The sequence below is a fragment of the Liolophura sinensis genome, chromosome 6, assembly GCF_032854445.1.
Source record: "Liolophura sinensis isolate JHLJ2023 chromosome 6, CUHK_Ljap_v2, whole genome shotgun sequence".
Classification (NCBI taxonomy): domain Eukaryota; kingdom Metazoa; phylum Mollusca; class Polyplacophora; order Chitonida; family Chitonidae; genus Liolophura; species Liolophura sinensis.
Genome location: NC_088300.1, coordinates 58433477 through 58505565, shown reverse-complemented (window position 1 = coordinate 58505565; position 72089 = coordinate 58433477). Strand labels below are relative to the sequence as shown.

The window sequence follows — 72089 nt, the reverse complement described above, 5'->3', positions numbered from 1 at the left end:
CCTGGGGTCATTTTGTAAAACCGGCCCCAATAGGGTGGAGCGCACGCTTCGGGAGCGGTAGATCCAGGGTCATTCGAGTCACACCTAAGACCTTAAAAGAGGAAAGAGGAAAAAAAGGACAGTGCAACGACTGGTTGACCCGTATCAGTATAACGGCACGGGTGGGGTGGTTTACTTGCTTTCGGTAAGTCGTCTCAGTGAAGCAGCACTAGGTAGAAGAGCGGTGGAAATCCGTCCTGCAACAAAGAGGCACATTACATGCACTCTCAGGATTCCTTCGTCGTCATATGACTGAAAAATTGTTTAGTACGACGTTAAACCCCAAGCACTCACTCATTTTGTAAAAGAGATACGATCACTACCTGTTTTGATGATGTCACACCCGGCCAGTTAAAATGGCAATCCATCAGTTTTTATGCGTATACTTTATACCGCAAGTCTGCAATTTTTTTTTGTGGAATTACTTTTTGGTCCACTTCACCAATTTGTTCACTTATAGCCGAAATTCCCTCAGTTTCAATCGATTTAAAATCGCTATGCAAATCAACCATCCATTAGTTTTAAGAGTCTTATTTGCTAAACCCCGATGGTAACAAACATTTTGAGGTATTTTTTTTTTGTTTTTATTTACTATCGTATTTTTCTCGTTCTAGCCATTTATCATATGGTCCCTTTTTATACCTTTGTTCAGCTCCGATGGAAAAAAAAATAGCGACCGATGGATTGAAACTTGCACACATTAATGAAATTAATATTGGGGTACAGCTTGGGGTTTGGCTCTGTAAATGCTGTATAAATTGTACTGGTAATAGTAATAATAAATATGAAAGAAATCAGAAAACACGCGACAAAATAGAAAAAAGCAGATACTGCCATGGATTTGAACCCGAGACTTCAAGGTGTAACGTACAATATTAGTCCAGTACCGAGACCAGCATATAGATATTACGATTTTTCGAACAGTTTTGAAAACGTTTGCTACCAATTCCATGGAAACTACACATCACAACGAAAAAAATAATTGCTGATTCACAGTCATGACGTCCAAAATATACTAGAAAACTACAAATTTAGGATAAGGCCATGGAAAAAACAGCTGCACTATATTGGTATAAGTGGATACATTTGTCTTGGAGAAATATCTTTTAAAGAGTTTTCATTAAAATCCAATATGGCCGTCCAGACATGTGGCCGAATCTGCCTAAAAGTTACGGCACAGCTTTAAGTCCTATTCAAAAACTATTTAAGTTTCACGCCTTTCTGACTGACAGTTTTTGATGAAAACGTGAAACAGTTTTGTCGAGGAATAAGAATAATCTTAACAATTTAATGAAGGCTACAAGCCCGAAACTTGAATCACCTTCAGTGAAGCGGTATGGCAAACCTATTGCGAATTTTGTGACTTTTCTGCTGATTTGCAATGATGTCTACATGTTCTAGTATTGAAATTTGTCATTAAGAACAGAGAGTTAAAAGTACAGTATATACAATGAACAAACGCAGGCACTGAAACAAAATAGATAAATAGTGTAAACGTTTTCTCCGCGGTATAAACTTTTTCTCAGCGGTGGAAAGGTTTTTACCGCGTTGGAAAGTTTTCTGCGCGGTGTAAATCTTTTCTACCTTGTGTAAGCGTTTTTTCCGCGGTGTATTTGTATTCCCCGCGATGTATTTGTATTCCCCGCGGTGTAAATCTTTTCTCCGCGGCGTAAACATACTTTGCTTTGTAAACGTTTTCCTTTTTCTCCGTTTTCGAAGATTATAGTATAATTTATCAATTTTGTGATAATTTGTTTTTACACATATTTTTTTAGGAAATTAGTTTTTACTCTAGACAATCCTTTGATTCATTCTATAATGCAGTAGAAAATGTTAAAAAGATTCGAATGGCACTAACTGGCAACCGTATCACGCAACATTTTGTAAAATGTAAAATTTAAGAAGAAAACTTAAGTATCAAACAAATACCTTTGAAGAGAGTATGCATTTCCTCGCAGGTGCATGCCATAAAAAATTCTAATACGTACCTCAAGTTAATAAATTATAAATAAAGTCAGCGCGAAACTCCGCTGTGGGCGACTTCATTTTGCCCAAGAACTAGTCCTGAAGTCTTCTGTGTTAGGAGGAGAATTGCCGTCGGAAACCGCCGAAGTGCAGTTCGTACATTTCCGGTAGAACTCTTCTTCCCAAAAGGTAACGAACAGTACAGTTCGCTTTCCGCTTGACCATCGGGAAACCGGAATGTTGGACATAGGTTCCGAATTTACACGAACAAGCCGGCAGTTTTAACGACTCTCATTAGCTGAGAGGCAACACACCCCCAGCATAAATTACAGGGTGTTAAAGATTGAGGACACGAAGGACTCAGCGATTTACGCCAGTTTTGCCGTTTTCAGGCTTTACGTGTATGGCGAGGAAAAATGTCAAAATTATGCGGCAGGCACCACCAGACAGAAAAAAATGTGCTCTTTTCAGCCTATAGTGTCATTTTTTAAAGTTTTCTTCTCCTTTAAGTGTGAGATCTGTACAATATCCAATTTGGCACTTTTGTCACTAAACGCACATTTGCTGTGTTCGACGTTTCTGTCTATGCCGCCTAACTGCTTGTCTTATAAGCTATATAGATGCACATGCACATGTACATGTCTAAGGTTCGTGTATACGTACCGTGTCGGTCAACTACATACTCATGATGTTTGACTGATTTATTTATTTCATTGTTGCTTTATACCATTCTTTAGTTTTTCACGAAGGCCTATGCGATGGTGCTCATTCTTGGATAGAGGACACTGTAATGCTTAACGTAAATCACCAACTTAGGCAACTTACTGACTAACCCAATCCCACATGTGGTCTATAAAGAATGTTATACTGTCGTCGACCGCTTGTTCTCTCCAAGGGCCCATAAGCAAAGACAGCAGGTGAATGTACAAATTCACCCTATGGTGTTTGAACGTTGGCATCCATGATGTTTGTGTTTGAAAGTTTAACGTCCTTTACGGTTCCTATATGTCGTCGTTTTATTTAAAGTATATAGCATACTTCATCACTGGAACATCTTGAAAAAACCGCCAGCAACCTATACCCCAAAGCCACAATGAAGACCAGTTACTGTGGATATATCAAGGACATGTCAGCCTCAGACTCATTTGGCGTGACATGACTCGATCAAAACCTAACCAGTTAGAACATTAGTACATGCCTGCGTCCGATTCGGACGCTCTGACCACCGTGGGCCACCGAATGCAATGTGCGTCACATCCATAATCAAGAATTAGACTGTACGTTTCCATTTCCACAAGGAGAGACACAGACAGGGAAACTGACGGCCCAAAGACACTTTACCACAGATTTAATGGCCCAGATTTGTAGCAACACAAAACAACAGATGAAATGTAATATATTGAAAACAACAACAAAATGTTTAGGCCGTCCATGTTCAAAGTAAAGAAATATACAGCAGCCCATATAGCCATCACATGCACCCAACTCGGGTTGGGGTAAAAAAAATCGACATTTCAGTTTGATGATCAGACGGGTGAGTAAGGAAAAAATTCAGTTTGATAAGGTCCCCTCATCAGTACCTTGAGTGGTCATCCCTTGCTTCAATGCATGCAAAAATTCTTCGACGCATAAAGTGAGATTACGTGGGATACGATGGCATTCTTCGTCAAGCGCCTGTGTCAGTTCTTGCCGGTTAGCTGGAAGTTGTGCTCGTTGTCTTACGCGGCGACCCTGGGCGTCCCAGAGGTGCTCTTTGGGAGGCATGCCTGGGGAATGTGCAGGCCATGGTAAGAAGTTGACGTCGTTGGCGTCAAGGAAGTTCTGCACGACTCAAGCTGTATGAACTTGGCGTTGTCATGCTGGTAAGGGCCACCACGTGGATACTGGCGAAGGAAGGGCCGAACAATCGGACGTAAACTGTAATCCACGTAACGCCGACCTGTTAAGTTCCCATCGATGATGACCAGTGGGGTCCATTCCTGTCCACAAATCCTTCCCCATACCGTCACTCTCTCACCACTATACGGTAAAACCTCCTGAACACAAGCTAAAGCCATTCTTCGACGATATACATCACCTCTGAACAGATAGAAGCGGCTTTCATCTGTGAAGACGATCCATTCCCTATCACGTCGCAGCCAACGTCGTACAATATGGACACACCTCAACTTCTGACGACAATGTTGGACCGCCAATAACAGCCCTCTGAATGGTCGATAAGCCCGGATTCCGTGATCCCGGATTCTCCTTGACACTGTCTGCGGACTGAGCCGATGACCTAACGCATTCAGCGATGTTCACGTCACAGTCCGGAAGCGATTTCGCAGATGCAAGGCACGAAAGTACCGGCCTTCCCTGGGCGTGGTTATACAAGGTCTGCCTGTTTTTGGCCTAAGGTCCGTCCTGCCTGCCTGTATCGCTGCATCAGATTTATAACGGTCACACGAGAACAGTCAAAAGTTCTTGCAATACCAGCATGAGTGGCTCTCACAGCCACCATACCCAAGGCGCTCTCGCGTTGTTCTGGAGTCAGTCGTGGCATCACTATGGTGTTTTGTAAACACTATGCAAGTCTGACATACTGGCTTTAACGTTTTATACATATTTGACCCTTGTGGTTTAAGAGCTCTTCTCTTTCTGTTTCAACGGATTGGATTAGCTTACATGTGGCTTTCCCCATATGGAAATATGCTTGAACTCTGATTCTAACTGGGTCAAGTAGACCAAATTCGCTGAAAAGGTTTGCTAAATTTCAATATATGAGTGATAAAGTTTCTTTTGGCCGTCCGTTTATATATACGATCTCTGTACCACTAGGCCCATCCCCAGTTCTGCAAAGAAAGCTGACATTTTAAATCATACACAGCATAACAAATTAAATATACACAAACACAGAATGGTCTACTTTTAAGATCAATTTAGTCACACGTACAAAATTAACAACATGTGCCCAAAGGGAACGGGTTAGGATTAAATAGCGAAACACGGAATGCCACCAAATGGCAAACGCTTGAAGTAGAAGAACTATATATACAAAATAAATAAGTGCACTGCACCAGGCGCTTTCCCGTAATATGTATGGCACAGTACGTCTAATGAGTCCAAAAACCAATCCGTCCAGCAGTAGAATAAGATCAGCTAATGAAACGCTGAAGAGGATCATGTATGTGATTGACGTTCTCATTGCTTTCTGTCTAAGGATGGACTCCATTAAAGCCTGGTTAAACACAACTCCAGAAAGCTGTACAACCATGATGATTATACCGGGTACTAAGCTGTCCAATCCGGTATTGAAAGTTTTGGTACAGTTCAAAAGGGAAACGCTGCTGAAATTTGTGAAAGATCCAAGTATTCCATCGCACGCAATGAAATTTTCTGCCATTTTTGACGATGTGTCTTCATTGTTCGTCGGCCAAGAAGATTAAATGAACTGAACATACAGAGATTTTACACACAGAATGCTCGTCCCCGTTCCACAGGTGAGGAATGTTCTGTGTGTTCAAATGTTCTGTGTGTTCAAATGTTCTGTCTGTTCAAATGTAAATGTGTTCAAGTGTAATCACTTATAATGCCCTGGATAGATGTTGTTCGTGAAGAGACACTTATTGGTTCTTACGTTGTGTTCTCTCTGGACTAACTATCTCTATCCAGTATTATCAGGTGATGATGTTTTCAGCAGACACTTCTAATTAGTAGTTTGCTAATCCTGTATCACGATGCCAGTGTACCATATGTCTGCACCAACCTCGCCAACTTACACGCTAAACCACTGTACAGTTTTCGTCTTGAGTACACTATGAACATTTACGGCTTCATAGCACTGCATTTCTAAAGGAAATCAGATTTTTCCTTTCCTTGAAATTTGTCCAGGCTGTATGAAAGCCTCGCTTTCCCCATAATATCAGTTCAGCCAGCAATAATAGTTCATGTATGTGTACATATTTGTCTCGTACATTTAATAAACATCACTTACCTATAAACATTGTTCTGTCTTGACTCCTCTCGCCTCAATATCCGTTATCACTCTCTAGAAACATTTTAACTGTGCGAATATTTCTAACGGCCCTATAAAACACACGCGAGTTAAGCCGCAGGGGGTGAATATGGCAAATGACCACGAAAGAAATGTGTTTGTTTCTTTGCTTGGACTTTAACGTAGCAGGCCCAACGAAATGCCGTCGTATTCACGGTGTTCCCGCACTGGAACGTCGTGCTGAAGAGCCAGTCATGACGCCCCTTCCACACATTATTTTGACTTCGGGTCGATTGTATGTAATATTTTTGTAGCCAGTCGCCTATATTCACCTGTCTGTAAAATCAGTCAAACTCGCTAGCAAAATTGTCAGTGACACGAAGCAACACAACCTGTACACATCGATATGTTGTAAGTTCATATTCTTGCACAGAAAATGAAATTAGAACAGCTTTTCTTAATTCATAATGTTATACTGCATAAGCGCGGTTTCGAAAGGTGACGTCATATTTATTCAAAACTGCGCGTAGTTCAATATGTATCGACGAAGGGCGAGATTTATTTATTTATTTGATTGGTGTTTTACGCCGTACTCAAGAATATTTCACTTATACGACGGCGGCCAGCATTATGGTGGGAGGAATCCGGGTAGAGCACTTACGGGTCATGTTGGTGAGGAAGTCAGCATGAGCTGGACTTGAACTCACAGAGACCGCATTGTTGAGAGGCCCCTGGGTCATTACGCTACGCTTGCGTGCTAACCAACTGAACGACGGAGGCCACACGAAGGGCAAAACGAGTTATCTAAACTTCTATCGACCTTAATCTAAAGCCTATTTCTGACACTGACATTTTTTATATTACTCGCTCGTCTTAGGATAACATAATCCTCATAAATGAATTCTATTTTATCTCTTGAATTATATGATCTCACGGCAGCATGATTTTACAGTTGGATGTCAGGAAATTATGTTGTTAAAAACAGTGCATTCTATTCCCTGAGAAAGGGGTGTAGACTGTGTTAGTTCGTGGAGTTTAACCGCATATTGGTGGAGCTTTTGTGATACAAATTACTCTCTACGTCAGTTGTCCAGCATGTCATTTGTTTTTAACACGCCACCCGGTGTAATGAGTTCTTGCTGTCGAAACCAGGTTTGTGGAGCTTAACTTTATGAATTAGAAAAAGCATACTAACCGCATTTTCCTGGCGATAACAGACGTATAACATATCAATGTTTGGAGCTTCTGGTGTTACGTATCACTAACGAAAGGCAATTTTGGTAGCTAGTATGACTGATTTTACTGACTGTTGACAGCTGAAAATAGCGGACTGGATAAAATAAATAGGAAATGGCACTTGGTCTATTTCTCTAATGCTGAAAACTAAGCCAGGTAGTATCATTATCGATATTACCGATGTCGTGACGCTGCCCAACAACCGCGCAAATGTCGATCACCGCTTAGTGTCACCAACATCTCACATAGGCTGTCAGAGCGGGACATTCCAATTGAAGTTCGACCACCGGTTATAAGTTTCAAAGCAATAATTCCCCAAATGTTCGTCAAACACACTGCCTGTTGTTTACAAAGTTATTTTTCACTAAAGAACTATCCACAGTATTGAGTGTATTAACGAACACTCTTTTTAGTCAGTCCACGATGCCGTGGCCTCAACCTGACAGTCAGATTATCTCTTCGAAGCCTGTCACCGAAGATGTGATCAAATACTGATAGTCCCAGTGTCGCATTCTGGCCACAAATATATATTATAACATATCAATGCTATTTCAGATTTACGAAAATCTTGCTTTGTTCTTGTCACCTCATTTTGATTTCTTGATGCTCCTTGTAAACAATTTTTTGTTCACAGCAATGTGTTTTCGCCAATGCCATTTGTACCAAGAATCCAGACCAATTTCCCATCTGCAAATCTGCTTTGTACCACTCATCAAAATCAAAAGTTTCAAATGATTTATTGCCGTTGCCATTATTTCAAATACTTTTACTAGATTAACTTTATCTCCTTGGCAAATGAAGCCGAGGAATTCGTGGATGGAAATAAGCCGCGAGTACATGTACATGTATATCTGTAAAACGTTTCAGAAAACAAGTCAGCAGATTTTAGCCATGGCTCTATGTACAGAAGTAAAGGGTTTAGTAACTTGTCACCCAAACTCTTAGTTGTCAGTGTTTCCTAGTTTATCTCGTATGTCTGTAAATTTGTATATCAATGTTTATGGCATTCTAGTGACAAAGCCCTATCGGCATTTCGACCAGTCTGCTATAATAGGATCACTGTCGTGATATTGAAAGCCATGAAAAGAATTTTTTTTTAAAACAAATAATGTCATTTTAACTAAAATACAGTTTGCTTGGGCCATGAATAAGGCATGTACATATCTCGCCTTGTAGTATTTGTTAGATCCTGTGTGTTATATAACGATTTCAATCAATGTCACAAGTTATTACAGCAAAAAAACTTGTGTCAAGGGTATTCCATCAAACGTCTTCACTGCAAGATTCTCCGGTTTTACAATGACTACAATTGTAAGGTAAGTAAACATGGACAGAGTGTCTAGAATCTCGGACAATTTGCTTCAGGGGCGGTATATTCATCGTGTTGAAACAGGTCACGAACAGTTGCAAAGAAAGCCCAACAGAGATACATATCTTATTATCGACAGCTTATATACTTGAGCGGTAGACGATTTCAGTACGGAACGTTCGACATTCTTTGCCTCTTTCAAGACATCACTTCTCCTCTTTACATGATTTCGTCCTAATTTCGTACTTTATATACTTTGCTAGTTCTTTGCATGGTTGTTTGTGTTACACGTCGTTTGGGGTATAAACCTTGCGATTATTGGCCTGGAACGTTGATTGACCGCTGATACACGAATGTCTGTTTCGAGGCATAAATGCTATACGAAAACTTAGAAAAAACACGTTTCATCTTCTTTGATTTGTTACATCTCAAACCACACAGAATGTTCATAAAGTGCCATTACGAATAAGTAGAGTATTACCGGTATCAAGTAAAATCATGTGGAAACACAAAACAATACCGCATTTATTGACATAACAAAAGATTACAAAAATTATTTTACCTTTGAGAAGAAAAAGTCGAGCGCTGGATTGAAGGCGCTATTTAAATAGATCATTCATTGACGCAATCAGGACCAGATTAAATGGCACGCCAAACCTGAGATCACCATAAACATGATCGAGATGTTAATTTTGTGGTTAGATTTGATCAAATGATCGAAGCTATTAAAGAAATGCCACTGATTTGTGTCAGATATGTTTTAAGCCAGAGTTAGTGTCAAAATAATACGATAGGATTAAAGTATTACTTAACGGTAACTTGAGCCGCTAGCGCGAGTTTGACCTTTCCATCAGATTACTCTTTCGGCATCTAGTTCTCCAGTTTACCTATGTAAGAGTGTATCACCAGTTTATGCCTCCGTGTACAAATATCCTCTCATATATTTGTTTCTGCTTATACAGCCAAATGTCTTCTCCAGTAAAGCCTCTTCATAATATGTAATATATAAGCTCGCACACGATGAATTGATCATTAAAGGTATCTCTAGTGAGTCACTGACCTTATCTGAAATATAGTCACGAAGATAGACCAAGTATTCTGCTCATAGAAGGCATGTGAGTTCACTCGGGAACAGTGGGCTCTGAATCAGAAAATCTCTTTGGCTGCGTTAACGTCTCTTGGGATGTTAAAGTTTATGGCTATGGTAACCCTCCAGGCAGCGTTAACGTCTCTGATTGTAATGATATCTTTGGTCTTTGGCAGCGCTAACGTATTTGACAGTAGTAACGTCTATATCAGTACAAATGTTAACGTTTATAGCTGTGGTGACGATGTAGGCAAAACTGACATCTCTGGCTGTGGTAACGCCTGTGTTAATGCGAACGTGTCAGGGAATACAGAGATTATCAGTACACTGTGCTGATCTGCATCGTCGTATCTCTCGAGTAAATGACAAGTGGGCGGTGGTTCTGTAAGACGAATCGGAAGCTCGAAACCACGTGATCTCATAAGTAACAACCGGCGTGGGTGAAGAAAACGGTTTTCCCAACGTTATTGCATAGGAAAATGCCTATTTTTGAATCGCTGCCAGCGATCTTGTATTCGTTGGACGTGTAAGTTTCAGCTTTCCAGATAGTCTAAGTATTTCTGCAGAGCTTTCGTGACGTTATTTTGTACAACTAGGCCATCCAGGGCTAATGGATGACATTGTGTTTGAAATTTTTCCAAAAACCCCCATCGTTCTGCCATGGAGAAGTAGTAGATGGGACACATGATCTCAATTCTTTGGATGTACTGGGTTGGTTGGACAGGGCTACGCTCGAGGTGGAAGGCTACGTGCGATTGGTACATTTGAAATTATATGGCTCATTTTTGTCCTGCATAGCCTAATTGTTTATGCCTGCAACATTTTTGTGACCAGTGAGTAGCTATACCAGCATGAAGGAGTACAGTTGTACGAGCAGTAGGCTATAGTTCGTTAAACGGCAAGGTAAGGCAGATTTTTTTTGCCTTAGTCTTCACTATGGATTCAGAGTTATGGATTTTCTCATTGGCTGACATTTATACCACACACTTTTGGAAACTTTTCTCCTGTAGTTGATGCAGAGGTAAAATGGCGATAACACTTTATGTGCAGATGGTTTGAACGGTAAGTCTTGCCTGAAAGGACAGTTGTATTGTGCCACGGAATGGAATTAAATCACGAGGCTGACGTCACAACAAGACGACACAAATAATTATTATGAACAGTTTGCCGTTTATAATGGTATGCAAACAGAGTAGAGAATGAAACTTTTTCCCGCGGTTTTAAGGACAGTAAATCGCATGTTCATGTAAGTTGGTCAGCACTGCATGGAATTTACCGTTTAGAAAGACGGAGATTAAGATTAAATATGGAAAGACAGAGGAGGTTACAAGATGGAATATACTGGAGGCCGCTGAACAAAGAACCTCGGCACTTAACACCAGATCTTATTAAATTGAGAGAACCCGATGAGTTCTTTTGTCGTTTATATCAGGCCCACCAAAAGTACACACAAATCGGCCAGAGACAGGCTAAAGAGTAGGATGTATGTGGGCGATGTCCTCAGTGCGTGTTGTCGAAGTACGGATGTCATCAGAGACATATTGCAAAACACACCGCTGGCGATAATAGTCACAAGTGCAGATGTGAAATTGGGCACGTCATCATTAACTGATGTATTACTTACAGGATTTGAACTGTTTTCTTGAGCACAAGTTTCATTTGAAAACCCGTCAATGAAGTTCATGGTAAATCAGCCGCTGTTATAAAAGCTTCTCGCTCTTTCGATAATAGCCAGGCAAGGGATATCGTTCAGACCTATACTTAGATGTTTCTCTATTAACAAAATTATTACATAGATGGAAAACTAGTTCAGGTGAGTAACATCTTTTGAAGAGTTATCCAAAAGCTCTTAGACGTATTGGTCAGACTTGTGACTTTTTCATTTAGCTGTTAATTGTTGTCTATGATAACGTCTCTGGCGGCAGTGCCTCTATGGCTGCTGTAACATCTTATACACAGCCCTAACATCCCTCATTGCGATAGAGTCTGTGGCATCACCAATGTCTCTGATTGTGGTAAAATCTCTGGCTTTATAACCTCTCTGATTATGGCAAAGCCTGACAGCGCCAATGTCTCGGGTTGTGGTACAATCTCCGGTTATGTCAACGTACCAGCTTTTGGTAAAGTCTCAGGTAACGTTTCTGATTATATGGCAAAGCTTGGCAGCACCAATGCCTCGTGCTATGGTATAATCTCTGGCTGTGGTAAGGACCTTGGTTGTGGTAAAGTCTCAGGCTAAGCTTTTGATTGTGTGGTAAAGTCTGGCAGAGCCAATGTCTCGTATGGTGGTACAATCTCTGATTGTGGTAGGGTTCCTTACTGTGGTAAAGTCTCAGGGAACGTCTCTCATTGCAGTAACGTATCGGTGCTATAAGTTTCTGGCTATTGTAACATCACTGTCTGAGGCATATGGATCTACTAACGCCTCATAGTGAGCTCGGTCCAGATGTTAAAAAGTGTATTAGCAGTTGAGCCAGGTATTAACTTTAGTCTGGATTAAAGTGCAATTAGTTTTGTATTAGGCCAAGACTGATGTTAAAATTTAAGCCTGGCTTAACTTTTAATACACTTTTGAACAACAGGCCCCTGACGCCTAACGCTGTGGAATGTCCTGACTGAACTCTTGCCTATGTTACAATGCATGTGTAAACGAGTTCGCTGTATCTTCAGGAATGTAACCAGTGTTTTTCTGTTCGTCTCTTCTTGTTATTTTGTCTTGTGATATGCTATCAGAGTACACCCGGCTAATAAACAACCAACAGCACTTAGGATGTGTGTCATATCGGTCGAATAGTTTAACATAAATAAACTGGTTTTCACCAAGCTTTGACCAGGCACCAAATTCTCTGAGCACTGTGTGGTGAATACAAACAGTGACTCTAGGATTGTGATCACTATGTGGCGAATACAAACAGTGACTCTAGGACTGTGATCACTGTGTGGCGAATACAAACAGTGACTCTAGGATTGCGAGCACTGTGTGGCGAATACAAACAGTGACTCTAGGATTGTGAGCCCTGTGAGGCGAATACAAACAGTGACTCTGTGATTGTGATCACTGTGTGGCGAATACAAACAGTGACTCTAGGATTGTGAGCATTGTGTGGCGAATACAAACAGTGACTCTAGGATTGTGAGCATTGTGTGGCGAATACAAACAGTGATTCTAGGGCTGTGATCACTGTGTGGCGAATACAAACAGTGACTCTAGGATTGTGAGCACTGTGTGGCGAATACAAACAGTGATTCTAGGGCTGTGATCACTGTGTGGCGAATACAAACAGTGACTCTGTGATTGTGATCACTGTATGGCGAATACAAACAGTGACTCTAGGATTGTGAGCAGTGTGTGGCGAATACAAACAGAAACGATGAGGATTGTGATGTGAACTATCTGCAGAGTTAATGGGTTATACATCCAAATTTCAAACTCTTCCACCATTAATAATTACCTGTGCATTTAATGGTTGTTGCTTTAGCCATGTATAGCTCACAAAGTTTTCCTTCATTTCCTTCAGTTCTAACATGTGCTATTAATCATTTCGATACCCGAACCAGTAACCTATTGAGGTGGTTCGGAGATGATTTCACAAGGTCCGCGTTTGTGTTTGTCAGAAAATTCCGCGAGAAAACATTACAAACCCTACAGGCATAAAGTTTCTGTACGAGCCTACAATATTTACGTGCATTATAGGAATAACGGTTGTTTACTTCATTTTTGTCGACATGCGAATAAGCCAGGCCTTCATGTACCTAATGTTTGTTGTAAAGTGATGAGTGGAGGAGGTGAATAACGATTGTGAGAAGCGATGTACAGGCACGGAGTGAATGTCATTAATTACGTAAAACATTTTGACCCTCGTGCACAAATGTTTGTCTATAATATGGGGTATAACGGATAAATGGTGTAAGTATCGCAGCCTATACTCGACTTCATCAATTCTGCTGAGCACTCTGTCAACACCCCCCCTCCCCCCACTTTCAAAATACCGTAAAGGTTTATAGTTGAACACTAAATAACTGCACTTTGTACTTACTAAACTCATGACCGGTCTAAATGTATAGGCATCCTTGTCAATGTAAATTGAGAATAAGTGATGGATTTCAGTAGTTAAACACTGAGAATTGCCGTATAAGCCAAAATCGGGAGACCTGAGTTCAAACCCGGGTCGGGTCATACAAAATAAAACTGTTACTTGTTGCTGCCTAGCTTGGAGCTCAGCATTAAGAGGCCAGATAAAGGAAGCAGGACTGGTTGGTCCGTTGTCAGTATACTCATTCCGCTTAAGCCATGGCGCTAGGGGGCGTGTAAATTGCTACTATTTATGCCTTTACATGACTGAGTAAAGTGATTGTGTGGTAAAGTCTGGCAGATGTGACATCTGAGTATTTGACAAATGCACACAAACCTGATGAGTATTTTGAACTAACAGAGGACATGTGCATTCCTGTAAATAGAAGTGTTAAACACCAAGCAAAATACGTAGACCGATAAGAACTCAGGTTCAAAGTAAACAAGTCTAGGTACAAGATAGCAAATGTGTATCCAAATCAGAAATGACAACACGCAACGGTCGTCAAGTCAAAGTGATAATGCGTTACAGAGATACATGAACTGATGTTATTGATGTATTAATAAATACTGATGTATTGTAATTTCATAAATGTTGATGTTTATCAAATCAGATTGAGATTGATTATAACTGTGTACATGTATATGTGCTTTATTATGTTTTAGTTTAGCTATTGAATTGATTATACAACTGGATGGGAGAAAACAGAATTGTGATCGATCATGTATTGTATCAACCGAAATGTTTTATTTGATTTTATTGTCTTGAAGGTAATTGAATTGAAGTTTTAAGTTGGATGTTTCGGATGTATATTGAAAGTTCTTATTAAGTGAACATGCATCATGATTTCTTATACACTAAGTATTGTGCTGCTTTTATAACATTAACCCTTTAAATGTAATTGGTTAAAGTTGATTGACAGTAATATGTTAAATACAGCATTCTTATTTCGGATGTTTTTATAAAAAGGGGGATGTGATGTACGTCATAGATTGTCGTCATAGCTAGTCACGTGATACACTACGCACGTAGTATGTAATAAATGCTGAGCGCGTGTGCACTCCAGCTTCGCCTACCTCGTGGTCCGATGTTAGTACATGACAACTATAAATCTGTTCAAGAACTGAGCTGCATGGTATTATGTTCTGTGCAGCCTGTTGAACACAAAGGTGTGTACAAAATATAAGTTAAGCAAAAGAAATGCAAGACCAACACCAGATGGTTGAGTTCTAAAAATGTAATACTTGAAAAGAGCGGTCACAACAGAGCTAAATAGTAATTGAATCGACAGCTACAATAAAAAACAATCTTACCACAAAGAACTTCCCTGTTCCTAGTTCATAACTACATGAGTAGTTCGACGGTGAATTAAGTGTAAATTTTCCGCTGATTCGGAAGTCTTGGAAGTGATCATTGGAAATGCCCATTCAATGTCATTACCCACATTCAGTTTTGATGCTGGATATCGGCAAGGTACGTATTGCAGTGTGTTACAATTCTCTGACATTTAGTGCGAGGTGCTTTAAGTAGGCAAGACGATTACCGTAGAGATAACAATGGACACCTCTGACACACTCCTCGCGATCGGTTTGAACGACATTAGACTACTATATAATATACATTCAGTCGCAGTTGACACAGAAATACAATTCAAGCAATATACATGTGAATTCTTATTTGCTATACATGAATACGTGTATTTTTTGTATAAATGTTAACAGTAGTCACATTGTAACGTGTGCGTTATGCATAAACTTTAACAGTAGTCACGATATAACGTGTACGTCATGTATAAACTTTAATAGTACTCACATTGTAAAGTGTACGTTATGCCTTAAAGTTAAAAATAGTCACATTGTAACGTGTACATTATGTATAAACCTTACCAGTAGTCACATTGTAACATGTATGTTATGTAATAACATCAGTCACATTGTAACGTGTACGTTATGTTTAACAGTGATCACATTGTAACGTGTACGTTATGTATAAACGCTAACAGTAGTCACATTATAACGTGTACATCATGTATACACTTTAACAATACTCACATTGTAACGTGAACGTTATTTAATAACATCAGTCACATTGTAACGTGTACGTTATGTATAAACTTTAACAGTAGTCACATTGTAACGTGTACGTTATGTTTAACAGTAATCACATTGTAATGTGTATGTTATGTATAAACGGTAACAGTAGTCACATTGTAACGTGTACATCATGTATACACTTTAACAATACTCACATTGTAACGTGTACGTTATGTATAAACGTTGTTATACATGAATACGTGTATTTTTTGTATAAACGCTAACAATAGTCACATTATAACATGTACATTATGTATTAACGTTAACAATAGTCACATTGTAACGTGTACTTTATGTATAAACGCTAACAGTAGTCACATTATAACGTGTACGTTATGTATAAACGCTAATAGTAGTCACATTATAACATGTACGTTATGTGTTAACATTAACAACAGTTAAATTTTAGTCTTTAGCTACCGTCTTTTTCCCTGGTAAGCACATAAGACTTTAATTTATGATAACGCAGAAGATAGTTCGTAACTACATTCTCCTTCACGCCTACAAGAGAGACTCTGTTACAGAGTTACATGTACACAAACAAGTTTACATAAGGGTATTTCTGACCACATTGTGTACAATAATATTCTATATCTACCATTTTAAATTATTTACAGAAGAAACACTTTTTCTTTGGCCTGGAAAAGGTTATAGGATTAGTCGACCAGAAAAACAGAATAAGTCGACCAGAATAAGTGTACCTCAACAGGACTTCAGTTAAAGATACTACAATAAGAAGAGACCAAAGAAGAGTGTAACAGCACTTTTCATGGTCTGTGTGAAAGTAACAATTATCGAGTGCGATAGCCAAATGTTCACATTAAAAGTACTAAAGTGCAGTATCCTATAGAACATCACGTGCAAGAAAAACATGATCTTTCTTTTGCCCAGGAGAAGAAAAAGTATAAGGCTGGGTTGATCGCACTGTTGACATAAATCAAACCTTCCATGACTGGCCACACCAATGTGTACACTATGGCAGGGAGTTTTAACCCTGGAAAGTAAATCACTAGATTCATCCCTACTAGAGGAAACCACGCCATTCCAAATATGAGAACTGTGGCTGCGACACCTCTGTTGGACACGTGACGAGATCTGGTATGTTTCCCATTTTGTATCATATCGACATTGTGACGTAGTTTGATCATCTTGGCTATATGGAACCCTGCCATCAGCCCACATGACCCAGAGACAGGCTACAGAGACGGATGTAGGTAAGCGACGTCCTCGGTGCCTATTTCCGAAGTATGGATGTCTTCAGAGCTATGTTGCAAAACACATCACTGACTATAACAGTCAAAAATGTAGGTGTGAAAATTGGCATGCCATACTTACAATATTTGAATTATTTTCTTTGGTATTAGTTTCATTTGAAAATGGGTCAAGGAAATTCATGGTAAACCAACTGCTTTTAAAGTTTCTTGCTTTTTCGATAACCATCAGACAACGGCTATGATTGAGATCGGTTGAAGTTTCTCCATTAATAGAATTCTGTCACGCAAAACTCGAGTATAGGTGTTTCTAGAACTGTTGCCTGTTATTGACCCACGTCTTCACCTATTCATGTGGCAATTAATTGCAATCTCTCTCTTCGAATGACGCAAATTTTGGTCGCATCTGTCAGCGGTGAACTTGAAAACAGGATCACTGCCAATGCACTCATATAGTAATAACACGTGTCACTGGAGCTACATCGCAGCAAATATCGCAATATAACAAATCCATATAGGCCTACAAGACAAGTTTACAACCATTTGGCATCGTATTTTAACCAAATTAACATACACTCCGTGTCCATTTGCCATCCATTTTGCCATCGATAATCATCAGCGCGCCTGTAAAAAAACCTTTCTAACTTCGTTTCAAATAACACTATACACGTGACCAAATATGTATGGGCCTATGGCGGTAATTCAGTAATGGTTGGCAAACCATCACTAACGCCACGATGAGGTCAAGTTATCTACATTTAAATGTGTACATTGTCACAGCCGTACAGACTAATGCGATGTTCTGTCAACATCTAACTATTAGCGATGGTTCATTTCTGTTGATTTGAATGACTTTGTCATCAGCTATGTCAGCGTCTGTACAGGTTTACCAGTTTTGTAGTGGACATAACACTCGTGTAACAAGAGATCAAGGGGGCATTAAAATCAAATCCATTTATACAGTACATGTATATATCAAGAATATCTAGTTACCATGACAACTGCGAAAATTGACGAATGTGAGTCGCTACAAACTGTCATCTGTGTATGTGTCCACTAAAACTTAAAACTGTTGGGGTTAGAGCCGAAAGACAAAATCATGTTCTATAATAACATAAGAACTAAGTGGAGTGTAACAGCGCTTTTTATGGTCTGTGTGTAAGAAACAGTTATCGAGAGCTACACTAATTGTTCACATTAAAAGCACCAAATTCAGTATATTATATAATGTCACGTGCAAGAAAAACATGATCTTTCTTTTGCCCAGGAGAAGAAAAAGTATAAGACTGGGTTGATCGCACTGTTGACAAATACCAAACATTCCATAACTGGCCACACCAATGTGTACACTATGGCGGGGAGTTTTAACCCTGAAAGGTAAATCACAAGATACAATCCAACTAGAGGAAACCACGCCATTCCAAATGTGAGAACTATGGCTGCCACAGCTCTGTTGGACACCTGACGAGATCTGGTATGTTTCCCATTTTGTATCATATCGGCATTGTGACGTAGTTTGATCGTCTTGGCTATATGGAACCCTGCCATCAGCCCACATGACCCAGCAGAACCGAAGATTAAGGTGGGCAAAAATGTCAAAGCGGATTTCGGGTTGATACAGCATCTGGTAACTGTCTGATTGTCCGATGTGGCGAAGGTATTAAACCCCGTCAAGAAAATAATGGATGAGGATGAAGTGAGGCACACTATCCATATGGCTATGCAAACACAAACGCTACTTTTCTGGGTAATATGGGTTCTTGCCCAAAATGGACGGGTCAAAATTAAATACCGAAATACGGAAAAGGTAACAAGGTGAGATACACTCGATGCTGACGTGCAGTAAACGAAAAAGTACATCATTCGACACCAAACCTGACTGAGTACGTCGAGATGGAATAGCTCCTTGCTTAAGTATGACGCAGCCATAATAAGCAGGCACAGGTCCGCAAGCGAGAGGCTAAACAGTAGGATATAAGTCGGGGACGTCCTTAGTGAGTGTTGTCGAAGAACGAATGTCATCAAAGCTAAATTGCAGAGCATACCAAAGATAACAATGGCCAGAAAGACAAACCAGAGGACAGCAGTGCCATTCTGAAGAAACGGCAAATCATACACAACAGCTGAAGTGTTATCTTGAATTTCTGTTTCATTTGGAAATTGATGGAAGAAACCCATGATGTGGATGATGCTGGAAATATGGTTCTTGGTTAATCGTTTCCACCACAAACTGTCAGTAATGTCTCTGGTTCCAAACTCATGATAACATCCTTGAGTTCATGTAATAAACGCAGTATATAGGTCATGAAATCCTTTCAACATCAACAGCTCTACATCGAAATGCATGTGTCATGCAGCCGTGACATTCACCTACGCCAAAGGGTTCATTTCATTTTGACGTGTTGAAGGTGTTTTCATATTCCATGGGCTACCAATATATCTTTAGCAAACGTTGAAAACAGATTTCAAGAGTCCAGTGACTATCACAACTGTGCCGTCAACCCAATTTAATCGATTCCGTTGGGAACTTTTGAATCTTTAGAACTTTTGTTAGCACGGTTGTTGTTATTCCCATAATGTTTCCTGCTGGTATTCAGGAGCTGGTCAGTTGTTGCAGCTTTACATTGTTTCCTTGCTCAAGTCACTCAATCATACATCGCCACTAAATCACATTTGTAAGCGGTTGTCGTCCAGTCATCTTTAATGAAACAAACGCAACGAACGATAAGCCCCACTTATTCACAGCAATAAATTCTTGAAGTATATCCTCAACATATTCAGCTTCAAAATTCAAATAAATGACACTGTCGTATTCGTAGCTGACCTTCACGTGTTATAGGGCAACCAGTATCTCCCATGTCTACATTTACAGCGCGGTGTCCTAGCGATTCGGAAAAGCTTTTAATGCGGCCGCTATTTATACCAGTATCTGGGCACGTTGAAATAAATTTTACAAATCAGTGATCGTTCGGGCAGCAACCGATTAATCACAACATATGATTATCTGTCTACATCCAACCGCTGTACCACTAACGTCGTGGACACAGTAAATGTTACTGCTCGGTGCCATCGATGGGGTGACATAAAATGAAACGAAAGTTTTTTTTTTTATTAGCGCAGCATTCTCCACACACACTCAACTGATGTCCTAAGCAAAACATTTGTTCCTGGGTGGATCTCATGCAAGTTGGACAGATCATAATTCATTGCATATAAAGACAGATGGGTCGAAATCAAATATTTATGGAAATTAGACATTTGTTTGTATCACAAGCCAATATATTGATTCCACTTACAGTAAATAAGGGAAGCAATTTGGATAATGGCAGTTACCTGAAATTTAGTTGAATTCCAATAAACGATCTCAATGGCCATAGGGTTTTGGATTGTTTACAAAGGCCATTCGACCACTCAGTTAAACGTGCAAGGTGTATCGAGTCAATTATTCATAAAGCTATACACGTCCATTAATGATACATTTGGTCAATGATCTAAGATGTTTAGTAGTCCGTGGAATATGTGGTGTTGAGCTTGATTACTAATAACGCTTTACAGCGACACGTACAGACACATCCACGGAAGCGCTTTGACATTAGGCCCTATCCGTCTATCATAATCCCAGGCTCTATATAGACTCATCAAACGCTGAATACAGTACATCTAACAGGTCGGCAGATGAAATTGGAAACAATAAGTTAAAACACGCCCCTGAGGGTCTTTATAACAGGTAGCAGGTCAGCCTGACATCTTAACCGAAGGCCATAGTGCTCCGTTAACTATCCAATTAATTGCATTTTACACATAACATTAGCTAAGTTACTGCTCATAATCAGGTATGCTTGGAATGACTTGAAATATATACCATGCATCGAAGATTCTCTGCCTGTGGACCTTTTACCACGATCATTGTTTTAGCAAACCTTTGCATGCCGGCTTTTGACAAGGTGTAACAAATAGTAATAACACCATGGCCATCCGTGTAAAATATCACTCAGGCATATATTATGCTCATAAGGGGCAACAGTAAAGTCAAACATCAACTGGTTTACAGCACAAGCTCTCAAACTCGGTGAGATATATAAAAAATGGTGCGTATCGGGTCCGTGTGTTTTACAAAATGTCGGAGGGGAGGGGAGGACAGGGGCTCACTGCGATCATAATACTCTTGACCATTGAAGGCGCGTGTTCGAATCCAGCTCTTGGTGTGTTTCGTCTTCAAGGTTTGTCCGGTGCCTGGCGAAGGTCGATGATTTACTCCAACCACTCCGGTTTCATTCATCCATAACTTCACCGCTTTGTATAACTGAAAAATTCTTCAGGGCGTCTTTGACTACCAATCAAACAAATGAACAAAGTGTTTCATATTTTTGTACTTCTTGATGTCTTCTTGGTGAGGGTGGCTTTCAAAATGTAATTTAGTCCTTATGGTATGCTTTGTGGTGATATAAACTTTGCCCAGTCCGAGGTTACGTCGTCAACCCTATGTACGTCGTATATAATCAGTATCTGGTGATCTTTATTTGAAATCCGAATTTAGAACAAATAATAAGAATACGGAGCAATAATTTAAGGACACTCTGCTTAAGACATCTTTGATAGATTAGTTTTTAACGCCGCACTCACGGATATTTACTTCCATGACAACCGTCGGTTTCACAGTTGGAAGGCAAGTGAACATGTCAAATGAATTCCAGGGAAAACCACTAGACTGGCCCACGTTTCTTTGATCGTTTATTGTCACTGAAAAGGCTGGAGGCAAGGAAATTCAAAAAAAAACTCTTGTCTGAGGCTGGAATGGAAACACTTTCACATGTCCGACTAACTGAAAGCCATCTCAAGCATACTGACTGCATGCACGGTCATTACCATCTCCACAGGGGTAACAACCTATTGTAGTATATTATTCCTGGAAACAGTTTTATTTTCTTTGTCATGTTCTATGCCTTCAGTACAGAGGACCGTAGTAAATATGCACACAAACTATGCTAATTTTTGACAAATATTCGCGTTTTATTAATAACAGCCCAGAGTTTACGAGAACAGAAAACACTGACACCTACAAACGTCATTTTCCTCAACAATTACAGTTGAATTTCATTTGATAAAATGTGAAATAGCACGGATGTTACTTGCCAAAATATATTTACCTGCACAAACTAACCCAATATTATTTTCTTCCGTCTACAAAATGTGACTTATGGCCGTTAGTAATTTAATAAAAGAAGTACAGAAACAGAAATTCTACCTAAATAAAATTTAATGTGTTTTCTGCATTAAATACTATCATGCTACAAACATTTGCATTCACCTCATACATCAACTTAGGAACATATAAAACATTCGAAAAGCCTATCTTAAACAGATGAACATATATGTACCTAAAATTGACACTAGCAGTAGGAAGCAAACAGTGTGAAATACTGATTTAATTGTGGGTTGATGATCGAAATTTACAACACGAATGAAAACCGGTTCATGAAAGTCGAAAAATATGTTCTTCTTGATACACTTGTTCACATTTCAAAACATACGGCATTTTGAAAGCTTTTTTAAACGGATTGGGTGTCAGGAAAAATTTGCCGGGCTCTTTTCGAGCAATGTCCCTATAAGGTTAAAACTTATCACAGTCAGCGCATTTGTACAGTGGTTAGCTATGCAGCTGTTTTGGCTGGTTTAAGGTTAAAACCTCCTCCAGTGAATCTCGAAGCGTCTGGTCTCTGTGGCTGTATTATCGGAGCACCGGCTTGGGCTATAGCTCTCTCCCGCTCTCTGAAATAAAATGACCAATACGTGAATTTTTATGGAGCGTATACATGTATACATATGTACAGCTGTAACTGGATTTATGGGTTACTGTATGCTCTATTGTTCTTGGCGCATAGGTATGGGCGAGCTAGAGAGTCATCTCTGTTCTACATGATGAAAAACTGGTGTCTCCTATATTTTATCGTCTTCCAACAGATATTGTTCAGACTGATGACAAGGGGCCCAAGACAAGAAATTTCCGCTGCCTTTATTTTGCAATGTATAGGTTCTCCTGTATAAATACTCCTACATATACAATTAACGATCGGTGTTCTGAGCCAACTACTGTACCTCGAAAAAGTTTTCTGCATTATACACACAACTGAATGACAGTAAAGATGGGGACAAAAAAGGACTGAGAAATAAATGAAAACATGACACATGGTAAAGGCATGATGTCATCATCATACCTTTGAGACTGTTCCTTTTTCTTCTGTAAAAAGTATTTCTTCTTCACCTCTTGCAGTTCTCGCGCAATTCGCTCTATCTCATATTTATACTCGCTAACCTGTGACTCGTACATATTCAGTTCTGATGACATTGCCTGAAAGAAAGCATAAAGAGAATACATGTAGACTGTTTCCTGTAATAACATGTCATTATAAATACTCCTCCCTAGTTCGGTATGATCTCCAACACAGATGGTCAGATAACTTACAATTAGCAAATCATGTCCTGAGCATCATTTATTACAACATAATCCGTGATTCAAAGCATCACGAACATTAAGAAATATCGTTGCAGGAATGCTACATACCTTCATCTGTTTCGTCTTTTCCTTGAGAGTCTGCTGGTAGATGGTCAGTTGTTCAGCCACTTCTGGACCTGGCTGTCGAGCTAGAATGTGTTTCAACTCAACATAAAGTTTCTCTTTCTCTTGGATCAACAGTTCCTTTTCAACAACTTCCTCCGTCTTTGATATCAGACGTTTTTGTAACGTGTGGATTTTCTGGATCATCTCGTATGTGCTTGGGTCGCTTCCCTATAACATGTGATTGTTAAACTTAGATTAGCTAAATGGAAATGCCACGTTTCCATTCATAACAAAAGACTACCAACATAGAAAACATCAATAAAAAAAGCATACAATTACCACTGCCTACCAGTCATCTTATTGCATGCACCTTTCACCACGTATGTATTGGTGTTGATCCAACACTGTACACCAACACAACTCCACTTGTACAAGTGTTACATGTACCTAAACTGGCATTAACCCCACCCAATCTTACATTATGAAGTTGCCACTCTACAACGAAATGAATCAATGCGGAAAGTAAAATTACAACTGGCAATTCAGAATCAGCCGTGAGACAGTTGTGATTGTGACTGACCTCGAGTTTCCTCCATCTGTGGATGTTCATGGGGTTTTCAAGCTCCTCCTCTAGGGCCTTACAGCGTGTCCTCTCCCTCAATAGCTCCCTCTGGAGGTGATACACCTCACGTCTCAGGTCATCCACGTTAGCCACACTCTTCTGCAGAATCATCTTCTCACGACGCAGTTTTTTGATCTCCAGTTTCAGAACTCGTATATCCTCCAGTCTCTGGTTGTACTGGATCTCTCCTTTGTTCAGCACAGACTGCTGGATCTTGATCTTCTCGTACAATAGCGCCAGTTCATCGTTTCTCCTGACCAGCTGAGTACCCAGAATGTCTCGCTCACCGATCACCTGTCAACACGAACGTAACGTCACACACTACAAGACCCATACTTTCCAAAATTAAGTTTATGACATGCTTGAAAGAATTTTTTGTTCTAAAATCACATACACACATCACCGCATTTTTCGGAACAAGAAAAAGTTAGAGCACATATAGCAACAATTATTCTGGACTTGTGCAATCAGAAATTACATGATCAGTTGATGACTTAGGTGTCAATCAATTCAGCTTGACGAAGACGCAAAACAGCCTATAATGGTTCAATGCTATCATAGCTGTTCCAGAAGATATTAAGAGGGTGAAACTGATGTTGCATTTACTAGTATACATACGGACTGATTTTCTTTCAATTCAGAAGGTTTAAAACTCGATACTTTGAGCCACAACAGTCCTCACCTGATCAAGCTCTTTCTTCTGTTTGACTCTCTCTGCATCAGCCTCAGCGATGATCTTGAGCAGTTTTCTCTCCTCTGCCTCCTGGGCCTCAATGTACGCCTTGCTTTCGGCAGCCTGTTGTTTCATCTGCTGCAACTCCGCCTTCAAGGTTTCCTTCTCTTTCTCCACCCGCTGGTGTTCCAGATGCTCCTTCACCAAAGCTGCTTCCTTAGCCTGGATCTCCTCCTTCAGTTGGTCAATTTGATGGTTCATGATCTTCAGCTTACGCTTCATTTCAGTGATCTCATCCTGTAAATCATAAGGGTGATACATTTCAAAATTTATAGAATACGAATTTTAATCTTATTTCAAATTACATCACTTCAGTCTCACATTTATTTATTTGAATGGTGTCGTACGCCATACTCAAGTATATTTCAATTATACGACCTTTCTTTCATAACCCCTTTGATACGACCTTTCTTTGATAAGCTGTTGAATGCCAATAGCTTGCCCTATTAGCTTGCCCTGTTGTCGCATCGTTAATGTGGAGACTTTTACGGTATGTATAAAAGAAAAGCAGTGTCCCCACAAATTTCAGAAAACATTACCAGTTATTATCACAAGTATCTTAGAATCAAGAATGAATTTCTGTACCTGCGATTCAATGAGGTTCTTGCTGTACAGGTTTCGGTCACTCCTGACGGCTTCGTACAAATTTTGTTGTTGTTTCAACTTGGTCTCCGCCTCAGCTATCTTCTTCTTGTAGTCAAAGATCTGCATCTCTCTTACCTTTACATCCTCCATATGTTGTAACACCTTTGAACACAACCCACAATTCAATACAATCCAACATAACAACCGTATTCATAAGACAATTATATGACATTACATGACACTTTAATAGATGTAAAAAGTTGGCCTGTCTTAAAAATGATGCTGAGGATAATTTGTTCTTAAATTTAAGTGCGTCCATAAGTATCACCTAGTCTTGCCAACATTAATTTCTTAAATCACAAACAATACAGCCTGAATAACCAGTTTACGAAACAGTGGTCAAATAAAATAAGCAAATCAGAAGTATTCTGTAATGGTCACATTAAAAGCTAAATGATTCCATACATTTGTATATGTACATGCAAACAATTTATGTATGAATTAGCCACCAACTCTCACCTTTTGTGTGAGGTCACTGGCCTCATTGATATATCTGTCTCTCTCCTTTTCCAGCTGGTAAATGATCTTCCTCTGTTTCTGAGCCTCCTCTTTGTAGTTCTGGATTTCCTGTTCCAGGTTTTTCTTTGACTGCTCGTGGAGTTTGACCAGATGGAGCTGCTTCTGGGTGGCTGCTGCAGCTTTCAACATGTTCTGTTATGGAGAAATGTAAGTACATGTAGTACACACTTAAAGTGTTGATAATTCAATGTGCAATTATTGTCAAAAGAGTTGACATCTCTTGAATTAACACAATCCCATATACAATTATATTTTGTTCTGTAGTTATGTACCATCATTCCTCCACTTTTTGGAGTAAAAAGAGCAACTTTCAGTGCAATTTATGCACCTTTTCCATTTGTTTTTGGAGATAAATATATTGGTAGTGTTGGTCATTTTCAGGGCTTCACAAAAAGTACAATTTTATCAATCTACACAGAATAGTGCCCTCAGAGTATGCTTAAATAAACACCTTGCAAACATTTGAAGAATTTGAAGAATTACAGAACACTATTTTCTTCTCACCTTATTTAATATGTCTCTCTCCCTGACCAAGTCATCTATAGCCTTTTTATCTGTTTCAGCCTGTTTCTTGGATGCCTCCAGCTCTGCATTCAAGAGTCGTATGATAAACAATTTAATAGCCTCCTTTAAAAAACGCCCACAAATTAAACAGAAAGCTAATCATATCAATAACATAATGATTAAAATCAATCCAATAACAAAGGATAGCTCTATACAAAACTTATTTTCTTCTTGTGATGGCATGACTTTTGTCAACTACAAACTACCAGGTAAAATGAGATTTACTTTATGGGCTGATAAAATGTTCTGTTTATTAACATATCTTTGAAGTTAGACACACCTCTTTCCAGGCCAATAATCTGTCCTTTGAGGGTCTCTTTCTGTTGTTCAACATCTACCTTCTGATCTTCTACTGCTCGCAGTTTACGTTGAATATTCTCTCTCACTTTGTTCACTCGCTGAGTTTCAGTCTTCAGGGCATTTGTCTCATCTTCTTTTTGCTGGAATAACACAACAAAGATAACTACAGAACTAGAAATGAGCAGTGCTTAATAAGTGTATGAATACTAGACACAGCAATGGAATTTGTTTTACATTTTAAAATAATCTGCATCCATCTTAACAGTCTAAAATATTTTGAACTCCAATATCTCTACAACTTGGGTGCTTCCTCAAAAAAGTGCATAGTTTTTCATTTCTTAAATTCTGACTAAGAACATCACACGCCTTTAATTAAGATTATTCATGCATGTATAATAACCTAAGTATACAATGATATTATTGAGAGTCAATATACATGTACATACTTTGATGATAATGCAGGGTTCTCACGAAGAAAAATAGGGCAATTTACCACATAATATAACAGCCTTACCAGTGCTGATACACCTTATATTTAGCTCACTACAACTGGTTGGTTTTAACTAATTGGGCCAATCAGATCCCCTTTTAAATAACCTGCCTTGAGATCCAATGCTTTTGACTGGTTCTCCTGGGCCAGCTGATCAGCCATACTGATCTGAACCTCATAGTCATTCTGCAGTTTTTGGAAGCGTGCATTTAAGATTTCTGTATCCTTGATGGCTCTCTCATTAAGAATCTGTCAAAGAAAACACCATAAATTAAAAACAATCAGTGCAATGATGCAACAATAAAACTCAGACTAAACTATTAATCAAAAGGTACTTGTGGATTTCTGTTGTATAAATGTTGAACAATAAAAATGGCAGTGGTTCACGCCATATAAAATTATTTGCCATAGACTTACCCTCTGTTCTTTGAGCTGTTGGTCCAATTTGGAATGGTCCTGTTTGTAGCGTTCTATTTGAACCTGCATGGTCTTGATTTCTGATGATCGCGCATCAAGTTCAGCTTTTGTCTGTTTTAACTCTCTCTCCATTTTGTCTCTTTTTCGGTTTTCACGCTGAGCTTCATTATTTCTAACCTGGATGTCTTGATTCAGCTGAAACGGATAATTTTACATTAAAAGATTGATGGTGTATTTGGCTAACAATTTTCTCATCTATCACTATTAAAATTACTGGTATTTATGCCATAGTGACGAATACTTCAATTTACAAACAAATATGGTGGATGAATTCAGGTTTGTCAAACATCTTACAAACCTCTTAAATGAGATATATAATGAACAAAAGAGTTGAAGAAACCCACAACTCATTATGCAAGGGCTAATGTTGACATGTTTTCAGGGATTGGGAGACAGTGAGAGAGTTACACCTGAAGTTTTTCTCACCTCCTGTATTTTTTCCTCCGTTGCTAATTTGTCAGCCTCCAACTTCTGTTGTTGCTCATGACTATTATTCAGTTGTTCTCGTAGCTTTACAATTTCAGACAGTTGTTCATCTCTTTCCTTGGTCAGATCTTCTTTGATTTTTAACAGTTCATTTACACTGAAACAACAAATACAAAAATATAACTTTATCACTCAAAATGAATGTACCATATATCTGTATTGATTTCACATATAGCTCTAGGATCTCCAGAAGACAAACTTAAGAATCGGCTAAGCTATTCAAACTACTCAGTTAAGGTCAAATTTCTTAGGTGATATATACATTTATTACTGTGACTTATCCCATCCAAGGTACACCATGCATTTAGCAATAAATGCTAAAATGCTCAGAAGTCATCGTACACACACTGTGTGAAAATAAAATGTGTACCTAATGGCTGTAACTACTAATAAAGCTAATCTTTCAACATGATCATCCATTCTTTCACAATTTTACTGACCAACAACAATACTAACCTATGTTCCTGCCCCATTGTTAGTCCTGCACCTTGCTCAACAAGCTTACTCAGGTTAGCAATTTCCAGTTTTAATGACTGAATTGTTTCTCTAGCTCTTGTTTCTTTTTCATGGGCTGCGTCAACCATTTTCCATGCTTTTTCTATTTCCTGTCAATAAAAACAATGTTAATGAATATGATATATGACCTCCTTTATTGCTTTGATACTTGAACTTTACAGTTTTAATACACCTAAAAGAAAAACAGAAAGATTCAAATATTAGAGCCAAAAACCTTTTCATTACTGAGATTTTTATTTCATTCACTGTTTATTTGAACAAAGCCAATTTTCAAGACTGAAAGCCACCATACACATGTGGTTAAATTTTATATCATTAGAAAGAATACAAAGACACTGTAATCAACTCACCTTTTTCAAGGAAGCAATAGTTGCCTGATCTTCTTGTGAAAGTTTCAAAGCTGTAGAAACCTTGGCTGAGTGAGACACAATTTCTGCATTTAATTCCCGACATTTTTGCATCAAACGTTTTTCACTTTCATGAGATTTTTTCAGAGCACGATGAAGTTTTTCATACTCCCCACGGAATTTTTCCAAGCTCTTATCTCCCATTAGCTCTTGAAGGACCTGTATCAACAAAACATGGACAACATTTTAACTGTGAGTATTATATAATTAACACAAGACTTAACATGAATACTACTTGAAGCTGTGCAGATTACCATAGTGTAAATGCATTATTACATATACATGTATATGTATCTTTATGTATTGATGTTCCAAATGTATTTCTGTTCACTAGACATTTTTCAACATTGCAATATAAATGGTTTTAATTGCTTTGTTTCTCTTTCTCTTGTTGGAAATAGGGGAACGGGCAAGTTAACTGTATAACACCAGGTACACATTTGCAGATGCAAAGCGAGAAACTTGAAAGCAGCATACACAACACACAGAATCTGTACTTATTTTAAATCATTCATTTCGTTCACATTATAGACATACCTCCTGAAAGTCCTTCTCCAGTGCCTCAAAGGCACTGTCATCAATGGATGTTTTATCCTTTGTATCCTTTTTCTCCTACATAAAACATAAAAATGTTGTAATTATTTACAAATATGGCAATACTAAATAGAGAGCGTCAATCAATGAATGAAGTTGAAACTGAAAGAACGTGACTGCCATTCACAAAATGAACAAGTGAAACATACTCAAAATCCCAAGTAAAACTAACAGCGGATTACAGCAAAACATTAAGGTCATAATTCTTCAAATCTATTTCACTTTTAATACAATCACATAGGAAATTCCACCAAAAAGCACGACAACAACAACAACAAACATACAGCAAAAACCATTGCAAAAACTTTCCATAAATCTATCTCTTTGAATCGAACAACCAGAAATTTCAGAACTAACATCTTACCTCTGTCATTTTGTTTTTTGTGGTGGATGAGCTTGTATCAAGAAAATAACTGTAACTCAATGAAATCAAATCATAAATGACTCCAGTGTTGTCTGAGGATGCAGTATTTACATCTTTCGTTTCCAAGGTTTCACGAAGCGCCGTCTATTGGCAGGGGGAAATAATCGACATAAATTACCTCCCTTGACCTTATCAAAACATTGACACGTGCTTTCCGGTGGCTGTCACATGGATTTATCACGAGACAGTGATAATGTATTAACAGTAACACACACAAACAGTATGTTACAAACATAGGCCAATGTCGATATAAGAATGGTTTCGTTTTTCACCAGTTTTTCTGAAGCATGCGTTCGTGCTTTCATTTTGTTAAGCGCTGTGCGCGAGTTGCCAGCGCAAGGGATTGTTGGATGTCCAATTTTCGGGTGTACGCCCAGCGGATCGTTCGCATTACAGTTGAGGCTACCGTCGTCACCAGTTCGAGTCAAATGGAAAAGTAGTGTACTCTTGGAACCTCTTCATAATAGCTTAGGATGTGTAGGAAACGACGCGGGCATAGTTTGTCCGATTCTGACCGGAAAAGCTGTGTACGTATAATCTAGTCTGAGGTTGCTCTGGCGTTAGGTTTGGCAAAATTTTATTATTCAGAGCGTATAACTAGTAAGATTGAAGAAAGTTACACTTGCAGTTTGCACTCACAGTTTGTATCTATTTTACCGTTATTCTGGTGCTGTTGACGGCACAGTACATCTTTTTCTTTTTTAGTCACATAGGAAAGAACTAAATGAACCATATGCAATATCCATATGGCATCATACCAGCCAAATGTACAACGTGAGTACCGGTATTATTTTAGCTGCAGAATTTGACAGTGGGCATTGTGTGAGATGAAGAATAGCTATGCATTTCTAGACAGGAGTGAGCCATTGATGTATAATTACGTGCATTATTAATAAATGCACTGTCATGCTCAAAAGTACCAAACAGACAAGAAGAATTAAAATAAAGCTTTTCCTCTATTTGTGTTACTGGGTATGTTTTCTTGTCTTTACATTTCAGGCATACTTAATTGTTTATGTAATATGGTGTTGTCATATTGTTTGTTGAAGAGGGTATGGTGGCTTAAGCCATGAGAATGGTACTGTGGCATGGGAAGATGGCATACTGCATCACCCACCTTTGCCTCTGATGGATATTTTTGGGGACATCATAGGATCAGATGGAGAGAAACTACTTCAATACAGACCTGATGGGACAGTGATACAGCCTGTGATAGCCCTCATCCCCTCCATGATAGACATCTTTAGGTAATTGAAATCATTCAAAAACAGAAACATATTGATTGCACCCATGAAGGTACTTAAACTGCTGAAGAAATTAAGGTTCTGTATTTTAACACTAAAACATGCCCAGTGTTCCTCAGCTGATATCCATTGTTAAGGAACAGATTATAATGTGCAATAACATGTAGCAGTTCAAACAAATTTTTCAACTTTCAATTTGGGGTGTAAAAATGGTGTTGAAATACAGTTTTCTTAAAGACCCAGCGGTTAGCCTGGAAATTAAGTAGCTGGCAGCATTGACTTGAACGATTATCCCTCTAGGGGACAGACTGAATGGGTCTGGCCGAAAGGGGGCGGGGGTGTGGGGAACGGACTGAGTGGAGGGTGGGTGTAGGGGTACGAAGGGGGCGCTAAGCCGACCCAAAGAAGCCATGCAGTATGTGTACATGTTACCTTGCCCACACTCTAGTGACATGGTTCAACAGGCTCTGGGCACTCTGGGGGTGGTCACACCAAGTTCTGAGCAAGATCAACAATAACGTAATTTCTGAACAAATCTGAGTGTTGATGGAAAATATGCATAATATAGAGGGATAATTAACAGGTATAAAAGTACCCCAAAATGAAATTTTATTAACAAAAATTCAGGGGCATAATTTTCTTGATTTGGCATTTAAACATATTGTTTGTTTTAGAGTTCCTTTTCATATATCCTTTAAAGCATTGTTGGACAACAAAAGGATAGTAAAATATAAAAAAAATAAAGTAAGTGCTAAACCATCCAACACCCTAGTGATTTTGTTTTTTGTTGTAGTCTAAATCTAGCTGACAATGGCATCTTGCTTCTGACATCATCATTTGGTGTTCTGACAACGTATTTTACTAGTAAGTATACTGAGGATGTCAAAACACACGTGTGCTGCACGCCCAAGTTGTAAGGATAAACTACTTTACAATACTGTCTCAGAGAGGATCTGTACATTGATGTCACTATGGAAACGTAAATAATTATATAAAAAGGAGCTTATTAGTTGCATGATAATGCTGTTGCATTTTTCACATGATAAAAGTGTGTTTTATGTGGTATGCAATGCAAAAATGTGAATAATCCATTGTTTCGTTTGTGTACAGATGGAGTTCCTGGTGGGACTGTGACTATGCGCTACAAAGTGAATAATGCCACTGGGACATTCTACCCAATAGCTACACCCGTAATTCGTGGACACAGATCCTACATACTGGCTGTGTTCAGAGCAGAGAACACCTCCAGCAAGGTGAGCGTTGTACCACCTGCAAATCTGCAGGGATTGTAAAAATAATAAAACATAAATAAAATTCTGAAAATAGTTAAGCAGTAATAAAGTTTTTGAAGATTGTGTATAAAGCGACAGTATGAAACATATTGTCTAGATACATGTACCAGTAAAGTCATTAAATGGGGATTTTGCTGCTTTAGTATGGTGTGACATATTTATTAAAGATTTTGTGACAAAATGTAAAAAGAAAGCATAAAAATGTGTGAAAGCATGAGAGATTACCTGAAAAAAATGTGATAAACTTATGTCCTCTCATCCTTGATGTAAATTATACTTTTTTTTATTTTGTTGTTTCAGGAAAATGGCCTTCTCCGTTTATTTGGTATTGACTTGAACGATCAGTTTGTTGGTAAAATCCAAGTGGTTTGGTTCACTGACCTTGGCCATCTTACAGGCTGTGATTCAGCAACACTGACAGACAACAGTCTCCATCATCAGCAAATTCAGACATTCCAAAACTCTGCTGCTTCCAATGGCTCCTTACTTGTCCACGATGATATGATATTTGTCACATTGCCAGTGTCACATAATCGTGATACATTATTAAATAAATCTGACTTCTGGGCTGTTAGAGACAGTGGAAAGCAGGGATTTATTAAGTACAGTGATGCTTTATCTATTGATGATTTATCTCTCTACAGTGTCAACCCAACTGACAGTTTAAATTTCCATACCAAAAACGAAGGTACTGGTTTACTTAGAAAAGGCGTAGACAAAAATTTTGATTTCTATGAAGGAGAAAACATTTCAAATGATTATGAAGGTGAAGTTGGCCATACCCTTTTGTGGGGCAGCCATAAGATACAGGGTAAAATAACTGGGTTAGATTGGGGTGGAGGAGATGTTAAAATCATCATAGAAATAGACCTATCATTACTGCTGAGAACTTCTGCCAGAATAACGTCAAAAATTATGACCGTTAGAAATGAAACAGACAGTCCTGATTCCATATTGTTTGGTGTTAGCGTAGTGAATAAAACTGCAGCTTTCGTCAATATACTGAAAGAACACAACATTTCGGATATCAAGAACGTTAACTATGTTGTTTGTGTGACAACTAGTTTAGAGTCGCCTCCCCTTGTGACATTACGTTGGATACTGCCAGTGCCCGAAGATGGCACTGTCCACGGTCAGCTGGTCGGCATTCCTTCTGATACTAAGCTCAATAACAAGGCCAAAAATAGGCCGAAGGACTCAGAAAATATCATTGTCGCTTACGCTGTTGGTGAAAGTTCTACAAATGTGTTTGCTATTTATTAAAGGAAAGAAAAAGTTTAATAAATTATTTTTTTACATTGAACTGATGTAAATTTCATTTCATCCATTCACAATACATCTTAAAATATATACATACATATATATATATATATATATATATATATATATATATATATATATATATAATGTTTCTTCTATAGTACATATATAGAGAGAGAGAGAGACAGAGTGTAGGTCTATATGTCTCCATTGATTCCTTCATTGCTTTATAGAAGCTGTATATATATATATATATATATATATATATATATATATATATATATATATATGCGGACTTTCTCAGCTGACAAGTTCATCAATTGATGCAACACACGGATTTAAAATTCTAGGAATTGTATATGAGTTTCCGAGTTATTTAATTTCTCCCGGACATGTCTAATGCCGGATATTCTGAAGTATTTCACAGTGCCCTGAAGAGTGTCTCTCATCCACTTATGCGCACTATATACATAAAGGCGTGTGTTATTGACACCTGCACATTAAATGGACTGCTATAGCATACATAGTGTGATCAAAACTGAAATAAATAACATGTGGAATTAAAATGACATACAATATAGATAAAGATGTTCATCAATCAGATTTCGAAAACCAGAGCTTTTACTAGTATAGGCCCGGTCACGGCGGTAAAATGTGTACGCATGCCTTCATCACCATGCAACGTAGGCCCCTGTATCCCCCAAGTTTACACACTGAATCACCACGCTTTACATACGGTCTCCAGTTAATGCATTGTCCTTACAGCGCTGCATGCATGGTTCTTTTCATGCATTTCATATGTGTATCACGATGTATGTGTATTATTACTACATTGTGGTTCACGAATAGGGGTCTATGCGCTGCAAGCAAGCTGCATGGCCTATATATATATATATATATATATATATATATATATGTTGACACGCCTATCTTTCCTAAAATTTATGCACAATTTCCAAAATGCATGCAAGTTCAGTTTAATGCAAGTTACTGCAGAGTTACTTCGATACTATAAAATGTCTTTTCGTGAAAGCAATTCTCTAAGGACCAGTCTCCATGAGATGTTGGCAATGACATGCGTGATGTCAAAGACCACGTGTATATCTAATGTTAAATCCCGCAAAAATCAATTAGAGCTGAATATTAAGTACTAGTTTTATAGGTATTCTGTTGAACGGACGCTAACATCAAACTAATCGTAAAATTAAGTTATTTATTAACTCTTGTTAAACTCCTGGACAAACGGAACAATGATCAGTTAATTTATTTATTTATTTGATTGGTGTTTTACGCCGTACTGACTTTCTCACTTATATTTCACTTACACGACGGCGGCCGGCATTATGGTGGGAGGAAACCGGACAGAGCCCGGGGGAAACCCACGACCATGATCAATTAATGGATGGGACAACAAACAAGCATCATGAATAAATAAGGAAAACTATCCAAAATTATGTGTTTACATGTAGGTTGAAATTGGGCAGGATTGTGTGGCCAACTTTATGGGCCATATTTTGGTACGATGTTTTTTCTTTATTATACATATCTTGATTTTTTTCAACGCATAATCAGTGAATAATATCAGATTATCTGGATTATATATATATATATATATATATATATATATATATATATATATATATATATATATATATATATATATATATATATATATATATATGTTATAAGAAAATATTTCACAAAACAAACGTTGAGGTGGAAAAAAATCTCTTGACCACACCAAAAAATGGCCCATCCACGGGAGTCTACGTGAATCTTACTATCTGCGCGAGTATAAAAGCTGTCTTATTCGGAAAATATAATCTTAAGACAGTTAGTACTCGCAAATTCTTAGTTTCTTGATCTTCATGATATACTGCATTTTTGTTTTTTCACTTGTAATACGCGAAATCTTATCTGTTCTGTGGACAGAGAAAGGCTATGCCGTCTTCAGACCAGATTTGTGCTTTAAAGCAAAAGACCTCTAAAAATCGAAGTAGGCATCATTAGATAGACCACTTAAAACTACACATAAATATATTTTCATTTATTTTTTTTAGAATTTTGTGAAAAGAGTGAAAGGCGCTCAAACATTTGAATTCTAAGCTAGGTGGTCTTCCAGGAACATACTATCAGAGGTTAGGAACTCGGACGTCACAGGAATTGGAAAAAATAAATGAAAGTATTTTTACACATAGTTTTCAGTTGTCTGTGTGATGAACCTTACTTCATATTTTAGCTGTCATTAACTTTAGATTGAACTGCCTTTTGTATTGTAGGCCTAACAAGAGAGAAAATTTATGGACTAAGATAGATACTAAGTCTTGTGTGATCACAGGAATAAACCTAGCCAGTACAGTATAATTATGCCTATATGTTTAAAAAATGTCAAATTTTATCAGAGAAAAATGATTATTTGGACAGTTACCCTGCATATAAGCCGTCTGCCGACTGCGCCGAGACGTAGAAATAGAACAGATTTCTAACCTTTCCGGCCCAACGCATTTTTCCTTGTATACCAGAGAGGACCGAGACTTGCATGTATTTCGTTATCAATTACAATATTAACGAATAAATAAATAAACACTCGCATCAATACATTCATACAGGCGTATATACATAGGATTATGTATAGGATTACTTACACTCTATAAATGTGTATATAAATATATATATATTCGCTGAGTGTGCTGTAGAGGGTGTATTTAGGCCTATATATGCGTGTGTCGCTGTGAGTTCAAGTCCAGCTCATGCTGCCTTCCTCTACACACGTGCAAGGGTCTGCAGCAGCCTGCGGATGGTCGTGGGTCTCCCCCAAGCTCTGCCCAGCTCCCGCCTAGCATAACACTGGCCTACGTCGTATACGTGAAATATTCTTTAGTACGGAGTAAAATAACCAAAAAATGTAGTCATATTCTTCCTGACAGAGTAAAATTACATGAATATGATAATTCTGTTAATTGTTCCCTGTCTAGCTTCTTTGAAGAGTTGGATCACACCGTCCTCAAAATAGTTGTTCTTAGTTGTGGGTGTTGTATGGTGGATCGATATGGAAAATGTTCATTGTCAATTCGGACAATTTTATGTATAATCAAGTGTTTTCCGTCCACATTTGTATAGGTAAATAAGGAGATGGAAGCTGAGATCAGTGTGCACAGGTTGCAACATGTCCACGGCTCTCTCTTACAATCCATCGGTGGAAATTGTCGCGATGTTGCAATGTAAAACCTGATCACATGGCGCGGCAGTATTCCATTCATGACAGAACGAGTTTTCATTGGCTAGAGGTAGGTCAGCTCAGCACGAGCAACCAATCAAATGCTTTAGTCCGCCTCCAAATCGCAACCTCACGTGCAGATCACGATTGTTTGGTGTTGCCTACACGTGGTCTAGACCCTGCTGAACAGGGCGAAGCGAGAAGCGTGTGACATGTGAAGGCAAAACGCGGTTTGCGGTGTCGGCCACGGTGAGAACGGTTATTGGTTAATGGTAAAGCCTCTATGTGATTGACGGGAGAATCGCAAGACCACGTACACACTGTGAGCGTAGATTTCTGACAATGACGTCAGGAGTCGGACAAAACATTAGCTAGGTTTTGATCGAGGGCCGAGTGTTCATTGCAGTGAAACCGACAGAGGCCATTTGATGTGTGTAGAATTTCGACCTGGATATCCACGTTCACTAAGTCCATACACGGTCTGCCTCTAGCGTTTATTGGCGATGATTTTCAAGGTGCTCGACGCCGATGAATTGACAGTCCTGTACGAGTCTTTAAAATTCCAGCTGCCAGGTTCGTCCAAGGTACAGTGTCTCCGGCGTCGTCACGTTGTTTGTTGTTGATATACCAGTACAGCTGTCTTTAGGCCGATCAGCTCAGATACCGATGTTAAAGACATATATAGGGCCAGCTGTTCTGTTACCCTCCCTCTGCAGCTCGATCTTGTAGCAAGGGTAAACCAGGGTAATGAAACTAGGAGACAATAATAGGATACAGTCACCTGTCATGAATTCTGATTTCCAAGTAATATATGTGTTCGGCTGGGGTTAATCTACTCGCTCTATTAACCTGAAGACAAGAACCTTATCACAGTAACTTGCATCCGTTTTACAGGAAATTTCTGACTTTTCCAGTAATTGTATGAATCACAGTTCATATAATAATTTAAAACATTCATTGATACCCTACATGTACCTTATATAACATTCTTGTTAAAAGTTTAATTATTAATTATATGCATAGACATGCATATGCGGAGACTAGTGAAGCACAGTTTAAGTGTTTTCAGCAGAGCTAATCTTGGATGTCTGCCTAACTGTAATTGCATTTATTTCATCACAGGTTCCTCACAAGTTAGACATATACTGGTACATGCAAACACCATGAACTGTTAAGCATTGTAAACCTTCACCTCAGATCTCCTAGATCATTCAGCTTAGCCTGATTCAGGTGTGACTCAAGCACATTATAGGTAGCTGTCAACAAGGTCAATTCAGTGAGTGACTTGGCAGCTTAAGTTAACATAGTTTCAGTCCTTTCATTATAAGCCATGCAGATCCGATTATCAGACTAAACTGACTGATTTGCAGCATCTGTAGACAGAAAAGATCTGTATATATATAAACTGTAAGCCTGTATGACTGCCAGTGCGTATGTCTCTAATACAGTATGGCCAGGTGACAACAATTAACTTTGATATATGTTGTATCTGAAAGTAAACGCATGGTTATGTGTGTGTAAAACTTATTATTATTATTAAGCATGTTTGCTTGTTTACTATCAGAGGTAGAAATCAACAATGACATAAATGTAGTGGCCTGGACACCATTTTCTTAACTGAACAAATTAAAATGTATCATATTTTCTTTTCACATTTTTACTAGACCCTAGCCAATTTTGGAATCTGTTGATCACAAAGAATGATTTATTTATGTGCGATTTAGACATAAGATAAATCCATAGTAATGTATGACAACCTCATTTGGTATGATATGAGATTCTGATTTGGCTCTATGTTAATAGTTCATTTAAAGACAAGAAGGTTAAACATGTTATTAATTTTTTTATTATTGATGTTTTTTTCCCCTATTTGTGTTGGTAAGGAAAAACATGACATTCACCTAGGGTTTACTTTTTTTTCAGGTGACACACTTTGCTTGGTTCTGAGTGATTTGTCCACATTATAGGCCCATGCACTTACATGTTTGTTTTGTGAAAATTGATTGATTTCCTGTCAGAAAAATGAAGTGTTGACATCAACTGTATCATTTTAAGGCCTTCACTTGCTTCTGAGAGTGCATTGTTACGGGTCAAACTACACTACACTACACTATATGTATACAGATGTTCAGCTTAGGTGAACTACACTATACATGTGTACAGATGTTCAGCTTAGGTGAACTACACTATACTTGTATACAGATGTTCAGCTTAGGTGAACGACACTATACATGTATACAGATGTTCAGTTTAGGTGAACTACACTATACATGTGTACAGATGTTCAGCTTAGGTGAACTACACTATACTTGTATACAGATGTTCAGCTTAGGTGAACTACACTATACATGTGTACAGATGTTCAGCTTAGGTGAACTACACTATACTTGTATACAGATGTTCAGCTTAGGTGAACTACACTATACTTGTATACAGATGTTCAGCTTAGGTGAACTACACTATACATGTGTACAGATGTTCAGCTTAGGTGAACTACACTATACTTGTATACAGATGTTCAGCTTAGGTGAACTACACTATACATGTGTACAGATGTTCAGTCTAGATGAACTACACTGTACATGTATACAGATGTTCAGCTTAGGTGAACTACACTATACATGTATACAGATGTTCAGCTTAGGTGAACAAAGAGTAAACCTTGACCTTACGTGGGTTAAGTTAGAATCACAAGTCATGTGCCAGGGAAATTTTTAACTAATAGCTTTCCAAAAACACATAAGGTAACTTCCCTTGTAACCACTGTACAGTGATACTTATCATCTTCCTGAATCTTTAATGTGGCTTGATGTGTAACCATGACAACATGACATAGAAACTGTTTAGGTCTACATAAAGCACTGTTGTTATATACATGCTCAGTGATCACTAACAACCAGTGTGATTAACGGCACTGTATCAAAAATACATGGTACATCACATGAGTCTATCTATATAAAATGGGAATTGTAGAATTTTAAGTGCAGGTAAAAATGCAGATGTGGTATATGTTGACCTGTAGATGTTATTGTTGCATATCTAGTCACACCAAATTTAACATCCAGCACTCATGGCTGTCTCGTGTCTCTGTAATCACGAGTGTAGGGAGCTAGAAGCTTATCAGTCATGCAGTTTGTAGACAAGTTTACCTGTAATATATTGATGAAAAAGATAATAATTTATTACAACCATCCGTTAAGCTTGCATTGGTGTGTGTGTGTGTGTGTGTGTGTGTGTGTGTATATATATATATATATATATATATATATATATATATATATATGTGTATGCTTTGACACCACATATCTGGTATTGGTAAACAGAAACTTGTGTACTTATAGCTATAGAGAATAGCATTGTGAAAATGGTCAAAGATAAGTCTGTAGAAGAAGAAAAGGTGGTAGTCTGTTGGGTGTCACTGGAGGATTTAAATCCAGTCCAGCCATAAAATACAAGGTGTCACATTCCATCTGTTGACTTTTAACACTTTTGATTATAAATTTGATGTTAGATAGTTTAGGAATGCTAGACATTTCAGTTGAGCGCACATGCAGTTTTACTACAGTTAAACAGTTCATTGTGTTTGTTATTTACATGTTGTCATGCATGTCAGGAGCACTTTATTGTATTTTTGGAAAGAGAGGGCAACTTTACTTTAAATCAGTATGTCATTTCAGCTCGATTTTTATTTGAGTAGAATCATCATGCAATCATATATACAATGATTAAGAAAAGATATTAATATTTTAAAATTTTGAATCATAATAAACAAACAGATACTTCCTCTTGATTTAGAATAATACTGGAAATGCATGACAGGCTGTATAAATTTACATGGATAAACTCCTATCTTGCTTTATGCTTCTGCATACTTTGTGCACTAAAGTGTATCAGCCTTGCATACAAATTGTCCAAGGTGTCAGTGGGGTGCAGTACTGGAGGATGATTGTATCCTTTGGTGAGTGAGGTGGATAGTTCAAATCCAGCTCCTGCTTTTTTTAGTGCAGCTTTATGTCAGAATGTTTGTCAAGTTCCTTGGACAAGGCTGTAATCAAATACATGTAAAAAAGTAATTAAATAAAATAATGTCTTCCTGCATACTTGTAGTTGTATATGGATTGATACATAGTTTACATTCCTTACATGTACAGTATATCCATGACTATCATTAAAACTACTTTAATTCTGTTCATATATGTCTTAAGCTACTTCAAGCTGAAAATGCAATTTTAGACATTTTGATTTTGGTAGGCCTCATAAATCTGATCAGTTGGTGATAATGAGATGCCATTGTTTTTGAATCAGTTTATATATCTGAAGTACATGTATGACAGGAGGTTGACATATAACACTTCCATGTTGAGCATGAACACTCTGTCCAGTTGGCTATATAACTTGTGCACTCAATGAACTCTATTTACACATATCAGCTCTGTAACTTGCATATGGTTAAAGAGAAGTACATGCAATTGTTATCAGCTTATCTCTGCCTCTATAATTTCCATGTAATCCGCACCCTAGCCATATGGCCTTATCCTTATCAAACAGGACTGACTTGACTGAGATACTCATGTCACTAAATTAGCAGACACAACTTGGTGCCGAAAGTAATAAAACCAGATCACAAATCAAAATACTTTCTTTCCTTGTTTCAGATATTTTATGTGGTTGACCGCATGGTGAAGGGGAAATGCCCTGGATTTGAAATCATCACAGATAACTGGCCAAATTGGAAGTGTGTAATAGGACGACCTCAGCCTGATAATGCAAAGGTAAGAGAGAAGTACATGCTTGAATCTTGGCCCCTCCTTCTTCAGGGTAGCCTAGATATCTTAAAGGTGGAGAAAACATAAAAATAACGTAAAGTTTAGATGAAAGAGTGCAAAAGGTTAGTCGTAAATGTGGCCTTCAATAGTTTTTTAGATTTTTCTTTAAAGCGAAAAAGACACTTGAAAATAATTTTTGTGCGGTGGATACTCGGGACCACCTTTTGCTATATATAGTCTTTGTGTAATGATGTTGTAAATGAGCACACGTTTAATAAATATATTTACACTAGAATGTGAGCTTTTCAGCTAAGAGATGTGTTCACCATGGATTTTTGATCATACGTGTGATTTTAATATATTCAAAAATATTACAGGCCTTAGAGTGTCCCTATATTTCCTACGTTTTCCAGACAATCCTATATTTTCCTATATTTGCTGAAAAATTCCTATATTTCCTATGTTTTTATCAAAACCAGCTCAAAATTTGCTGTCACTGTCAATTTTTTTGGTACCAACTCCATGTAGGCTCCATCAGGAGCTTAATTTATACCCATGACATTTACATCAAACAACAGTTACAACAGAGTATTTTCATCAATGCATGTTTTGCTTTCTTAATAAATTGTAACGTAAATTCAACTCAGAATTTCCAATGTTCCTGTCTATTCAATGTTAAGGTAAATGTGAATTGTGGTATTTCATACAAGTAAAGCACAATAGCATGAGGTAGACCTCCATAGGTGTGTGTTAATTACTGAAAAAGTCAATCAGTGGTAAGGTACATGTATATTTTAAGGGTGATATTTCAAAAACTACTACAAGCACAGGTACATATATAATGCTCAGGTTTTTACATAGATGCAAATCACAATGGTGACAAGATGTTCCATTGTTGATGTCTTGCATGTCTGCTTATTACAGTCAGTTACAAAAGTGATGACTTAACTGGTTAATGTGTATTCTTTGTACATCTGCATTCTCATTTTTCCTGCATAGAGCTCATTTATTGCCGACAAGGTGATACAAGGGTGATATTTTGTCCTTGCTGCATTGTACTGAACATTAATGACTGTCCCCATTGTGCTTCATTTATTGCCGACAAGGGCATACAAGGGTGATGTTTTCTCCTTGCTGCATTGTACTGAACATTAATGACTGCCCCAATTGTGCTTCATTTATTGCCGACAAGGTGATACAAGGGTGATGTTTTGTCCTTGCTGCCTTGAATCGCACATTCATGACTGTCCCCATTGTGCCTCATTTATTGCCTACAACGACAATTGAATACAAGGGTGATGTTTTGTCCTTGCTGCATTGTACTGAACATTCATGACTGTCCCCATTGTGCTTCATTTATTGCCGACAAGGGCATACAAGGGTGATGTTTTGTCCTTGCTGCATTGTATCGCACATTCATGACTGTTCCCATTGTGCCTGATTTATTGCATACAAGGACAAGGGCATACAAGGGAGATGTTTGTCCTTGCTGCCTTGTATTGCACATTCATGATTGTCCCCATTGTGCCTCATTTATTGCCTACAAGGACAAGGGCATACAAGAGTGATATTTTGTCCTTGCTGCCTTGTATCGCACATTCATGACTGTCCCCATTGCACCTCATTTATTGCCTACAAGGACAAGGGCATACAAGGGAGATGCTTGTCCTTGCTGCATTGTATCGCACATTCATGACTGTCCCCATTGTGCCTCATTTATTGCCTACAAGGACAAGGGCATACAAGGGGGATATTTTGTCCTTATTGCCTTGTATCGCACATTCATGACTGTCCCCATTGCACCTCATTTATTGCCTACAAGGACAAGGGCATACAAGGGAGATGTTTGTCCTTGCTGCATTGTACTGAACATTCATGACTGTCCCCATTGTGCCTCATTTTTTGCCTACAAGGACAAGGGCATAAAATGGTGATATTTTGTCCTTGCTGCATTGTATCGCACATTCATGACTGTCCCCATTGTGCCTCATTTATTGCCTACAAGGACAAGGGCATACAAGGGAGATGTTTGTCCTTGCTGCATTGTATCGCACATTCATGACTGTCCCCATTGTGCCTCATTTATTGCCTACAAGGACAAGGGCATACAATGGTGATATTTTGTCCTTGCTGCCTTGTATCGCACATTCATGACTTTGTCCCCATTGTGCCTCATTTATTGCCTGCAAGGACAAGGGCATACAATGGTGATATTTTGTCCTTGCTGCATTGTATCGCACATTCATGACTTTGTCCCCATTGTGCCTCATTTATTCATTTGATTTTTGATACCATTCTCAAGAATTCTTTGACTTATATGAGGCCGTCCTGAAAAAAGGCATCATTGATAATAATAAAGACGTGTAGGCTGTTAGGGAAATTTTTATGTGCTCCTTAACAAAGTTAGGAGGGTTGGAGAGGCAGAGGACTACTGGAATCTCTTTGTCTGTCTGATTTTGGCCATGCGTGTCCTACAAAACTACTGCACTGATTTGATGAAACTTACCATACATCTTCCCTATCATTTGAACGTGTGTATGCTATTAGCAGTTGACTTCATTATTTTCATAAATACCCCAATGTAGAACTTTTGCGTAGTGGTTTTTGGCATATATTTAGATTTTGTCCATGCAGCTCTTCCTGAAGTACTGAACTTACTTCCTTCATACTTTGCACGCATCTTCCGTATCATCTAAACTTATGCATGCTTAAGTTTACAGTTGGGTAATTATCTCATAATTGCTCTGGTTCAGGTACATGTACTCTGTGCAATAATGGATTTTCATGTACACGGAGTTTGTCCATTTAACTCCTGCTAAAGTATTGCAACAATTTCCCTGAAACTTGTGTACATGTTTTTATTTATGTTCTTTAGAACGTCTTCAACTAGCCATTTATTGGCCTCTTCTGACTGTACACAAATATTTCCAGCTGTGTTCTCTTTTCATTGCTACATTTTTTTTAATTCAGACTGAATGTACCAGTAGTGCAATAAATACACATCATGGATGAGCTATGAAATATTCTATCAATTAAATTCATAATATGTCATCCGTAGGTCTCAGAATTATGTCTGGAGATTCCTGTATGCACCTATATTTTCCGGGAAATATTCCTATATTTCTCCTATATTTTTCTGAATAACCTATATTTTCTCCTATATATTTGCAGGGAGGCACTCTGAAGGCTGATATTATCAAAATTCAGATTAAATACATGTGTTTAGATACAAACAACAAATTTTCATTCAAATTAGACATCATGCATGATGTCCTTATTTGGAATATTATTGTGAAATGACAAAAGGTCGTCCCAAATACCCACCACACAAAAATATATTCAAATACCCTTTTTCCTGAAAAAAAGTGATTGGAAAAATATTACAGGCCATATATGCAAATAAGTTTTGATGCTCTTTCATCGGATTTTGGAATCATTTTTATGTTTTCTTCTCTTTATACATTTACAAGGTGTATATGTTCAACAGACCAAAAAATAAATAAATAAGTAAATGAAGCAAAACTAAAATGCAAGTAGATTGCATCAGGGAAATGTGAGTGAGTGAACTAACACAGCCCGAATATCAGTTATATTTAGCACACGATAATTTAAATTACAGAACAAATCGTCAGTTTTTTAAGCACTGTTCAAACACACATATAGTGTATATTTACATGTTTGGCAAAGTTTCATATACAAGTACTTCAAGTTCATTTTAAATAGAGAATTGTTTTGTTCACAATTTTATATACCTGTTATGAGATTAAAATTCATGCCATTGTTAAATTAACAACTATAAATTCTATATAAGGATGACCTACATGTGCATGTACTTAATTTCTCAACCTTTTTGCATATGAAAAGAGCAACTTCCAGTGCAATTTATGCAAATTTTAAGTAGATCTTTTTAAGGAAAACTACATTGATTTAATTTGCCAATTCCAGGGCTTTGCAAAAAGTGTAATATTATCAGTCTACAGAGATATATGCCTTCATAATATGTTTGACTCAACACTTTGCAAACATGTGAAAAGGTTGAGGAATTACAGTACACTGAACAGTCAAACATGACTGATGATGTGCCAGCAGGATTGCCCTTGATACTAAGTTTACCATATAAATTATTTAAACAGATTTAACTCTGGTTAAATCTGTGGATAATTTTGTGCGCATTATCTACCATTGATCGATCAGGGGCACTGATTTAAGCTAATATCTGTTGTTCAGCTGTCATAAGGTCACTGTGCTGTGTTCTGCAGACCTAGCTACCACTGCTTACTGGTATGTATTCCTACATGAAAAATGGTCAATATGCCCTGCTTGTGCCTATCTCAGCACTAGAAATGACACTGCGCAGGCATGGTATCTAGACAGGCTTGTTTGCTGTAAATGGTCAGATACTCTTGATCAGAATCAGCTGGAGTGATCATTTGAACAATGTAGTGTTTGGGAATATCACCATATATCATGTGTAGATGGGTAGGCAATGGGTATGAATTCTGTTACATTTGCTTTATGTCACATGTGATGTAAACTTTTACAATCTCATACTGTCTTGTGCTATGTACTTAAACATCATGTTGTAGTCTGAATTGTAGCAAAAGGTTTACTGGCATTACATGCTTAAAATCAGTACTAACACTCTACAACCAATAGATATATGCACAACTTCAAGTTTCACAGTGTAAAGTGTAAAGAATTGAATATTCTGTTTTCATAGATTTAAAATCTTTGCTTTAAAGCTGGTGTGAGGTATGTCGTATTGTATGTGCACAGAATTGTATTTCAGTATTGAATTTATACACAAAAGCAGTTTTATAACCTACGCACATACACATGTGTTACGCGCTTTGTGGTAAATGCGGACACAGGATAGGATCCCGATTTACTGTTATAGAAGTAAATCTTCTGTGCATTTATTTAATCCTCAGACTACAAGGAAGTATTGTTGTCACATGGCCTCTAGCAACATTCTCTGAAGCTTACATATATGTTTGGTGACATTAATCATTATTAGGTACATCTCCACTGAAAGTGAGAGTGTCCGATTGCATCACCTTGTCATTGTGGCACTGACATAGATTTCTCATCACTGGAAAGTAAAATAGATGAATATACAGGTAGCTAAATGCTTACTACCTGAAGGTATTTATATATAGACTATATAATGTAATTAATAAGCAAAGCTGGGCTACATATATGTGGAATAATTGAAATGATTTTGAGTTTTGTGCTTGTTTTTCAGGTTCCAGAGTTTCTAAAATCAACATACATTTGTCACACAAATAGCACAAAAGCTTTAAAGTACTTCATACAAAGACCAGGTGTAATCAACTGGAGCAAGCCGGGTATTCTCTCAGGTATGCATTCTCAGTCTTATAAATCAGTGATAGCTGTGATTAAACAGTAAATGGTTCTGGTTTTATGCAAACTCAGCAATATTTCATGTACTATATGTGACCTAAAATGAGCTTATGTTGTCTGATTCTTAGAGGTGTACTGATTGTAGAAAGTTGTGTCAAAGGTGTGTCAGGTTTGTTTCAAAGGTAAAATGATATCCTACAGAAAAATGTAAGTTTTACCGACCAAAAAATAATATTTTATGACCTTTATTTGCTTCTAAAAATGCAACTGTTCAGGCAAATTTTTAGGTAAAATACAATTGTGGCTAGAAGTGATTGTGGAGAACTATTTTGTAACAATATGCCTTATGTGTAATGGCAGTTGAGCCTGAATGTACATACATCTACATAGTTTTTTTGTTGTGACCTGGATTAAACTTTTCCCTTAATTGGTAACCAGCTTTTATTTTGAGCAAAATTCTAATCACAAGGATCTCATTTTTAATTGGCTAGGATAACAGTATCTGGTATGATGTTTATCTGTGTAAAATGTAAAGTGTTCTAGCTCTCTGAGCATCAAGGAGACTAGTAACGGCCAGGGCTTCCACTGGCACTCCCCACTGTTGCAAACGTAGAACAAATTTTTGAAATGGCGAAATTGAAAAAATGGGAATGTTTTTGGTGACACATGTATTTACTTAAGAAAAAATACAAACTTTATTCAAAATCTACCTGGCGAAATTTTCCTAGTACTTTACCAGAATCCTACAGGTTGAAAAAACAATTAATTTTTTTTTTCAAAATACAAAAACATGCTACCAAGAATTGGTCCATTATTTTGAGGGCAGTTGTTCTAAATGTAATGGTTGATAAACTTCAGATATAGCTGGATGAGACCAAACTGATTCTAGCAGCTACACCAAGACAGACAAAAACAAATTACAGATGGAGACCTACAAGAGTCATGGATACTGCCTCCATTCAATCAGATGATGATTACAAAAGATAAAGAAAAATAGTATTTGCCACAAAATCTAATGAGTGGCTAAAGTGACCGGCTAAAAAAAATGCTGACCCACAGGAAGCCCTGGACAGCCATATAGTTTTTCTTGTAGAAAAATAAATTTATGTTGAAGACAAAGAATTTAGCATAAATTGAGCTGATGACACTTTCCTATAGGTGACGATGTAGACTCTCTGGATGATGGTTGTGTGGTCCTGGGCTGAGGTCTGGCCATGCTGCTGCAAATGTTTGTAATTTATGGTTCAAAGCTTTATTGATTATACCTTGAAGTGATCATATATACTTCTTCATACACTATTATATTTACATGTAACTCTTTCGGTGACTTGAAAGTTTGCCGTTTGTGTTGGGCTATATATATTACTTAGGTCTCTGTTTGCCCGTGACATGTAAACACGATAAACAAGACAACAGCACTCTAGTTTTTACTTCCATGTTCAGCTCTTACGTAACCTGAAAGCTTTGCAGAAGGTAAATGTAATAGCGACATTTGCCTTTCACAAAGGCCCATAAGCATTAACACTTATTTACCATGACATCTTAATGGAGAAGGTTGATTGTAACAGAGCAGTGCTGTCAAGATTTCCCCTCACAAACAATTCTTTCACATGTGCTTTTAAGGATGGCCGTTGTGTTGTGTAACAGGTATACTGAAAGGGATTTAGATTTTTTGCTCATTGCTTGAATGTTATTAATTGTTCCAAGATGGAGTCCGTCTGCACAGACATATCACATGCTACATAACAGTATGAGTCAGAAATCACATGAAGTTAGGAAAAAACTTGTCTTGTTTGTTTTGATTGGAAGAGGCCACTCCTGCTGCAATTGTTCTCGGAGCACTGATGATATCAGCCATTGATGTCATTCTGTTATATGCATGGCCATGCATGAATTTCACTGTAGACCATTTGCTTTGCACTGATATCACATGTACATTAAATGTTGGAAAGTTTGCCAGAAACTTGCTAAACCTGTATGGATGACATTGTGTGAGTGAAAAATTCAATCAAATAAAATTTTAAAAATATAATCATAGGATTCATGAGGAGTCACAGATTGCAAATTTTGTATTATATGAGGACCCTCTAGAAATTTTTCTAATTTTCTCCTTTAATATCTCTTTTTTGAGACAACATGCCACAGATGTTGAAATCTGTGGAACCGTTTTTTTTTTTCGTTTCTTTTTTTGTAGTTAGGATGGTGTATTGTGGACTTGAACAATACATCTGTGAAAATGTTAAAAAAATAGCATTTCGAAAAACATCTCAGTTATATAAATTTTGAAAGTGTTTTTGAAATCAGCAGTATTTAGCTGTCATTGTATTTGATCAACATTTTGTGTTAAAGGCTATACATTGCTAAATACATGCACCATATTTTCTATGAAACAAACTTTTTTCCTCTGAAGAAATGAATGGTGAGCTCATTGTATTGATAATAAACATTGGTGAAAAGTACTTTCTCTCTGATTATTGGAGGTTCTACATGAATGTACTCACAGAATGCCTGTACTACAAAACTAAGTTAGTTCCACAGTCTTCTTAATTACAGTCAGCACTTTATCAAGAATGAAAACAAGTTGAATATATCTTGTTTTAGTAGAGGCCTATTTGTATACGTTAAGGATATGTATATACAGTACATACAGAGTTTTAGAAGGGAGTAAAATTTAAAGGTCATTTTATCATCCACAGGGATGAACTCATTATAGCCTTTATTCAACTAAATTAGGACTAAAGTAGAATACTCAATTGTGTCAAATAAAAACATTAGTATTTTTTAAATTTTAAATAATATATGTTTTAATAATAGGCTGTAAATTTGTAAGATATCAAGAACAGTGTATCTTTATTTATATATCACAAGCATTACTTATGATTGCAGAATTGTGAACATATTTTTGTATATCAAATTATGTAGTTATGTAAATATCTGGTTTGCTTCAGGATATATCAAAAGTATTTTCTTGTATACATTGTAGGAATTCCTTATGATCTCACATGTACCCTGAAGGAAGTCAGCAAAAAAAATGGCGGGAGTTTGTCCAATCAGAACCAGTGTTTCATGTATGCATGGCAACAGAAGGATCCACCTCCTCCACCTGAGTAAGTTTTGATGAATGGCAGATATAACTGTCTGAAATTTGTACTGACAGCGGAAAAAAATTTATATATGATTTGGACCAACAGTTATACCAAGTGTTTTCAGTAATTATTAAATAACCTGGGCCAACCAATCAACTTCACTGATCATTTGATGTGTACACCATTCTACAGTGAGGCATCAACTTTACTTTTTGGCATGTTAGACATTAGCTGCAAAGGTTGTCAAAGTGAGACAAGTTACAAATAATGGTGTGCACCATTGATATTTGCCAATGCCAGTGCTCTTGTGGAACTGATCCACCCAAGCAATGCTGCCATTGACCAGTTTGATTACATAACAGGTTTGAGCTGTTTTCAAGATTTCACTTACTGACTTACTACATGTACATATGTCTGATGGCCGTTGTTTGCCTTGGCAGCCAATATGGCTTAGTTTGTACCTGGTACATTTTGGCTTTATGGGTTACATAGATTTATTTCCGAGTGCATGTAAAAAATCTTGAGCACATAGATACAGGTTCTTCCAAACATTCCATCAGTTTTGTAAGATTAGGCAACAAATTGATAACAGTTTACAATGAATGTGTTTCATCCATTTATCTCAGTACATTTAAAACTTATTCTTTACATAAACTGGAGTGTGGAAAAAATATTTGTGTTCGGTGTACCTGCTTTGTACATGCAGGTATACCTTTTGCAATGAACCCATTTCCCTTACACTTGACCCCTACTTTTCAGAGTTCCAAAGAAACTGCACCTGGCATGTTTGGAGCCATCCCAGGCAAAATACCTGAGTAAACAGTGGTACTCGTCAGGTCAGACAGAGCAGGAGAAACAATCTCAGAAACTCATGTCCATGTTACTGGACAACTTTGAAAGTTCCTGCCTGATGGACTCTGATGGAGAGGTCCTGGCTTATGCCTGGCTCCAGAACTATGGATCCATGGGGGGACTTTTTGTGAAACCCGACCATCGACGGAAAGGCTACGGCATCATGGTCATGCAGGATCTGACCCGCAAGGTCATGAAGAAAGGTCACGTGCCATACGTGTATACAGTGACCAATGATACACCAGCGATTAACATGATGCAGAAGTTAGGGTTCCGTTGGGTACCTAGTGGGGACACGACATGGGTACAGCATACACCCACAAGTATGTTACTGCCCAATGGGAAGCCTAAAGTAGAACTACCTCTTATTTGATGTAGATGAAACACAGGAGCCAGCAGTACCCTTAGCTACTCCAGTTTGTGGCAGTGACATCTTAGTATATATGTGTGGTTCACCATACAGTTTGACTCGCCACTTTCAAGACAACTTATATTGGTGAAACCAATGTGACAGACAGAAAGTGGATATAAGATTTTTGGTTAAAAGTATGTGGGTTTAAAAAGATATCAAATGGCTCCTGTGCTCAATATAACCGATCCTTGTTCATTGCACCCATTGTCATGATCCATCTTTCCTGACTTCTGTACATAATAGCATTTTGTACCATACAATAAAAGCAGAAAATCCAAGTAGTGCAAAATTCCAGTTTTTCCATGGAAAGAAATACCAGTTTCAGCTTTGCACTCCAGGTTATTCTCAAGGATCAATGAATTCTGTACAGTTAAGCGTGATGTAAAGTGACGTTGAAGGCATACTTTGTGTTGAATTGAGCTTTCTTTGAGAAATTGGAAGCCAGTGAAGATAGACCTCACCATCACATGTTAACCCAATTTTCTCCTTGTAGTGATGATCGGAATTGTCTTTTGAAGCAGCCTAGACATTAGGCCTAGCTTACTCCCGGATCTGATTTATGAACAAAATTTGCTCAGTAACACCACTATGTACATTCAGAGATAGATACAATATTTGTTCACATGACATTCCTTGGGAAATTTTAGGTACTTTAAACATTACTTAAGCTCTCTCTCTCTTGACATAGGATAAGTACGCTGAAAAGCTGTAGACAGTTGTTCGTTGTAACATATTTTAGTTTCTTCAGATGGAGGTTTTCAGATTGAATTTAACTTCTCTTACAGGTGTTTTTGCCTCGAAGAATTTATATTAACTCCATCCAATCAACTCCGACACACACCCATATAAAATGTCCTTCTCTATGTCCTAGTTTATTGAAACAAATGATTAGATTTTAACCACAATCGGCAGACAGGAAATACAGAAATTTGATTTGATGCATTGTTCGCATTTGTATTTATCTTTTTGTGTGTTTTTATTGGCAGCATAATGTAACTGCAGAGCTGTGTGAATCTGTAACATTCTTTTGCTTAGTTTCATGATCATTTTAGTGGGATAATAAGTGTACCCATTAAAGTTGTATCTCTGACATTTGTTGGAAGGGGTTTGTAAGGTTAGGTTGGAATGCCTTCACAATTATCTGTTGCTATGGGGGAAATGGGCATTAGAAAAAGCGGTTTGGCGGTGTTCTGTTGGTTGAACTGGGTGGCGGTAGATTTCTTGAGGGGAAAATCGAGAGAGGTAATCTCGTACACTGTTGACTTTAATTGCAAGGTAAAAAATGGTTGCATCATGATTTTGTATATCACGTAGGTGCAGAAATAGTAACAAAAGTAAAAATGTATTGGCTCTGCTCCAAGATGACCGATATTTTCCTGTTCAGTCTTGAGCTTAAAAAGTCGCTGTTATAACCTTATGGGGACAAAAAAACAGTGGGACATACCCTAAACACATGGATAACCACAGAACATAATCTGTATCATATTACATAATATACGTTAACCGAGAGTTAACCAGGAGTCGTGGGCAGAATCCGGTCAGAAATCAGTTCACATCTCCCGGAGGTTATGGGAAGATTGCCAAACGAGAACTTAACGCTTACATGACGTCCTATCATGAACGCTAAAGATCAGTCTGACATTTACTGTACACGTTCCTGTACATATGGATGCTAATACCCTTGTTTATTTTACCTGTAGGAACTTCTGTTATCCCAGCATTTGATTACATTGTCCATTAACTTCACCGACTGCCCTTTAAATCAGTGAAAGGTATTCCTTTTTTTTCTTTTACCCATAAAATGTTGTCAGATGTGCCTTGTAATATGCCACATTTGTTTTCCTGTTGTTTTCTTTTTGTAATTCGCCTAACTCTAAAGTTTATCACAGCTCCGCAAACTTTGCTTTTAGCAGGCGACTTCGTTAAAGAGCTACAGTTAAACATATGTTAATGGTGTGGGATGTTACCGATAAAAATATACATGTATGACTCTGACCTGCCATGACATAGTAATGAAATAAGAGAACTTACGAGCGCTATAAATCAATGGTTTTTGATTTTGATTTGGTTAATGTTTAGTCCTGCCCATTAATTTAAGGAAAATGCATCTGTTGACTTGTAATTTCAGTTTTATTTTGACTAGAGTACACAAATATTGGACTAAAATTCCCTGTATACACAGTCTTGCTAATTACAGTAGTTGTCTACAGTAGCCTATTGTTAATTGTGTGTACTAATAGGCCAAATCCTTACTGGTACGATATTAGTTAAGGTACACATTCCTTCAAGACGATACGTCCGCCGTGGCAAAAGTTTACATGCAGGAAGCCGTTATTTACAGGTTATACGGACATATATAGAGGGACGCTTATACGAAAGGGGATTGTATGTTGAAACACCATTTGTTTAAGTCATCTGTCATGTGACTGTCGGTTCTTTTCTGTGATTTATGACATCTCTACACTGTTGCTGCGCAATTTACCGATAGATATTTACAGCATAGCCTTTCACGTACATAAAGTCTTGCATTGATATGTATAGGGATCATATGTATATCTGCATGTGTAAATACTGTAAATAAGACGTATGGGATGTGATACTTTTGTACATGAAAATAAAGATATTTTTAAAAGCAAAAAATCTCTGAGGTTGTTATAATTGACTTCTTTGCGACCACACACTATATAGTAAGGTATATGTATGGCTCAGTTTTACCAAGCTCTCTTAAGGGTTACGAGTTCGCGTCTACCATGACGACGTAATGCCCACAGCACTGGTTGCCGTGGTAGTTAAGTGAACATAACGTCAAGAGTGCGTCGTGAAACCAGGCCATGGTTTCCAGATACTATTCAGACATAGCGGCTATATTAAACGTCACGCAAAATTACACTGGGTGCTCGAACATCTTTAAGAAGAACCTCTTTTTCAAGTCCGTATTGCATAGATTCGCCAATTCGTTTTAATTAATGTTCACATAGTAGGCCTAAATGCAAGCTTGATGTTGTACCCCCTCCCCCCAAAACGCCGTTGCCTTGGAGAATTTAAATCTTGCGCGAATGTAGTAATTAATCCGTAAATAAACCGACGGCCACCCGCATTGCTGGCTGTCTTTTCACGTACGACTAATATGTACACGTTTTCAATCACATCTGATTGTATCTTGCAGACATCATTACATCATAATTTACAGTAAGAAGATTTTCTACATGTTAAAACATAGGTTTTGTGTATGGGTTTGACAAGGACAGCGCCTCCAGTGAGTTTCCAGTGTTTTCACATGTTGAACATAGTTCTCAACGATTAACGTTTCACTTGTACAACGGCCGTCGATTTTATATGGGTTAACGAATTGGGCTTGCCTGGAGTAAACCAGGGGCCTGTGGCAAGTAATTTTCTCATATGCAAAGTCGTGAGTTCAAATTGATACCATACGAAACTCAACGAATCCCCAACGCAATGCAAACATTTAAATATTCTGTTAATTATTTATTTATTTTATTTATTTATTTGATTGGTGTTTTACGCCGTATTCAAGAATATTTCACTTATTGGATGGCGGCCAGCATTAAGGTGGGAGGAAACCATGCACAGTCCCGGGGAAAAGCCACGACCATGCTAACTATATGTATAAAAGTTAATATTGGCCCAAGGTATGTATGTCGGACTGTTCGGAGAATGAATTCATCATAGCTTGGAACTTCAACAACGGACTTAATGCACAATGAATTCATTAGTACTGCGTGTTGTGTATGAATTATGGTATATATGTTGTGGACAAACACTGGATTACGACATACAAGTTCCCAATTTATAAAGGATTTAGGTGTATTGTACGTGACTCTTAATTAAGTCCTACTGTTGTCCATCATGCCATCGGTGGGTAGCTCTATATGGGACCGTCTTCACAAACGCATGCAAAGTTAAGAAGGCCTCTACATGCCTTTAATGCGGTTATCCGTAATTTGTCAATTTGTACGACATCCTGCAATTGCCTGAGTTTCGTCATATCCTAGATCAACATCAACAGATGGAATGACGACACCCCCGTAATAACTCATTCTCGGTACATATCGTATATATGAAACAGTTGGTGTATGAAGTGCTCCTATTCCCGCTGGACTGTGCGTGCATGTGATTTTTGTTTTCTTTTTCTGGTTGTGAGGAGGGTGGTGATAGGGAGGGGAAATATTTAATGAGAAATAACAGAGAACCCTTTGACCCCAGATAGATCCGCCACAGACCGGGGCAAAGATGGTTGATATAACCCATGAAAACAGGATGTGAATGAATAGTACGAAATGTGCATCCGTTTTAAGGTCAGTTGAAAAGCAAACTATACACGAACAGCTTTTCTTTCTATTTATGTTTGTGTGAGAGACATTTACGTTGCAACCAACAACGTGATTAAAAGTTCCAGGACAGGCCTTGTTCAAACAGCATCAAAGCGGCCATGTTTGCTTCTCTTAATGACTTGCATACGGAATGCAGGTTTAGCTGCATGGTATATAAATGAACGTTTCCTTGTTTGTTTGTTTTTTCCTGTCAGGTTTTTTTTTCGAGAGAGCAAGAACAGGCTAGCTGACCAGACCCACAAACATATATATGTAACAGCAGTGCTACGTCAACCCGTAACGTTTATCACTAGGGTCAAGGCAAGAATTTTCTAAATGTACAGAGATATTAATAGAGGCCTTATATATGTGTAGGTGATAATGATTGGGGAAGACACTGAAGAGTCTGACGTCGTACATGCATGTATGAGTGTGGACAGACGTCTGCAAACGTCCAGTTACTCACATTCCAAGACTGAGCCCCCATCATTATGTTAAAGACGCCAACCTTCAAATTGCGGTGGTTGTTTGATAGATTATGGTGAACGCAAAGATGAGTGCTGTCATATAGCTGAAACTTATTGAGTACGGAATTAAATATAAATCAAGTAATAAATAAATAAATGAATAAATATGCTGCTATAGCACTTTATTCTTCATAAGTAATCAAGTAGACCCGAATATGGTGTCTCCGCCTTTTTCGGGATTCTGCTCTTCAAATGGTTGTTGGCTAAAATATCGTGACAACACGTTATTCAAGTAAACATTTATTTCCGAATAACCTTCAGCTGACATGCGAGAGACGAATAGAAAACAGCATGCAGGCACTGTATATGCGAATAACTAAAATATGCTAGCACTATATATATTATTCAAGACACTATACACACGGAAACCTGAATTCGTACAGGAAAAAAAATAATAATAAAAAAAAAAGAAAAAACGGAACAAAAAATGTGACGCTGGCAGCAAATGTGCATATTATTGAAAAACCAAAATAACAAATATGCTTAACTCAGAATTAATCAGTAACTTAATTGTGAAAGTGATGCCATGTGGTGTAAGCTTTGGGTCAATTTAATGAACACTTATAAGACGTAAACTAGGAAACAACGAATAGATGGATGCGTAGACCGAAGTATCCCCCCCTCCACCTCACCCCTTTCTCCTATGCACAGCAGGGGCTACAATAAAACCAGTTGTACCCATACTGGAAATACTGCATGAGAATCTAGAGTAGTTCACCGGTCCAATTCACTGGTACATAAGCAGGATTATCTGGAAGAAAACACATGGCACAAACGAACTACCAGTAAACCAGTAAACGCTATATACTCGTTTTGTGACTTTTAAGCCTTAAGATATGTAGATATTTGAAATATTTTGAATTTCTATTGGTGCAGATGTGCCAGGCCCTTGTGTATCTGTAAGCAAAATGTAAGAAACACAGGTTAGCTCATTAAAAAAAAAATTAAAGCCTTCTAGATATTTGTGAAGAAACGTTTTTCTTCTTTTTTTTTCTTCGTCTGGACCTGTACACCTTCACGGCCACATCAGTACTTACAGGGCAAGGATATTGTGGGCCATTTCAACTAATAGCTAAATTTAGCCCAATAAGAAAGCATGTTATGTCTCCGCTGTACCAAAATAGACATCCTAAGTCTTATGGTCTGATAACCGTGTATGGAGCCTAGATATGGGTCGTCCGGATATTTGGTCCTGTCAAACAATTGGACTACAGCCCAGTTTATCCAAGCACTGCAGTGCAATGACAGGCACCCAGTACAACCTATATATCTATGCAGATCCCAGTGAATTCTTGTGTCGCCTTAGAGAGCCTCTTCCCTTTTTACACTTATCTATATATAGGCCTATCAGAGGACATGAGTTACATTCATGGAGCTAGGTGGTAAAGATTTGTTGTTATTATTACATCATTAATACAGACTCGAAAGTTTTAGGTTGACTTCTGTGAGTGTTGTTCAAATGAACCATAAATTATTAAATGGTGTAGGTTAAAAGGTTATGGAGGATATTGCGGGAATTGAAAATGTCATGAATGCCACCTCATATGTCATTTCCAGTAAGATCACCCCTTACAGCAAGCGCTGTCAATGGGGATGCGGTATATTTTTTAATCCCGTGAGGTGGCACTAGTGTGAAACAGGGCCTCGAGCCATTGTTACATCAAGAATGGATTGTAGCGGAACGTGTACACCTTTACAGTGTATCAGTTTCTGTTGTAATGTCTTACTGTCTTTAATGCGACGCCATCATGATGAGCTGAGAAAGGAACATTTGACATCAATTAAGTGACGTCAAGGCCCTGCTGCTGGGCGTTGGTCAGGTCCTCATTAATGGGGTACCCGCAGATTTTCCTGTCACAGAAGGTGGCGCTAGTGTGACATCGCAAGTCTTTTGTTGCGCCACGCAAAACATGTTGGGTGCTGCGTTTTCATCTGTGACGTATTTGGTCTACCAAATACTGAAATGACGTAATACGTCCCACTTCGGACTTCTGCCGGTATCGCATTGCCACAATAATGTTCTGACGCCAGGAGGGTGAGGGGTGGGGAGCGTTGGAGGGGGAGTTTCCTTGAAAATTCTTTAATACTTGTATAGAACCAGTAGTGTGGGTCCAGCCCCCAGTGTGCAACCCCTATATAGGGTCTGAAAGGCAAGCAGCTTAGCGACTCAAACTTTCCACTTATATAATAGGTGTATGTATTTAATTCTACCCGTCAGTTGTGGGTCGTGTGTAAATATACATACGAAATAGAGATGACCTTTCAAAAAACATCAAGTGTCACGCAACACACTGGCCGGTACATTTACCTCCCCGAGTAATATCACTTCATGCTGTTTATGTCTACAAATAAAAGAATTTGAGTTTGTTTTCTTGTTAGATTTGCTTCTTAATTTATATAAAAATGAACTGCTGGAATTTCCTTCGGTGATAAAAGTGTTGTTTCGCACAGTTTATAGATGTCGCTTTTGTTTTTACATTTGTTATTTTTTACAGCCAGACGCCATGACGTTAGAAAAGAAACATTCAAGACGTTCCAATCTGTGCTCAGCGGTATGATATACATCATTCACGTCACACGTGCGCAGGTTTTTTTCACGTATCTAAGTCAATTGCCATGGCCTAAGCTTGATAGGTATAAGCTTGCCATTGATAGGTATAAAACCTCTGTGGAGGCGGTAAAACAGAATGGCAGTATGACATATGCAGTTTTTGTCACATTTTCTTAATTTTTAGGGGTAAAATAGACTTTAATACCTTCGTTTTGGCGTTTGTTGTGTAACCCGATACCGCTGAACAAACAGATGTGTTTAAGTCATGAACTTACTTCATTTTTAATACTAGCTAGGTGGTTCTAGACTATCTTGGATTAGATATATTATAGGCTTTAAAATATATAATGGATTATAATTATAACGTTTTACAGCACCTCTTGCGCTTGGCCGTTCACCATTAAAAAATACCTAAGCTTGGATATAACCCAAGTATATTCAATAGTAGTTACACATTTAGACAATCGCCTCTGGCTGGATTTGAATGATGGAATATCGCTAGTTTCTTGTTGAGTGAAAGTTGTGCGGTAAAACGCGCGCATTTTCTTACTGTAACGGCTCACAACTGATTATTTGTCTGATAGAGTATTTCCCCTTTAAGTTAAGGCTAGAAAGATATTTCTTTTTACTCTTTAACACACATTATTCTCTAACTTGCGGCGCTGGTTTATCTTGGGTGTTGGGGAAAACTACTGATTCTAGGCTTTGTGTACCATGAAAAGTTTTGAGCGATGGAAACATTTTTGAACGTTTAAAGAGTGAAATCAGTGTGTAGTGAAACCCGGTCTACAGCTCACAAAGTAGTTCCCCTTTAATTTAAGCCTAAATGGCTAGGACCCTGTACCATGTCACCTGTGACGTTGTCAGTAGTAGCAATAGCAGCGTCAAGGGAAACACCTATAGGCCTTAAAAAGTTGTCCTATTATAGGGTCTGAATGGTGGATGTAACATTGTAAAAATTAGAGTGAAATCACTGTATTTTTCTACAGTTGACAATTCGTTATTTGGCTGACAGAATATTTACCCTCTTATTCAGCCAATACTATTTTTCATGAAGGGTTCTTCACCACACGCTATACACTGTCAGGCGTGGCTCTCGTTTTTATCTGTGTGTCAAGGGAAACGGGTAGTCGGGGCTTGCAGTGTGCCTTATGAAAAGTTATCTTGTAAAGGAAACCACACAAAATTTAGGATAGAGAAGAAACAAGTATACACCCATCTCTAAAAAATTGCACAAAATAAACCATGACAAAAATCGTGAAATGAAAAGTATGAAGACATTTTTACCTGTCGGATGCTTTAGACAAGAGAAACCCAATGTAATTAACTTCACTGTTAATCGCTAAGTACTTGTCCATCCACATATGGACTTGTATACAAGCTTCTGAATCTCAGTGTCTGTGAACCAGTACATGGCTTCTATATTCTTCTTCTGTGTTCACGTCACTGCAACTTGTAACATCTTGTTTATTTATTTATTTATTTGATTGGTGTTTTACGCCGTACTCAAGAATATTTCAATTATACGACGGCGGTCAGCATTATGGTGGGTGGAAACCGGGTAGAGCCCGGGGGAAACCCACGACCATCCGCAGGTTGCTGTCACACATTCCCATCATATTATACTGACAACCAGTCTTGTTTCTTTGCTCTAACCTCCCAGTGTTCAACGCCAAGCGAGGCAGCAACAAGTATCATTCTTAAAGTCTTTGGTATGACCCGCTCCGGGTTTTGATCCCTGGTCTCCTGACTTGGAGACAGACGCTCTAACCATTAGGCTTGCGAAGTGGTCCAGTTGGAGGAACTACAGTTGAGGATAAGCTGCAAACATGGGAACAACATAAAGAAGCTTAACCGTTATTTTTAACTGTTCTATTCCCAGACCATGATATCACCAACCTGTCTATTAGTCTGTATGACACCAGTCGTTCACAAGATGATATATATGGCGAGATTCGCCTGGAACACGTCATAAGCGTTCCTGTTGTCCTGTGTAGCCCAGTGTGTGAAGAAAGATCAAGTATTGGCAATTACATAAGTTTTAAAGTCTTTATTCCGAAACAAAATAAAATCGTTGATATGGCTTTCTAACATCCCATTTCCCCATCCCGGACCAACCGATATTCTGCACGAAGCGATCTTGATCGTCTGGAATACGTTTGGTTAACAAAGGCTCCTGCTGATGGTGACACTGAGCAAGTATTATGATAGTGATGTCATGACACTATTATGTTTGGCTACACGGGTTGGAGAGTTACCGCCTTGCTACATATTCAAGGTTACTCCTCTTTTCAAAGTACTGAGTCTAGATATAGGCATCGTTTATGTGAAATGTACAACCTCTTAGTGTTTAAATAATATGTTCACTTTTCTATTCAGCAGTATTTCACAAATATAAGGCAGGTATAGGAAAATGCAACTCACCAAGTACATGGGAAACTTAAGTGACGTTAATCAGCCTTAATTAATGAAGAAGTGACGATTTAATTAAGAAGTTTTATTAACCCCTAACTTTGTTTGCCGCCATTGGCAACCCCAAACTCTTAATGTTCCAGTGTTAGCGTCTACAGTTACATGTATACGCCTAAAGGTTTTGTTTGTGCGATAACTTCATGTTAACCCACATACGCGTACGATTTTATCATTTTAATGCACGCATATTTATAACTTAGCTTAGTATATGTCTGGTGCATGCATAGTTAAGGAGACGCTTATATATAAATATATTTTCCCTCTGTACGCATTGTGTGTGACAACCATATGCAGTGACCTGAAGGTTTTATGACCATAGAACATACGCTTTGCATGTGAGAGCACTGGTAATGGAATTTAAGTAAAAACGAGAGCAGATATTTCACAGTGAAGTTTTAAACAGTGCCGTGTATCCAACAACACACTGGGTAAACATGCGGCCTAAATAGTGCGCTTAGACATGTTGGCAATGTGGTCTCTAGATCTGCTCTAGACGAACGTGCGGCATGTTTTCATAGTGGATAGTACCGCCAGTGTCAAAGGTTATTGAAGAGTGCAAGTGGAAGTCGGCTGTATTTCGGCCCGATGAAGCGTGTCCGCTATCTGTATAGTCCGGAGACAATAGATGGGTGAGAAGGTGCAAGGCTGGGCCAGACAACTCATGCACATGCCGTTATTTAGCGAGTCTGTTTATCTATGTAATAACACATGACGGAATCAGCTGCTAACTTCGCAGTTTTTATCCACCGGGTATAATTATCAGGTCGTTACCCCCGACAATCCAGTGTGCAGCGAGGTCTCACCGGGGAGGGGACATACCTATTTAACTGCGGACTCACCTGTATGAGATAAAGGCAACACATGCAGTTCTATGCCTGGTAGTTAACACATACAGGTAACAGGTGTCTACCCTACGGACTCTGGTCGATGTACAGGTATGGACTCAACTTGCTACTCTCTTCATCTGTAATAACCATACTTATTTTATAAGTTTAAATTTATTCTTCGAAAAAGTTTGCATAACTTAATGCATATGCCCATGGTGTAAATCTACAGTCACAAGTTCATCTCACACGGTGGTGTTGGCCGTGAACTTTTTTTTTTTGACGGTTGTCTCCCTTCCACTGCTACTTGAGGATCCACGTACAGCATGTCTGTCTAGCCTATGTCTAAACATCTTTCATCACTTATGACTATAACTTAGTGTGACTGTCACAGTTGTTGCTCGTGGTCATGGATATCTTTAGACATGTTTACCTAGCCTTAATCTTGAAGGTAGGTGCATGGTTATACAGGCGGTTTGAATGGCCCACTCACTCTCGATTTGATACACGCTCTGGGCATACATTCATAACTCACGGCATACAAGCCTTCTGCAGCTTTTTTTTTATTATTAATGTCAACTCTGAATCAGCTGAACTATAAAGAGACAGCTACTTTAAGTCCTAAAGTATTGCAACCATGGAAATATGAATGTATGTACATTCATCGGATTGTCGTGGGTTTACCCCGGCCTTTGCTCGGCCTCCCCCCACCCCCCATCCCCTTCCAAAATAGCGCTGAGAGTCGTCGTATAAGTGAAGTATTCTTGATTACTGCGTAAAGAAAGTCAAATAAATAAATAAATGCATACATTTACCTCTTTGCTCCAACCATTGAGATCAGTGTGTGTATTCTACTTCCATGCTACAACCTACTGCACGTGTATTAAATTGTTCAGCACAAGTTATGTTGTTCATGAAAGTCACCATTTTCCGTTGCATCTATGACCGAGCTTTATGAACATTTGGTTCTGAGTACCAGTGTCCATGTTTTTGTCTCATTTATAAATTCACATCGTCATCCGTCTACTGATTTTGCGATTGATTCATTATTTTAATGGCATGTTAACTGGGGGATTCCCGCAGGACCGTATCTTTTCTGCATTGAAGTTCTTTTCCTAGCTTAAGCTGATAATAAGAAGCATATTCTTCGCCATTTTGGTATTTTACGACAGATCTCTACATGCGTACACCTGTTAATGGTCAGCTTATCGACGTTGGTCAAGGCGTCGGCTTTATTGCACGGGTGATAATGGCCAGCAAATTCAATTAGTCAGTGAAAAGGTCTTTCTGTTTACCATAAAATACAGCCCAAGGTTACTTGCCCCTCCCCCGAGCTTGTCATTAAAACAGCGACAAGGTCACAGCGAAATTAAGTCGTCGGTTTGACTATACTCACAGCAGGCTTACGCTTAATGGCAAGCATTGGAACCTAAAGTGAGTATATAAACTTACCTAGATAAGCACAGTGTTGCCCAGCGGGGAACAGAAATTAGAAACTACCTGATAATGTTTGACATTCTCGTCTTCTGACATATAACATGGCCCTCCTAGGATAGCATTACAGGCAAAGTAAACACTATAATGAAGTATATGTCAGATGATAGATCATTAAACACTGTGCAGGAAATTAGCTCATTTGTTAACAGTTCTTTCAACTGAGTAAAATGTGTTTGAAACTTTGGATTCTTTACGATGCCTATCGAGTTGTTGCCTCCAGACACTCTCGTATTGCCCGACATCTACATTCAGAAAACATAGACCGATACACAGAGAGCTATCAATTCATTCGCCGAAAAGACATTTAACTGCATGTGCTTCAGGCATAAATTACGCATGTGACATCAGTCATACCGACTGGACGTCAACAGACCACCGTGTAGTCCGATGTTGAGCAACAACTCATTGAAAAACGTTTTGAAATAATTTTTTTCTGCTTCAGTGTTTAAATGCCTTTCATCAGATATATACTTGTAATTCATTTTAGTGTTTTCTTTAAGCGCTCGAGACATGTGTTATTTACGTTGAATACAGTTTGAAACTTTCAGATTTGGATTAGCATTTATGATTTTTGACAGATATAAAGGTCATATGTGTGGGATCTGAAGCACATAAACGTTCCCTAAAGCACGTTTGTGTAAACGGCGTGCGTTGTGAATAGAGGTTTGTAAAAAATATACGTGTACAGGATTAACATGATATGACGCGTTGATTATAAATACTTGGTTTGTACATATATGCAGATAACTTCTAATTCCTCCATACAGTAAGCCAGCTCCTAAATTCCTTTTACGAAAGCACTAAACTAAAGTACTTTTTAACCAAATCATAATTCGCATGAAGGATATAAGCTCCTGTTTTTCGATTAGAGCTGGACATGTCATTGACTTGTGGACAATACCACCTCGATAACAGATGACAACCAAAACCTACTCCTAACTAGACGCACCGGATACTCCCGTGTATCTCCCGGATTTCCAGTGTATGCATTGAGGTGTAAACAGGTGTAAACAACATAAAACATTATTTAAAAAACACAAACCAATATTGAAACTGACAATCTAACAGATAGGCTGTGGCCTCAGCTATTTAAGACACAATTCGGGCTGTTAGATCGAGATGCATTGGGACTATGATGATATATCAGAGACGCGCCATCTTGATATGGTCACCATATGAGTGAATTTAGTTCAGAATGAATTGCCCGGGGAAACGCATCAATAAAACAAGCAGCGCAATAAGCTGTTCACAAACATTTTATTCCATTATTTTATTTTCCACAATGTACGTGCAGAAGACATTTTCACATCCTGGGTTTACAGGATACCAGTTGACTTTGCTAGACGGATTGCCACGTACAGCCTGAAGGGATTCAGGGACTATACGGTGCAGCGAATATAATACGAACACAACGACAGCCAGGTCAAAATGATTATACCGGGGTAAAGTACAACTGTGTCAAATAGTGACAGCTGAAAATACCTGACAGAAATGAGAAACTAGAAACTAGTAATGTGCCTATTATATCGGATTAATTCATATTTCCTTTCAATTACAGCATACAGACTGTCTGAGCGGTGTCAGATGAGAAGAGCCTCTAGAATAGCCGCAAGGATCGTGTTCTGTGACTGCTTGTATGTGGCGATCGCGTTAGGAGGAGGCTTTGACTTCGCCAACTGTGCAAACGTCACGTCTGAAGCCATGTTTGCTAAGCGATAACGCCATGCTCTAGCCTTCTTTACCTGTACGGAAAGACAAACACGGTTTGAGTGGGGTCAGGATTCCATATTGTGGGTCAAGTTGAAACTTTTGTGGCCGAGGCCCATCTTTGTTAGCCCGACCTTATAGTGGTGCTGCTCTGGTATCATTGCAAGCTGTTCTATAACCGTCAATGGACATTTTTACATCCACAAAAAATTCCGGCAACCCACCGGACGAATGGAACAGAAAACTCCCGCCTGGTTGTCACCGGAAATTAAATTTCTACTCGACCAACGAGGCACAAAAATTGCCCAGTGTGAACCTTACGACGAGCGGGCGGGGACATCAGGCTTTAACATGGGCATCCAAATCAAGCCACCATGTAGGCTCCAACAAGATGGGCGACCCCGGCTACTTTGGCGACTACAGAGACAAGAAAAAAAATCTTGCTAGACGACATTTGATTGGTTCTCTATCTGCACCAATGAAAAACACGGCTGTTGTGAGGTCAACATCTATTGGCCAGGGATCTCCTCCTAGGGGATACCCGGATGTTAGGCAAACTTTTGAAATCGACAACCTTCACCGGAAACCAGGAGGGGACCATCTTCAAGGCATAGATAAAATAGACAATATTTTTCAGAAGCGACTGGATTTGAGAGTGCAAAAAGCCGCACCATATCAAAACATGCCGGCACGTATGGTATCGACATCTCTGGAAAACAGAGGGAATGACAATGATTATTTGCGCAAACCTTTATTTATGCAGACAGATGTGGCCAAATTAAGTGATGTTAACGACATGTTCTCCGAAGAAACGTCTGACGACAGTGTCGTTCAAGATACTCAGAAAACCTCATCTAACCTACAACAAAGAAGGCCGTCGAGGGTGAACCCAATATCTCAGTACAGGCCGCTTACACCAAACTTGATGAAAAAATTAAACAAAATGAAACTGTCTGCACTGACCACGACCCAGTTGTGGGTCAATCAGCTGCCGACTGAAACACCAGTGTTCAATCGTCATTTAGGTACGAACGGACACAACTGTGTAGCACCTATTGATAATAACGGTAACAACGGAAGACAAAAAGTTCTTACAAGGTGGATATACGGAGGTGATAGATAACACTAAGTGATTACTGCATCTTTAAAGGAGCACGGGAGTTATCTTTACCCGATCTCGTATTGCATAGATATTAATTGTGTACCTCAGGAAATTTGAATTTGTTTGTAAACTTGGATCAATGGAAACAGCTTTACAGTACAAAAGGCTGTTCTCATGTTTTATTTAAATTTTTTTTATAAAGTACCGGACAATATTACTCCGCTAGAGACTGAACAGTCAGTAAATTTACAATGCTCATTTACGTTTTATCTATTACACCTTCATGTGATTCAAGCTGTCTTGGTGCATGGTTTTGTCCGTGCTTGTATTTTTTCCATGTTTAGTATATAAACTGTTTAATTATTTTGGCATACTTGGCATCCTTTTTATATTGTTTGGACAAATGTTGTATTCTAATTAGCAGAAAGAAACCTTTCGCATGATGATGGACATAATGTGTGTCGCGATGATTAACCTGACCTGTCGCATGACAATGAACCGTTTTAGTAAAATCCAGGTGTTCCAAATTTGGGCGAGGTCACAACATATTTATTTATTTATTTGATTGGTGTTTTACGCCGTACTCAAGAATATTTCACTTATACGACGGCGGCCAGCATTATGGTGGGTGGAAACCGGGCACAGCCCGGGGGAAACCCACGACCCTCCGCAGGTTGCTGGCAGACCTTCCCACTTACGGCCGGAGAGGAAGCCAGCATGAGCTGGACTTGAACTCACAGCGACCGCACACAACATATAAATGAATGCATGAATGAATGAATGTTTGGAGTTTAACGTCGTACTTAACAACTTTTCAGTCATATGCAGACAAGGCGTCATTAAATGTGTGTACATATATATACTGTGTCTTCTCATGGCAGGGCGAGCTGCCAAAAGTGCTGCAGCCACTAAAGTATCATGCCGAAGACACCAGACATGACACCCCACGCCGTCTCATTATACTGACACCCGACCAATCACTCCTGTTTCCTTGCTCTAACCTCTCAGTGCTGAACGCCAAGCAATGCAGCAACAAGTACCATTTTTAAAGTCTTTGATGTGACACGACCCGGGTTTGCCCCGGAGGTCTCCAGACTTCGACACATCATAGAGAAGCACATCATATTATTCACGTGATGCAACCTAAAGTAAACAATTTTTGAATGCCTTTGGTGTAAGGCGTATGATATATCAAGAAGATCACCTATCAGAATTTATTACCTAAAGGTTAGGACAATCAACTCGATTTCATAGTTATTTTAATTTGTCCAGAAACCATACGACACCAGTTTACGAGAATCATTTATACTACTTCCTCATATATGTGTGGACATTAAATGTGAACTCCCGCCATAAAAAATGATAGGAACAAAACTAGCTTGTAATGCAATTCCGTCAACACAATTAGAATCTATTGATTTAGTATATTTGATTTTTAAACAAGAATGGCATCAGCGATGTGATATGAAGCTCGGCTGTTCAGCGGGATGGCCAGTTTTATTCCGCATGTTTTATTTGTATTACGACAAATGGAAGTCCATTCATCATCTAGTTGCCATTGTACGGTATTTACCAGAGGTCAAAGCTGTAAAAAGGTAGTCAAAATCACACACGATCTGCCTGGATGAAAGGTATGCGCCTGAAGCTTTTTCATAATGGTTACAGAAATGACAGTTTTGTTGAGCTCAGTCATTTATGTCAAATTATATCAGTTCAACCGTGGTCAACATGCGAATAATGTGTCTGGTTAACTGCGAGGTGGATTACCCCAAATAGTGTTCACACTGCAACGCAATCGATGTCAGATGCCCCCAGCAAAATGGTGAAATAAAGCCTACACAGAGTGGTCAGCGTGTAGTCCGTATGTACCTCCTGTCCACAACATGAAACAATGTGGTACTCTGTATGGTCATCGCGTGTGACTGGACCCAGTGCACGTCCATGTATATCCCCTATCCAATCTTGGATTAACATCTTAATCTCATGTGCAATGAAGTACTCTCTTCACAACATAAAACGATGTTGTACTCTATACGGGTATCGCATGTGTCTGGATCCAATAAATAATCGCTTGTGTCTCCTTTCCACAACACAGTACAATGTTACACTCTGCTATTTTGGCAGGGGACTGGATCCAGTACTTGTGGTCATGTGTATCTCCAGTTCACAATCGGTACAATGCAGCACTGTGCGGATGTGATGGTCGTATGCATCTTCCGTCTACAACCCGGTACAGTGTAGTACTTGTTGGTTTTGACATTGGCCTGGATCCAGTAGGTAGTTGTGTGTATCTCCTGTCCACAACCCAGTACAATACAGTCCAGAGCGGTTTTGTCCTGTGTCTAGATCGAGTACATGGTCGCGTGTATTTCCTGTCCACAACCTAGTGCAATACAGTACAGGGCGGTTTTGTCCTGTGTCTAGATCTAGTACATGGTCGTGTGTATCTCCTGTCCACAACCCAGTACAGTGTATTACTTGTTGGTTTTGACATTGGTCTGAATCCGGTAGATAGTTGTGTGTTTTTCCTGTCCACAACCTAGTGCAATACAGTACCGGGCTGTTTTGTCTTGTGCCTAGATCCAGTACATGGTCGTGTGTATCTCCTGTTCACAACCCAGTACAGTGTAGTACTTGTTGGTTTTGGCATTGGTCTGGATTCAGTAGATCGTTGTGTGTATCTCCTGTCCACAACCCAGTACAATACAGTGAAATAGGTTTGGATCCAGTAGATCATTGTGTGTATCTCCTGTGTCCACAACCCAGTGCAACACAGTACAGGGTGGTTTTGGCAGGGGTCTGGATCCAGTACATGGTTGTGTGTATCTCCTGTGTCCACAATCCAGTACAATACAGTAGAGGGTGGTTTTGGCAGGGGTCTGGATACAGTAGATGATTGTGTGTATCACCTGTGCACAACCTAGTGCAATACTGTACATAATGGTTTTCGCAGGGATCTGGATCCAGTAGATCGTTGTGTGTATCTCCTGCCCACAACCCAGTACAATACAGTAGAGGGTGGTTTTGACCTGAGTTTGGATCCAGTACATGGTTGTGTGTATCTCCTGTCCACAATCCAGTACAGTGCAGAGTGGTTTTGGCAGGAGTCTAGATCCAGTAGATGGTTGTGTGTATATCCTGTCCACAACCCAGTACATTACAGTACAGGCTGGTTTTGACCTGAGTTTGGGTCCAGTACATGGTGGTGTGTATCTCCTGTCCACAATCCAGTACACCAATGCGGTTGCTGTGAGTTCAAGTCCAGCTCATGCTGGCGGCCGTACGTGAGAAAGTCTGCCAGCAACCTGCGGATGGTCGTGGGTTTCCCCCGGGAAACTGGCCGCCGTCGTATAAGTGAAATATTCTTGAGTACGGCGTAAAACACCAATCAAAAAAAACAAAAAAAAAAAAAAAACAACCCAGTACAATACAGTGCAGAGTGGTTTTGGCAGGGGTCTGGATCCAGTAAATGGTCGTGTGTATATCCTGTCCACAACCCAGTGCGATACAGTACAAGATTGTTTTGTCCTGTGTCTGGATCTAGTAGATGCTGGTGTGTATCTTCTGTCCATAACCCAGTACAACAATGTACAGAATGGTTTTGGCAGGGGTCTGGATCGAGCAGCTGGTCGTGTGTATATTCTATCCACAACCCAGTGCGATACAGTACAGGATTGTTTTGTCCTGTGTCTGGATCTAGTAGATCCTGGTGTGTATCTCATGTCCATAACCCAGTACAACCAAGTACAGGATGGTTTTGGCAGGGGTCTGGATCGAGCAGATGGTCGTGTGTATATTCTATCCACAACCCAGTGCGATACAGTACAGAGCGGTTTTGGCAGGAGTCTGGATTCAGTAGATAGTTGTGTATCTCCTGTCCACAACCCAGGGCAATATACAGTACAGCGTGGTTTTGTCCTGTGTCTAGATCCAGTAGATGGTTGTGTGTATCTCCTGTCCACAACCCAGTAAATTACAGTACAGGGTGGTTTTGACCTGGGTCTGGATCCAGTAGATGCTGGTGTGTATCTCCTGTCCATAACCCAGTGCAACAAAGTACAGGATGGTTTTGGCAGGGGTCTGGATCGAGCAGATGATCGTGTGTATATTCTATCCACAACCCACTACATTACAGTACAGGGTGGTTATGACCTGGGTCTGTACCTAGTAGATGGTTGTGTGTATATCCTGTCCATAACCCAGTGCAACAAAGTACAGGATGGTTTTGGCAGGGGTCTGGATCGAGCAGATGTTCGTTTGTATATTCTATCCACAACACAGTACATTACAGTACAGGGTGGTTTTGACCTGGGTCTGTACCCAGTAGATGGTTGTGTGTATATCCTGTGCACAGCCCAGTACAATACAGTAAAGGGTGGTTTTGTCAGGGGTCTGGATCCTGTAGATAGTTGTGTGTATATCCTGTCCACAACCCAGGACAATACAGTACAGGGTGGTTTTGTCAGGGGTCTGGATCCAGTATATGGTCGTGTGTATCTCCTGTCCACAGCCCAGTACAGTACAGTACAGGATGGTTTTGGCAGGAGTCTGGATCCAGTAGATGGTTGTGTGTATCTCCTGTCCAAAACTCAGTGCAATACAGTACTGGGCGTAGTTTCACAAAGATGTCGTACATGTGCGATAATTGCACATAGAGGAGAACGGTACGATAATAGTGACGCACAAATTATCGTACGACAAATGTACGATAAAAAATGACGTACGCCGCTTTGTGAAACTGGGCCCAAGGTGGTTTATCCTGGGTCTGGATTCAGTAGATGGCTGTGTGTATCCCCTGTCCACAACCCAGTACAATACAGTACAGGGTGGTTTTGGCATTGACCTGAATTCAGTAGATGGTTGTGTGTATCTACTGACCACAATATGTTATATAACGTACAGCCGTTGTGAATTCTGGTGTACAATAACCTATGAAGTTCCTCATGGACAACCATCAATCTTGTAGTTCTGTTTTTGTCCAGTGTGAACGATCTGTGCCGATTTATAATGTACATTTGTAAGCCATACACTCAACCCGTGTGATTAAAAAGTTAAACCTCAGCGCCTGACCACGTGACAGATCTCCAGACACAGGACCAAATGCAAACCAAAACCTTCCGCATTTCCTTGTGGAATGTATATTATTATTTTTGAAGAATCTCTCTCTAACTTGTTACACAACATTGGTCTGCTGTATTGAAGTTTTCTGAAGGGATCGGCAGACTGACGAGCTATTATAATTATATACTAGAAACAATGTACA

At 38.7% G+C, this 72089-nt stretch overlaps 4 protein-coding genes across 5 annotated transcripts; 3 read left to right on the top strand and 1 right to left on the bottom strand.

Moving 5' to 3' along the window:
- Positions 1–21972: 21972 nt before the first annotated feature.
- Positions 21973–30376, bottom strand: LOC135466596 (cilia- and flagella-associated protein 58-like). The gene is made up of 16 exons (XM_064744169.1): positions 30263–30376; positions 29842–29916; positions 29248–29463; positions 28838–28986; positions 28322–28478; positions 27836–28030; positions 27530–27667; positions 26909–27068; positions 26569–26651; positions 26005–26196; positions 25486–25647; positions 24850–25137; positions 24126–24461; positions 23549–23773; positions 23202–23335; positions 21973–22755 (listed from the first exon to the last, which is right to left on the bottom strand). The coding sequence occupies exons 1-16, from the start codon at positions 30269–30271 to the stop codon at positions 22638–22640; spliced, it is 2637 nt and encodes an 878-aa protein (XP_064600239.1). The 5' UTR covers positions 30272–30376; the 3' UTR covers positions 21973–22637.
- On the top strand, positions 29422–34154 carry LOC135466597 (uncharacterized). 2 transcript variants are annotated; one of them, XM_064744171.1, is made up of 5 exons: positions 29422–29496; positions 31372–31569; positions 32360–32430; positions 32677–32819; positions 33159–34154. In XM_064744171.1, exons 2-5 carry the CDS (start codon positions 31451–31453, stop codon positions 34119–34121), a joined length of 1296 nt encoding a protein of 431 aa, XP_064600241.1. In that variant the 5' UTR covers positions 29422–29496; positions 31372–31450; the 3' UTR covers positions 34122–34154. The 2 variants fall into 2 exon arrangements, with proteins under 2 accessions (XP_064600241.1, XP_064600240.1); XM_064744170.1 differs by lacking the exon at positions 29422–29496 and adding an exon at positions 30494–30849.
- A 3404-nt stretch (positions 34155–37558) lies between these two features.
- LOC135466630 (glycine-N-acyltransferase-like protein 3) lies at positions 37559–54455 on the top strand. The gene is made up of 5 exons (XM_064744222.1): positions 37559–37919; positions 41991–42107; positions 47347–47461; positions 50449–50572; positions 51311–54455. Exons 1-5 carry the CDS (start codon positions 37839–37841, stop codon positions 51774–51776), a joined length of 903 nt encoding a protein of 300 aa, XP_064600292.1. The 5' UTR covers positions 37559–37838; the 3' UTR covers positions 51777–54455.
- Positions 54456–62357: 7902 nt separating this feature from the next.
- LOC135469091 (uncharacterized) lies at positions 62358–67048 on the top strand. Its single transcript, XM_064747616.1, has 2 exons — positions 62358–62631; positions 65576–67048. The coding sequence occupies exon 2, from the start codon at positions 65909–65911 to the stop codon at positions 66845–66847; it is 939 nt and encodes a 312-aa protein (XP_064603686.1). The 5' UTR covers positions 62358–62631; positions 65576–65908; the 3' UTR covers positions 66848–67048.
- The last annotated feature ends 5041 nt before the right edge of the window (positions 67049–72089 follow it).

Coding starts and splice junctions, on each gene's coding strand:
- LOC135466630 (XM_064744222.1), top strand. CDS start 37,839: ATGATTTTCAAGGTGCTCGACGCCGATGAATTGACAGTCCTGTACGAG. Junction 42,108..47,346: donor CTCAGCCTGATAATGCAAAG/GTAAGAGAGAAG, acceptor CTTGTTTTTCAG/GTTCCAGAGTTTCTAAAATC. Junction 47,462..50,448: donor CAAGCCGGGTATTCTCTCAG/GTATGCATTCTC, acceptor TATACATTGTAG/GAATTCCTTATGATCTCACA.
- LOC135469091 (XM_064747616.1), top strand. CDS start 65,909: ATGGACATTTTTACATCCACAAAAAATTCCGGCAACCCACCGGACGAA.
- LOC135466597 (XM_064744170.1), top strand. CDS start 30,578: ATGGTTTCGTTTTTCACCAGTTTTTCTGAAGCATGCGTTCGTGCTTTC. Junction 30,850..31,371: donor ATTCTGACCGGAAAAGCTGT/GTACGTATAATC, acceptor TGTTTGTTGAAG/AGGGTATGGTGGCTTAAGCC. Junction 32,820..33,158: donor CAGAGAACACCTCCAGCAAG/GTGAGCGTTGTA, acceptor TTGTTGTTTCAG/GAAAATGGCCTTCTCCGTTT.
- LOC135466596 (XM_064744169.1), bottom strand. Junction 27,069..27,529: donor CAAAAGCATTGGATCTCAAG/GCAGGTTATTTA, acceptor GTGTTATTCCAG/CAAAAAGAAGATGAGACAAA. Junction 23,774..24,125: donor ACAGATGGAGGAAACTCGAG/GTCAGTCACAAT, acceptor CACATGTTATAG/GGAAGCGACCCAAGCACATA.